Raw genomic sequence first — 72,089 nt, 5'->3', positions numbered from 1 at the left:
GGTTTTAGGTCTAACATGTAAGTCTTTAATCCATCTTGAATTAATTTTTGTATAAGGTGTAAGGAAGGGATGCAGTTTCAGCTTTCTACATATGGCTAGCCAGTTTTCCCAGCACCATTTAGTAAATAGGGAATCCTTTCTCCATTGCTTGTTTTTGTCAGGTTTGTCAAAGATCAGATAGTTGTAGATATGCGGCATTATTTCTGAGGGCTCTGTTCTGTTCCATTGATCTATGTCTCTGTTGTGGTACCAGTACCATGCTGTTTTGGTTACTGTAGCCTTGTAGTATAGTTTGAAGTCAGGTAGCGTGATGCCTCCAGCTTTGTTCTTTTGGCTTAGGATTGACTTGGCGATGCGGGCTCTTTTTTGGTTCCATATGAACTTTAAAGTAGTTTTTTCCAATTCTGTGAAGAAAGTCATTGGTAGCTTGATGAGGATGGCATTGAATCTATAAATTACTTTGGGCAGTATGGCCATTTTCACGATATTGATTCTTCCAACCCATGAGCATGGAATGTTCTTCCATTTGTTTGTATCCTCTTTTATTTCATTGAGCAGTGGTTTGTAGTTCTCCTTGAAGAAGTCCTTCACATCCCTTGTAAGTTGGATTCCTAGGTATTTTATTCTCTTTGAAGCAATTGTGAATGGGAGTTCACTCATGATTTGGCTCTCTGTTTGTCTGTGATTGGTGTACAAGAATGCTTGTGATTTTTGTACATTGATTTTGTATCCTGAGACTTTGCTGAAGTTGCTAATCAGCTTAAGGAGATTTGGGGCTGAGACAATGGGGTTTTCTAGATATACAATCATGTCATCAGAACAGGGACAATTTGACTTCCTCTTTTCCTAATTGAATATCCTTTGTTTCTTTCTCCTGCCTGATTGCCCTGACCAGAACTTCCAGCACTATGTTGAATAGGAGTGGTGAGAGAGGGCATCCCTGTCTTGTGCTGGTTTTCAAAGGGAATGCTTCCAGTTTTTGCCCATTCAGTATGATATTGGCTGTGGGTTTGTCATAGATAGCTCTTATTTTGAGATACATCCCATCAATACCTAATTTATTGAGAGTTTTTAGCATGAAGGGTGGTTGAATTTTGTCAAAGGACTATTCTGCATCTACTGAGATAATCATGTGGTTTTTGTCTTTGGTTCTGTTGATATGCTGGATTACATTTATTGATTTGTGTATGTTGAACCAGCCTTGCATCCCAGGAATGAAGCCCACTTGATCATGGTGGATAAGCTTTTTGATGTGCTGCTGGATTCGATTTGCCAGTATTTTATTGAGGATTTTTGCATCAATGTTCATCAAGGATATTGGTCTGAAATTCTCTTTTTTGGTTATGTCTCTGCCAGGCTTTGGTATCAGGACGATGCTGGCCTCATAAAATGTGTTAGGGAGGATTCCCTCTTTTTCTATCAATTGGAATACTTTCAGAAAGAATGGTACCAGTTCCTCCTTGTACCTCTGATAGAATTCGGCTGTGAATCCATCAGGTCCTGGACTCTTTTTGGTTGGTAAACTATTGATTATTGCCACAATTTCAGAGCCTGTTATTGGTCTATTCAGAGATTCAACTTCTTCCTGGTTTAGTCTTGGGAGGGTGTATTTGTTGAGGAATTTATCCATTTCTTCTAGATTTTCTAGTTTATTTGCATAGAGGTATTTGTAGTATTCTCTGATAGTAGTTTGTATTTCTGTGGGATCGGTGGTGATATCCCCTTTTTCATTTTTTATTGCATTTATTTGATTCTTCTCTCTTTTCTTTATTAGTCTTGCTAGCGGTCTATCAATTGTGTTGATCTTTTCAAAAAGCCAGCTCCTGGATTCATTAATTTTTTGAAGGGTTTTTTGTGTCTCTATTTCCTTCAGTTCTGCTCTGATTTTAGTTATTTCTAGCCTTCTGCTAGCTTTTGAATGTGTTTGCTCTTGCTTTTCTAGTTCTTTTAATTGTGATGTTAAGGTGTCAATTTTGGATCTTTCCTGCTTTCTCTTGTGGGCATTTAGTGCTATAAATTTCCCTCTACACACTGCTTTGAATGTGTCCCAGAGATTCTGGTATGTTGTGTCTTTGTTCTCTTTGGTTTCAAAGAACATCTGTATGTCTGCCTTCATTTCATTATGTACCCAATAGTCATTCAGGAGCAGGTTGTTCAGTTTCCATGTAGTTGAGCGGTTTTGAGTGAGTTTCTTAATTCTGAGTTCTAGTTTGATTGCACTGTGGTCTGAGAGACAGTTTGTTATAATTTGTGTTCTTTTACATTTGCTGAGGAGAGCTTTACTTCCAACTATGTGGTCAATTTTGGAATAGGTGTGGTGTGGTGCTGAAAAAAATGTATATTCTGTTGATTTGGGGTGGAGAGTTCTGTAGATGTCTATTAGGTCTACTTTGTGCAGAGCTGAGTTCAATTCCTGGATATCCTTGTTAACTTTCTGTCTCGTTGATCTGTCTAATGTTGACAGTGGGGTGTTAAAATCTCCCATTATTATTGTGTGGGAGTTTACGTCTTCCTTAAAGGTACATAATATTTATTTCCCAAGGCCTGTGATTCCATAAATAAGCAAAAATCAATAGCAAATGCACAAAAGATAAATGAATCTTAAGAAGTATTTTCCCGAATTCTTAAAAAATAGAGTTATCTTGACTGAAGTTGGAAAGAACCGGACTTTTATTTAAGTAAATAGTCAGAACTAGGATATTACTTCGTTGAAAAGGTAAGAGCATTTTCTTTATGGCCAAGGATATTCTATAACTTAGATGTATGTAATCTCACCTTGGGATTTCTTCTCATCACAATTCTAGTTTGATAATGTGGCACCTATTGAGATAGAACCCCCCTGTAAATACAAAACTGGTACATTTGTAATTTGTTCTGCTATGGGATGGGTCTGTTTGCATGTCATTACAAAACACTGTCTAGAGGTTTAATATAGGTGACAGATAAACTTCCAAATCAAATTTACAAAAATAGCAAACTTCATCAGTTATTGAAACAGTGGACAAAAAATCATATCATGTCTTATCTCTGCAAATAAAAACAAAAGAGAGGAATTCATTGAGATTTATATGTCATAAAATTGTATCTCCTTGCAATTTACCACACTCTCCCAAAGTATATGTGATTTCTCTACCATGTTAGTTTTGATTGATTGGAATTACTTACTGAAATCTTTAGATTATATTGCATATATTTAAGGTGTACAACTTGATGATTTGATATATGTATACAATGTGAAATAATTACCACATTCAAGCTAACTAAAATATACATCACCTCACATAGTTACCTTTTTACAGACTTAAAAAATCTACACAATCTAAGAAGCCAGAGCAGAAGTCTGTCAAGGAAAACCAGGCACCTGCTAAAGATCCAGGGAGGTACAATCCTTGAAAGGGTAAAAGATTGTAGAAAGGTAGGCTATGTTAATTAGGTTTCACAGCCAAACATCCTGGGGGAGGGAGGGGCGGCCAGGTCCCGCTACTGTCCCAGAGTCAGGGATAGGCTCCAGTTAACATGGGCAAGACCAGCTTCCCAACCAGCCAGTTCACAAACATCACATACTCAAGAGCTCTTGGCACTCAGGCCGCTTGACAGGCATCTGTGAATTTCTACAGAATCATTCATTCTTCTCAGGGAAGCCAGGAACAGGCTTAGGAAGACACACAAAGGCTTTATAGCTAGGTGGGTCCAGGCTCTAACCCTAGCTCTGCCTTCACTGCTTGATGTGAATTGGCGACATTACGAAGCCTCTCCAAGCTCTAGTTTGTCTGTCTGGAAAACTGGGGACATCTAACAACTGATATTTATTATTCATTCAATAAATATTTATTGAACAGCTGCTCTATGCCAGGCACTGTACTTGGCCCTGGTGACACAGTAGTGAATGAGAGTGACAAGTCCCTGTTCCAAGATGCTCATAGTCTCAGGAAATGTCACAGAGAGTCCAGGCAGCTGCTAAGAGCACTGCATGTATTTTATGGTATTTATAATACCGCCTCCCTGTGTTGGGAAGATAAAATGAGAATTGGGTAAAGTATCAAGAGTGTCCTGGGACTGTTAGACACCCAGCAAGTGGTAGTTAATACTACCAACAGGTATAGTAATAGGGGTGACTGACTGTTCCCATCACTTTTATAAAGAATCAGGGCCATGGCTGGGCACAGTGGCCCACGCCTGTAATCCCAACACTTTGGGAGGCCCAGGCAGGTGGATCACTTGAGGCCAGGAGTTTGAGGCCCGCCTGGCCAACATGGTGAAACCCGGTCTCCACTAAAAATACAAAAATTAGCTGGGCGTGGTGGCGTGCACCTGTAATCTCAGCTACTTGGGAGGCTGAGGCAGGAGAATCGCTTGAACTCGGGAGGTGTAGGTTGCAATGAGCCGAGGTCAAGCCACTGCACTCCAGCCCGGGGACTGAGCGAGACTCCGTCTCAAAAAAAAAAAAAAACCATAGCTGGGCATGGTGACAGGTGCCTGTAGTCCCAGCTACTCGGGAGGCTGAGGCAGGAGAATCGCTTAAACCCAGGAGGTGGAGATTGCAGTGAGCTGAGATCACACCACTGCACTCCAGCTTGGGTGACAGAGCGAGACTCTGTCTCTGAAAAAATTTTTTTTTTTTTATGAATGTGGGTCATGGATAATGCTAGATGAATGACGATATTATCGTAGGTTCATTATTTCCTAGACATTTTGTCATTTGAATCTTACAATATCCATGTGACACAGTCAAGTCAGAGACCCCACCTCAAAATTGAAAGGTGAGAGGTAGAGAAGGCATGCATCAGGCCTCTGACTGGACTCATCAAGAGCCCAGCAAGCCTGCCTGGCTCAGACCCACTTCCCTCTTGGTCTGACCCCTCAGGGAAATCCCTTGCTGCTGGAAGTCAAATCCTCAACTTCACACGAAGCCACCAGGTGTAAAGCACACACCAGGTATAAGGCAGGATCAGGAGATACATGATCAAGAAGACACTAACCTCTGCCCTCAAGGAGTTTATCAGCTACCCCATAGATTCCAGAAAGTGGAAGGGTGGAATGGGGAAAAAGAGAGGAAGGTTTATTAGTAACTACAAGATAGAAGCTGGTATGTGCCTGAGAGAGACAAAATTGGTAGGGGCCTCCGATAAATAAGCATGTCCTACTTGGCCAATAGGGAGGAAAAGAGGGACAGTTTAGCAATGCTTGAATTCTCTAAAATCTTCACAGACGGAGATTAAAGGTTTCGAAATTTATTTATAATGTAGTAAATCAGCCTCATTTTAGATGAAAAGGGGCTCTATAAAATATTAAACAGGATTATTAACTCACAGGCTCTTCATAGCCCGATAACGTCTACTTGGTTGAATTCCTCTTCTCCCAACAAAAAGTCCGAAAATTCACACACCACACAGCAGCTGGTCCAAACCATTAGAGCAGCTTAAGTCTTGCATTGATCTTTATTTTCCTTCTTGCAAGTGTAGACACTGGGCCCTTGGATTTAAATAGCAGTAAATGCCTCATCTTTCAAAGACATAGTTCTCTTGTGGAGGAGGTGACCGCTATTTTCCATCAATGCTCATGAATAGTGATGTGGTGGAAAAGCCCCTTGGGACACAACTCAGAACCGAAATGTTGATGAACACCCCCACCGGTGGGCTAACTATGTTCAGTAACTGCAATGTTTTAAGTACCATTTTTCTCCTCTAAGGGAGCTTTACTATTGTATTTTGTTAAAAAGTAGAAATCTTCATAAATATACAATACAATTAAGTCTCACAAGGTAACAAGTTTCCAAGTTGTGCATACACTGGTTGGTACCTCTTCATTTGAATAATAATTGCTGCCATTCATTTTACAAGTATTCCTATACCTTGTATGACTCAACAGGCAGTTTGCAGCAATGGGAAAATTACACGACTGATGAAAAATACACATGACATTTAAACTAAATTAAGAGGAAGACCAGTCAAGTCTGATATTTTTTGTCATGTGTTACCACTTCTTAGGAGAAATTTACCTCATCACTTTTCCTCTTCACATTTCATATGAATGCTTTTTTAGAAATGCAATTTGCTTTTTTTTAAAAAAGAACTTAAGCACCACACAAGAAACAAATTCAAACCACACACACAAAAAAACCCTGTAACAGGAAGTGGAATAAGGAAACTAATGTTGCATAAACTCATCTCGTGCAATCATGGAGATCAAATGCAGTTTCCACATGTGTGCAGGCACTACTGGAAATAGACCCAAGGTGGGAGAACTCAAACTAGCACTGAACAAGGTGAGTTTAAGAAACAAGACAAAGGTCTATGTAACTAATACAAACTTGGTAGATTTGTCTTTACTAATATAAGGAGAAATTAATGAAAGAAGATTCAAAACATTGTGTTAGTTGAAACAGTTACAGAAATATGGACTTATCAGAAGTCAATGCACAGGAAGATGCTTACAGCATTATGCAAAGAGAAATGATATAGACTAAAAAAGAGGCAGTTTCGTAATGAAAGATACACTTATATTTTATTTTAAATAAAGTATTCAGGTTATTGTAACTTGAATTGTTAACTTAATATTATTTTATTTAATATTCATTTATTAAATTGTAATATTGTAACTTAATTTACTGCAGACAATGTAGAGAGAGGCAAAGGCTATTTTAAAAGGTAGGTTTATAAAACCTAAAGCAACTATATGAAGCTGTACTCCAAGACTGGTCCAAGGAATCCTGTTCACAGATGGAAATGAATTCAAACCACCACCACGCAAGAGAACTTCCAGCAAATCTACTCTTCACTCCAACCATGTTTCTTGGTAAATCATTACTAGGAAGTCACTATCAAAGAGCCATTCTGGGTGTGTAGAGGGTAGGGGAAAGGAGCATACAGCCAAATACAGCAAGTTAACAGTGTCCTTGGCGCTATGATAAGCCTTTGATACACACAAATCTCAGTCCACCTTCATCACAGTCTTGTAAGGGAAATATTCTTCCCATTATACTGATGAAAAATCTGAGGCTCAGAGTATGTAAGATAACATGTTCATATGGTTAAAAAGTGGCAAGAGCTGAATAGCCAAGACAATCCTAAGCAAAAAGAACAAACCTGAAGGCATCACGCTACCCACTTCAAACGGTACTACAAAGTTACAGTAACCAAAACAGCATGGTTCTGATAGAAAAACAGACACATAGACCAAAAGAACAGAATAGAAAACTCAGAAATAAGACTGCACACCTACAACCATCTGATCTTTGACAAACCTGACAAAAACAAGCAGTGGGGAAAGGATTCCCTATTTAACAAATGGTGCTTGGAGAACTGGCTAGCCATCTGCAGAAAATTGGAACTGGACTCCTTCCTTACACGTTATACAAAATTTAACTCAAGGTAGATTAAAGATTTAAATGTAAAACCCAAAACTATAAAAACCCTAGAAGAAAATCTAGGCAATACCATTCAAGACATAGGCACGGGCAAAGATTTCATGACAAAAACGCCAAAAGCAATTGCAACTAAAGCAAAAATTGACAAATGAGATCTAATTAAACTAAAGAGCTTCTGCATAGCAAAATAATCTATCATCAGAGTGAACAGACAACCTACAGAATAGGAGAAAATTTTTGCAATCTATCCATCTGACAAAGGTCTAATATCCAGACTTTACAACAAACTTACACATTTACAAGAAAAAAACAAACAACCCCATTAAAAAGTGGGCAAAGGACATGAACAGGCACTTCTCAAGAGTAGACATTCATGCAGCCAACAAACATGAAAAAAAGCTCAATATCACTGATCATTAGAGAAATACAAATCAAAATCAAAATGAGATGCCATCTCACGCCAGTCAGAATGGCAATCAATAAATAGTCCAGAAACAACAGATGCTGGTGAGGTTGTGGAGAAAAAGGAACACTTTTATGCTGTTGATGGGAGTGTAAACTAGTTCAACCACTGTGGAAGATAGTGTGGTGATTCCTCAAAGATCTAGAGGCAGAAATACCATTTGACCCAGGAATCCCATTACTAAGTATATACTCAAAGGAATATAAGTCATTATATTATAAAGATACATGCATGCATATGTTCATTGCAGCACTATTCACAATAGTAAAGACATTGAATCAACCCAAATGTCCATCAATGATAGACTGGATAAAGAAAATGTGGTACATATATACCATGGAATACTATGCAGCCACAAAAAGGAACAAAATCGGTGGGGCATGGTGGCTCAGGCCTGTAATCCCAGCACTTTGGGAGGCGGAGGTGGGTGGATCATGAGGTCAGGAGTTCGAGACCAGCCTGGCCAACATGGAGAAAGCCATCTCTACTAAAGATACCAAAAATTAGCTGGGTGTGGTGGCACGCACCTGTAATCCCAGCTAGTCGGGAGGATGAGGCAGAATCACTTGAACCCAGGAGGCAGAGGTTGCAGTGAGCTGAGATGGCACTATTGCACTCCAGCCTGGGGCGACAGGGCGAGACTCCATGTCAAAAAAAACAAAACAAAACAAAACAAAACGAACAAAATCAGGTCCTTTGCAAGACACGGATGGAGCTGGAAGCCGTTATCCTCAGCAAACTAAAGCAGGAACAGAAAACCAAACACTGCATGTTCTCACTTATAAGTGGGAGGTGAACAATGAAAACACATGGACTAATTGGCAGGGGATGGGGGGTGGGTGGGGAACAGCACACATTGGACCTGTGAGGTAGGGGGAGAGAGAGCATCAGGAAAAATTGCTAATGGATGCCAGGCTTAATACCTAGGTGATGGGTTGATCTGTGCAGCAAACCAACATGGCACATTTACCTTTGTAACAAACCTGCACATCCTGCACATGTACCCCAGAGTTTAAAATCAAAGCTGAAGGGAAAAAAAATGTGACAAGAAGTGGAACTTGAATCCAGGACTGACTTCAAAGCCTGTGCTCTAACTGTATACTATCTCCAGGTGGTGGTGGTAGTGTGTGGGGAGCAGGGTGAGGGAATGGAGATTCACTTTTGCATATTTGGAGTTTGAGGAAACTGTGGAGATAAGTATTCAAATGCAGGGGCTGGGAAATCCAGGATCTCATCCTGGCACTGACTCAAATGCGTCATCTGACCTTGGAAAAGCCAAGGTTTCTCTACCAGATGAACTCTGAGGTCTACAATCTGAGACAGACACTGAAGAACTTTAAGTCCCCTCTGTCCAGACAGGAAGTTACTCATAAAAGTATCCGTGAAATAACGATGAAATCTAATGAGCATCCCTAATCATAGAAATAAGGCATTATAAAATCAGGTCGGTAGAAGAGAATGGCCATTTAGCATTTGTTCCTCCCTGCTGTTCTGAGTCCAGGCCTTCCCAACAGCTCTCCCTTCTTGATCCCTGTCACACTAAATATCTCTGACAGACACAACAACGTACTGTACACAAAAAACACACCTAATTCTGCAACGAGTTCGGTGAGAACGCATTAATACAGAGTCAAAGCAAGTTGAGCAGTCTCCTAATCAGGTCTTCTTGTCTAAAAATGGGGAACCACAGACCCTTAGGAGTCCAACTTAGAGACTAGATCCAGGTCTACATATGCAAAAAACCTCCTCCTAGCTATTTTTCTCTCCCACAGCATAGGCCATTTCCCTTCACGGGTTTAAGTCTCCCTAGCCTCCCTTCCACAAGTCAGAGACAACCAGTCTGACTGTTGTATGAGTTATATTATGACAACCCCATCAGCAGCACCACTATTACAAACTAATGGCAGTTAATATTGAATGTAACTTTGCATACAGAGAACAAGTCCAAATAAGCACTACAAGAAAGTACTTCTCCATTTTCGATTTACACTTCAAATGATTAAAATGTATATAAGAAAAATAAATCTTAAAAAGCTTTTGAGTTGGAAACAAATCCACCACATGAAATTTATCAAGAAATTTAGAAAGGACCTCAAACCCTTTCAGAAATGTAAGAAAATTGAGCTAAATTATATATATTTGTACAGCTATCAAATTTTAACACTAAAAATTTCAACATGTCTTTGATTACCAAAGTCCATGTACCTACGGGACTCTAGAAACCAATGGTGATTCTGCTGCCTGGAGGCTTATTCTCACTTTAAAGTGTGCCAGGGACATAGGGTATTTCAGCATCCAAATTCATATTAAGAATATAGCAATGAAACTCCTCAGAACTTCAGGGGCTGTTTTGTCTCAAAGCTGGTATACTACATAAGGAAAGAATGCTGCTTTTTGAAACGGAGTCTCGCTCTGTCGCCAGACTGGAGTACAATGGCGTGATCTTGGCCCACTGCAACCTTCGTCTCCCGAGTTCAAGCAATTCTCCTGTCTCAGCCTCCCGAGTAGCTAGGATTATCGGTGCCCACTGCCACGCCGGCTAAGTTTTTGTATTTTTAGCAGAGACAGCATTTCACGGTGTTGCCCAGGCTGCTCTCGAATTCCTGAGCTCGGGCAATCCACCTGCCTTGGCCTCCCAAAGTGCTAGGATTACAGGCGTGAGTGCCTGGCCAAGAATGCATTTTTAAAACTGGATATGGCCGGGCGCAGTGGCTCACGCCTGTAACCCCAGCACTTTGGGAGGCTGAGGTGGGCGGATCAGGAGGTCAGGTGATTGAGACCATCCTGGCTAACATGGTGAAACCCCGTCTCTACTAAAAATACAAAAAATTAGCTGGGTGTGTTGGTGGGCGCCTGTAGTCCCAGGTACTCGGGAGGCTGAGAAAGGTGTGAACCCGGGAGGCAGAGCTTGCAGTGAGCCGAGATCGGGCCACTACACTCCAGCCTGGGCAATGGCGAGACTCTGTCAAAAAAAAAAAAAAAAAAAAAAAAAAACAACAACACTGGATATAACCAAATATTTCAACAAAACCAAGGCAAATTATCTTCATGTCCTGATTTCTAATAAAGGAGATAGAGAGGTATGCAGAAAACACTTCATTTAAGCATCTACAATTAGTATGATTGCTTGGATAAAACTTGGTTCATGGTTCCCTTCAAGTTTTGTAGTATTTGCTTCCCGTGCTACTCATTTGCCATGTATATTACCCAACTAGATTGTAAGTTTTTCAATGTCTTGAGAAGCCCCTTGTGATGAGGCCTCACCTAGCTGACAGGTGCTTAACTGGTGACAAAGATACGATGGAACTCTTTTTATAACCTAGTGGTAAACACATATCGGAAATATCCCTTTTCCTTCAAATCAGGGATCCACAAGCTTTAGGCATTTCAAACACCTGTACAGTAAATACCTTGCTCAGGTGAATATGGTTTCAAGCTATAAAGCAAGACAAATGAATTGAAAAATAATTACGCTTGTAATCCCAGCACTTTGGGAGGCCGAGGTGGGCGGATCACGAGGTCAAGAGATCCAGACCATGGTGAAAAGCCGTCTCCACTAAAAAATACAAAAAATTAGCCGGGCGTGGTGGCGGGCGCCTGTAGTCCCAGGTACTCAGAGAGGCTGAGACAGAAGAATGGCGTGAACCTGGGAGGCGGAGCTTGCAGTGAGCCGAGATTGCGCCACTGCACTCCAGCCTGGGCGACAGAGCGAGACTCCGTCTCAAAAAAAAAAAAAAAAAAAAAAGAAAAAAAAAAGAAAAGAAAAATAATCTGGGGGGAAATGACCTATTGGTAAAACACATAGAAATGGCAAGTTGATTTAAGTTACTTTCATTAACAACTATTAAACATCAGGCCTTAAAAAAAAAAACAAGTTATTGAAGATGCGTTGTAATATTTAAAAATAAATACACAATGTTTGCATTCTTGATTGAGCGAGACAATGCTTTCCATCTTACTTCTTTTTCAAGAAAAAAAGGATTAATTTAGCCCAAGCCCAATACAGGTAAGGTGGATTTGTATTTGATTTAAAAATTATATTCATTAAGATTTAAAAGACAAAATTAAAGCCAGAAGCATCCAGGAAGTTGATGGATACTAATGCAGCCAAAAGCCAACTTAATGGAAAACTGTAGTTTATAGTAAATATAAATATAAATAACTTGGACCCTGATATGGTTTGGCTGTGTCCCCACCCAAATGTCATCTTGAATTATAGCTCCCATAATTCCCATGTGTTGTGGGAGGGACCCAGTGGGAGATAATTGAACCGTGGGGGTGGTTCCCCCATACTGTTCTTGGGGTAGTGAATAAGTCTCACGAGATCTGATGGTTTTATAAGGGGTTTCCCCTTTTGCTCGGCTTTCATTCTCTCTTGCCTGCCACCACGTAAGGAGTGTCTCTCATCTTCTCATTCTCTCTCACCTTCCACCATGATCGTGAGGTCTCCCCAGTCACAAGGAACTGGGAGTCCCTTAAACCTCTTTTTCTTTATAAATTACCCAGTCTCGGGTATGTCTTTATCAGCAGCATGAAAACGGACTAATACAGATCCCAAGCCATAAGACTGCAGGAATGCCTGACAGGCAGGACACGCACAATACATATTTGTTGAATTAATGAATAGAGTAATATATTCAGATTTGTTATGCTACCTTTTCTTTCTTTTTTAATTAAACCAAGCTGCTAACCCTTGTAAGTTTTTCTACAAATATCTTCTAAAGAGAAGAAAGATGACTGGCATTAAAAACCACTTATAATTTTACAACTATAATCCCTACTGTATGCATCATGAAAATGATAACACTTGGATGGCTCCAATGAATCTGATGACATTTTTTCTTATAATTTAAAATTATAGACCATATAGAGTATCTTAATAGCATATGGCCAAGTCTGTGTGATCATCTGAGGAGAATAATTTGGTTTCATTAAGAAATGCAAATTTAACAGTAGTGCATTAACTCATGCCAACCCCCCACTCTCAAGACTATCACCAGGGACCTCCCACATGAAATCAATATGCATCCATCTATTTAACTTTTATCACTGGCTCACTAAGTAAATATCACACTATAGACCACTTAAGTATTCATTATTCAGGCAAATAGCAAGCGTCAAAAGCAGGCTGGTAGTGTCAAGTCGTTAACAAATCAATCGATAACTGTTCCCTGTTTGAGTCTACCAAATGAGGGCAAAGATGTGCAACATCTGGAGAGCAAACTGTTGACCTGCTGCCAAGGTGCAGTCTGTTTACAGCATGGCATTCCATATTTACGCAGACTCTAAGAAAACCACTCAAGGAAACCTTAGTTGTATCATGCCTTTTCAGACTTTAATGAGAATTAAAACAGATCAGCCCATTGATATTATCCTTTAGACACCAGAAGTACTGAGATCCCCAAGGACCATACTGGGAGATGCCAGTTTTTTTGCTACCCACAGAGTCTAAGACGGAGGCAGAACTGGAAAATATGTGAACGCATGATATGATGAAGAGCAAATGGTTCAATCTTCGAAGCTTCATTTTAAGATTATTAAAGCAAGATTTTTAGCATTTTATGGGGACCACATGTATTTATAGACAGCTAACCCTCCCCCCACCACAAGAGGCCAAGAATGGCTCCAGTTTTTGCAAAGAAGTCACATATTTTTTTCAAGTGTGAGTCCCATTGAACATCACATTCATGTGCCAAGTGCCTGAGAATATCATCTTTTGCACATTAATTTCAGGATGATGGCTACTCCTGTCTGTCTCAGGTTACAGAAAGCCAATACATGGTACTATATCTGAAGTCACTTGCCTCCCTTGTCAGCTAAAAGACAGTGAAAATGAAAAGAAAAAGAAGTTCAGTCACTAGAATAAAGTTAAGCCTCACGACTGCTTCCTCAATTTATATGTGATAAAAACCAGAATGAAGCAACAGAGTGCAAAAAGTGTTGTCCCTCTTTTTCTCTCATCGTTCCAAAATCCAACAGCAAGAGACTTGACTCAAAGCCATATAAACCTATTGATTATAAATAACTATTAATTATAAATAAGGCAAATAATAAAAGCTATTAGTTATAATGAGGAGAATTGAAGGCAATCTCAGGTCATGGCAGATCAAATATCCACCATTGGCAAGACGAAAAAAAAAGACCCTCTCTCACTTCTTACTCACATCTGTGACTTGATCTATGGTAATAACATGACTATTTGTTGTCAAACACAGAGGTTAACATTGGCGTGTGCACACACATCCCTGCTGGAAGCAAGTCGTGCTGCGTTTTAAATGAACCTGCACTGTATTTATTTACCCTGCTGTCTTATTTCCTGGATAGAAGGTTTAATTTTCACCCAGAAATAATCCACACAAGAAATAGCTTAATTGGGAGTAAAAGTCATAACAATAGCTTTCTTACTGCATTTTCTTTCTCTTCAATGGAAATCTCACCCTCCTCCTTTCTGTGCCAGTGATGAATGTGGAGTCAATAAAATAAACCACAAAGAACAAGACAAAAATTGGAAAACATCCTTTCATTACCTCTTTTTCTTTATCTAAGATGCTCAGTGTACACCATAATTCCAGAGCACAAATTAAAGCAGGCTCTTGCCACCCTAGCAAACTGGACTGTGATGTCACACTCATTACATTCTTCTTTTTATCATGTAACAGCCAGGATGCTAGAAACAAGTTGCAACATGTGTGGTCTGCCCCGCCCCCAGCACCCCGGCAGAAACCGCACCCCACTTCCCATAGTCATGTTCTTCCCCAGACCTTACCCTGCCCAAGAGGTTGTCCTGAAGTAACGTCTGCTGCAGCACTGGGGCCACCTCCTCCAAGCTCAACATGTGGCAAAGGTCGGTGAGTTCCTCCTGCCCCAGGGACCCTGTGCCCGTCGTGTCAAAACTGTCAAACAGCTCCTTGAGTCGGGCCTCATGCTGGTCCTGCTCCACCTCATCCATCCCATAGCCCACAGCGCTCACCTGTGTAGGACAGAGACAAGGACAGGTTGTGGCAGCCTCTCCAATCCTACCGTGGTCACCCCCTGGCACATTCCCCTTCTCTGTACCCCACCAGTCTCTAGGGAATGCTCGGGAACACCCAGTTTCTGATGCACCCCACAGCAAGACCCCCAGTCTCTGTAGGACCAGCCCTGGCCAGTGACACTCCTGCATGCACTCACACCAGGGGCATACACACAAGGTCAGATCACACTGGGAGCAACATTAACCAGAATGAGAGGGTCACGTACAGTAGAAGACACCCTCCTCTCTTGCCTGGTTCTCAGGCGGACAGCCAGACTGCCAAACTCAAGGCTGAAGGTAGTTCTCTCCCAGCTCTTCTAGCCCAGGATTTTAAGAAGGTGAAAAGCCACTTTGACAGCAAGACTATTCAAGTGAACTAATTGTTAGCGCCAGCAGACTGCATGGTCAGAGCTTCTATGCTAGCTGGCAAGCTTTAGACAACCTGCCCCGATGTTGCAATCGGTCAGCGTGACCAAGCTGATTCGTTCTACTTCATTCAGCTTAGATGGGCCCCATCATAGCTAGACTGGAGGGCTGCAGCAAGAGGCACTAGATGAATACGACGTCTGCTACAAAACCACCTCCCTGTTTACATGAAACTAAACGCCTTTTACATGAGTTCCTCAAAAAGCAACTCAATTAACTTCACTGGTGCAATTACATGAGGTGTGACGGGAAGAATATTCCCTGAAGCTTGCTTTAGTGCCAGCGAGTTTTAGGTAATGCTTAGTTGCCTAGAGAAAAGGGAAGACACTATTTCAACCTTTCAGACAGTGAGGTTTAAAGGAGCCACAGACTGGTTTATATGAATCATACAGCATCTCAGGGAACCTCCACTCACTAGAGCATCTCATCTCTTTATGCCTGGTTAACCTGTCTTCCGTCTCTCTCACCTACCCATACTCCAGGCTTTCCGTTTTGCCACCTTCCTTAGGATCAGTAAAAACGTGGAGACGTCAATAACTGAGTCATTTTTGTTAAAAATATACATCATAAAATTCCAGATAGCTCGTATTTTACAAACGAAATCTGTTTTTTTTTTTTTTTTCCTTGCATGACAGTTCATTTTTAACGTGTTGGATTTTCCGATGAAAGCCTGAAACCTGCACATCTGAAGGTGCCTTCGCCATGATGCAATGGATGCCAAACACGACATACACCCTTGGGACGGTGACCTCAGCCACCTGCAACAAGGCTCTCAGAACCAGTCCCTTGACTATAAAAAAAGCAGCAGCTTTCACTAACCAAGCATCTTTAATCCAAGCCAAATTAGAGAAAACTCTCTAATTTAGAGGTGATCGTCCGTATGGCAGATCATTACAACATGAAAAACGTGAGCTAAGATGTTGAACACAGCCAGAACCGAAAATAAAAGACCTTTCTGAAACAAATCAGTGTTGCTCTACGTTGTGTTTGCTTTCTTTCCATAGACAGCTGTTCAAAACATGACACGCTACAACAGGGCCACGATCTTGCCAGGGGTTTCAGCAGAAGTGGGTGGATACAGAAGGTAAATGTGAACAGCTCTGCCACACAGCTCAGTTTTTGCTGGGGCCACTCATTAAAGTAAAGCAACATGGCACAATTTTGGTCCAGGTTCCTGGTCTTGGACAGGTCTCTTCTCCTAATTATCAGTTTTTCTGTTACTAAGGTGCTGCAGGCTCTGGCTGTCTTCCCAGGATTGGTCTGTTGGGTTAACTAATCACTATGTAAATGTTTTCAAAATAAGTTGAGAGTGTTATATAAACATCAAAGCCTCAGAAAAGAAACACCAAGTTGTTATGCAAAGCCACAGGAGTTAAGAATTTAGACAAGGCCAACAGTTCGCTAACGAGATTCACTTAGAGTCCACCAGTTTATTGTCAACTAAGATCTGCTGAGAATCCCCAAGGTGCTCCAGGATTTTCAGTGTTGCCATAGCTCCTAGTCTCACTGAGTTTTACAGGCCCCTGGGCTGTTATCTGACCGACTTCATAAAAGCAAGACTCTTCTTTTGCTTCATTTTGCATATATGTTTAAAAACTCAAAAGCGAAAGAATTCTAACACTTTCCTTTTAAAAAATTATTTTTAAGGGGCGGGGATTTGCCCATCTTAAACCAATGAAAAAGAGGAATAAAACACTGACGTACTGAGAAGCCCTGATCTTATCCACGGTGTTGAATGTGATATACTATCATGCCCCACTCTTTGGGAGGTCATTGGATTTTCACTAAATCAAACCTCTTTCATTTTATGGCAGCTTTCTTTTCTTTATCTCTTTATTTCATCTCCTTCCTTCTCAAAACACTGTGCTTGACTGAAGGGGAGACAAGCACCACCCCTGTGGAACAAATGCTCACGCTGAAACATCCAGGAGATGTTACGCATGGTGACAAGTTGTCAGTGCTCATCTGGCACAGAAGGCATTTTTACTGGTTGATATTATTTCCCAAATGTTCATCAGTAATTTCATGTGCAAGAATTTTTTTTCTCCCCACTTGGCAGAAAGTTCTTTAACGGTAAGATCCACGCTCCTATTTCTTTTATATCCTCCCCCAAATGCATAGTACAGTCAGTCTGTTCTTCACGCCAGGGATTTGGTAAATATCATGGATCGACTTCCTGTATGGATCACTCCTTGAGAGGAAACGTACCCTAAATGAGGTATACAGAAATGGGCATACGAAAATTTTGGAATGCCTATTTCTTACACCTATACACCTCCACTTCCCCCATCCCACCCTTCCTCAAAGGCATTTTCAGCCTCATAAGCAAGAAGTAGAAAGCCAACACCAACTGCCAATCTGCACCGTGCAGCGCTGTCTGAGGTTTAATTCAATAGGCTAGTAATTACGTAAATGGATTCACAAACTTTGGCTGCGTTGTCTTGGTATGGGATGAAACTTTGGAGGAGAATCTATACTAAAACCTTTCTCAAGTCCCCTCAATTACAGCATGAGAATAACAATATCCATCTGGAAGGTTTGTTGTGAGAGTTAAATGTGGCAAGCAAGCGAGAGTGGCTAATCCCAGAGAAAGCTGATACAAGAGGGAATTTAAGATAACCAAAAGAATACTTGCAGCTACAAAGGAGTGGTAAACTGAAGAGGAGCTAACAAGTGAATCATCTACAGATCCAAAGAAGCAAAGCAGGAGATATGAAATGCTATAGAACAGACTGAGAATGGGCAGGGAGTGTACTATGTACATAAACATCATCATATTACTAAATGATAATGGCAGCAGGTAATGTTCAGAGCTTCCTCTATCTTTAAAAGCAGGTTATTAATAAATTTAATGTCAAATAAAAGCAGAAAGCTGCACTGTAATTGGGAATTACTTCTGAACATTTACTATGAGTCTGGCCTAAACTAAGTACTTTATGTATATCATCTCGTTTAATCCTCCCAATTCTTAGAAGTGGATATTCTCATTTTCCCTTGCAAGATGTAGAAATTGGGGCTTGACAAAATTAAGCAACTGTCCAAGGATACAGCACTAATCTCCTTGAACAAAATGAGGGTGGAGCCAAGATTTGAACTCTAGTGCGACACTCAATTATATTATCCCTCAATCCTACACATGCACATAGAACACATGAATGAGACCTCTGAAATGATGCCATTGGCAAACCACTTATCTCCACCTTTGTGTGTTAGCCAGTTCAACAGTACTAAGTAGTAGAAATCCCCACAGAACACTCCATGGCCACAGACTTTTCCAAATTGGAATTGAGAAGCAGAGTTCCTTCCTCCCTACCTCTCTTGATCCATTTATTGAATAATTATAGCCTACAAGGCACCAGGGATATACAAATAGAATACACATTCCTTTTTTTTTCTAAAGCAGCTTTGAGATTTAGGGCATGAAAGAAATAAATTCTTATATAAAAATGATCATGAAGCGTCCCATATCTTCAATAATGGGCATTGTCCAGGAATTGGTAATTTGTAAATGACCTCCCCTGAATAAACACTTAAGTATGTATAATCTGTGCAATCCAATGCTTTTCAGAGTCAGACCCTAACTGGTACCCAACAGAGGCAGGAATCTTACTCAGAGATTAAGAAAGTTACATTTTGAGTGAGAAATTCTCCTTCAAATTGCAAAGAAGAGCTCCAGTGTTACGACGCCTGCCATAATAAACCTGGGCCTCTCCTCACCATCTACCTTTCCAATCAAATTGTTAGACAGCTTTATGACTCTTTCGGAATGAAAGAACCAGTATGGGCAATATTTTGGAGTTCCAACTGGGGATGATTAAATAAGAAGCAGATGCACAGAACCATTAATCAAAACATTTACCACTCAATAACCACCCATAATGACAATTATTCTGAGCATTTTCCTTCCAAATAACTCAAAATAAGGCTGCCAAAATACTGCCGACTCTGACAGTGGTGTTCATTACCCCAGCTGATGAAATTACAGTGCCAAATAGGACTGCAAACGAAATAGGTGGAGGTGTGGCTAGAATCATGAGTGGATATGTGGATTTATGAACTTTTCAGTGTTCAACCAAGGTACAGAAAGGAGCTTGTAAGAATGACACCCCAGCTAAAGGGGATGTCTGTTCTGGGCCAGAGGGAGTGAAAAGGGGACAAAGTCTGGCAAGTGAAAACCAAATAATAAATATGCACAATGCCAAAGCCCCTAGCCCAGGCCTTTTATTTCCCATCCAGATGGTTCAGCAGCTGAAGAGCTCTGCAGAATGTCTGCATGCCCCTCTCGGCTCAGCTGCTTTCCTTGAGAGGGCATCATAATAGATGCTTTTGGACTTGTGTGCAGACATAGCTGTTGGGGGTCCACAGACCAGGCAGTGACCACCAGTGACTCATTTACTTACTCTACAGCTGATGTGATGAACACCGACAAACCCCACTTGGGCAAAGCTCTCCATTTATGCCTTTAGCTTTCACCATTTGGCAAGTCGGAGCCTAGTAACGCCAATGATCAAATTAAAGTGTTTCTTTTTCTTCTCTCTTTTCTGCAAATACTTTAATTGGCTGCAAAGATTTTCAGGCTCACCATATTGGACTAATTTCAGTATAAAAGGAAAGAGTGACAAGGATAAATTCAAGTTTAGTAAAAGCTCAATAGAAAAAGCAGTTGCAGCCGTTTACGAGTTTATGTAGGAGAATATTTCCGCCAAAAACCAGTGCTGCTTAGCAGCAAACTGATTACTGTCAGAATGCCTCCTCTCTGCTCAGTGTCTCACTTCTAGCTGGATACCAAAAGCACAACGATATCACTGTGAATGAAATCATGATATAAAAATATAACATAAAAGCTTAAATGCACAGGAAAAAAGTCACATTAAATAAATTTGAAAAAATGGCCGGGATCGGGGACTCACGCCTGTAATCACAGCACTTTGGGAGGCTGAGGCAGGTGGATCACGAGGTCAGGAGATCGGGGCCATCCTGGCTAACACGGTGAAACCCTGTCTCTACTAAAAATACAAAAAGAAAAAAATAGCTAGGTGTGGTGGCACGCGCCTGTAATCCCAGCTACTCGGGAGGCTGAGGCAGAAGAGTCGCTTGAACCTGGGAGGTGGAGGTTGCAGTGTGCCGAGATCCCGCCATTGCACTCCAGCCCAGGAGAGAGCAAGAGACTCCGTCTCAAAAAAAAAAAAAAAAAAAAAAAAAAAGAAAAAGAACAACCTTTGTCAACTACACTATAATATTTAACTAAGGGAATCCTATCAGCATTTATTCGAAAATGTAAGCAACCTTTATTATTTTACTGTCCTGAAGGATGTAATAAACCCATGCTTTTGTTCAACCTAATAACTGGTAGATTACCTAATCAAGTAGTTAACTCAGGTTAGCTACAGGAAAACAACAACAACAACAACAACAAACACCATTAGCCTGGCACAATGTGCATTCAATAACCTGTAATCAACTACTAAGTAAATTACAGAAGCAGAAAACAGAGCTGCATGTTTGTTACAAAAAAAAAAAGGAGAAAGCTTATAACAACTTCCACTTCTTGAGCCATATTGACTCACATTAATTTAGGATGCCTGAGGCTATGAGTATGGTACCCTGAGGTGTAAGTGAAGGTGATCTTCTCTTCTCACGTCTATGAACAATATTTTCCCAACTTTGTTTTTAAAGTGAGCATTAGGGTATAGATAGATGCTTTGTAATTTTTCCATCCAAAAGCTTGAATAAATGGTTAATTGCTGACTTAAATTGCAATAAAGAAGTGTCCTAATTTCAAACAAGGATGCTCACTTTCAGAATCTCATAATCTTTTCAAAATTCTATTTTATTCATAGATAGGATAAAAATCTTTTTGCAAGCTTCACTAAGTCTCTCCATAAGCCCCTGCCCAACAGATGCAAGTTCAATAGCCAGAATTCAAACCAGATAATTTATTGGCTTACAAATGAATTGGCATCTATAAAAATAAGCCTTTTAAAAAGGCTTTATGCTGTTTAAATCCTAAAATGCTCTGGCTAAGCTTGCCCACCCTTTATCAATGTAAGACTGATAAAATGTATTTTCATTATCAACATAAAATGGAAGCATCAATATTTTTGAAATGTTAGTTTAGAAAGTCATTTGCAGTGACATTTAAAACAATTTATTTGAACATTTGACTCATGATAAGAATACTGCCTATTAAATTAAGATTGGCTGTTCAGAATTCACTGGAGCCCTATTCTCCCCCTCTGTGACAGTTAACATCTTTTGATATTAAGGGTCATTACACATCTAAAATGAAAAAGAAATAAGAAAAAAGAACCCCACGCCATTCTGAGCAAGTGCTTATTAAAATGACTGATCCTTGACATTTTAATGCAAAGACTGTGAGTATGATGGCTTCCTCTCTATTGCCCCCTGTGAAGCCTTTCCCTGTATTGGTAATAACTTTGCCGATGTCCAACCCTGTGGAACATTCATCCTACCTTTTCCCCACTCTGTAGAATGCTTCCCTCTAAAGAATCACCAGAGAACAGGGAAAATAAACAAATCTGCAAACAAATTCCCGGGCAGTTCACATCACCTCCCAAAGGACACTGACAACAGCTGAAGAGACCACAACACACAAACTCTTTTTTCAGCCAGCCTGTAATGTTCCTCCTATACACACTCTGGAAATCCGCACAGCTCCCTTCAACTCCAGAGCAAGGGCCACCAATATTCCAGGTCAGCCACCTATATAATATGCTCACACGAGAGAAGACTCAAGGTAAAATTAAACTGACAGAAAAAAGCAATTTTCCTTGTTAGAGCATCAAGCCTCCGGAAGCATGCAAACATATGTGTTATGTTATGGTCTTGACGGGGACCTAACTAAGAAACGTCGTGGTTCCAGGGGCTTCCCTCATGTGTCAGGATGGACTTTATCAGGATTCTCATCCTACAAAGCTACCACGTCAGTCACAAAAGACGACTACGCAATCTGTTTCGATGTAATAAATTCAGGAGTTGAGCTGTATGGCAAGCCCATCTTAGAAGTCCACAACACCAGGAAAGGATCTGTCCTAGTTAGGTGCAGAAAGCAGAGCTCATAATATCCAAGTTGTCTGGAAACATGATATATGGTAGGGCAGTCTTTCCAGCCCCCATTTTGTTGGTGCCTTCACCTCGGGTTGTCAGGGCTGGGGTTAGGGAAAATGCCTCTTTCCGTCTCTATCTCTTAACTTCGCAGCGAGAGCTGTAAGCAGTAACTGTTCCCATCACCTAGTGTCCTTCTGTCAGGGGCCGCTTCGGCAGCTACAGAAGCCTAGCCGCTGGAAGCTTCCTTCCCCGACACTCCATACCTCCATGCCACACCTTTTAGGCAATAACCAAATGTCATTTTGTTCTTTCCCCTTCTCCTGGGCATTACACTGGGAAACTGTTTACGCGCATCGACCCCACACACCTCCCAAAATCTCCACTTTCCGGGCTCCAAGCAGCTCTCCGCTACTCAGACAGCCCAGGCTAACACCTCGGGTTTCCCCACGCAGTTTCCTCTTCAGCGTCTCAATCACAAGGCTGTGCGGGCGGCACATGCCAACGGAACCACCACCCCTTCTGCTCCCTCGGGGACTCAAGTCTGCTCTCGGACAGCGCACAGAAGCGGCTTTCAGCTCCGGGCAGGCGGCTGGGGGGTCGGGCGTACTGGAGGTGCCCAAACCCAGCGGTGCTGCCGGGCGGGGAAGCGGAGGTGCGGCCGCAGGACGGGCGCGCCTCCCAAGTCCCTGGCCACCTGCGATGCGTCCTCAACTCGCCTGCCCACCGCCACTACCAGAAACCTCAGACACCCCATTGTGTGGGCAGGCAGCGCGCTCCCCCGGCCCCGCCGCCTTCGCCTACCTTCTGTCGGTCTCTCCGGAGCGCCCGCACAGCCGGCCGCCCGCCTCCAGCGCTCTGCAAAGCGAAGGAGGACGCTTTGTTAGGGCTGGAGAAACGGGACAATACTTCGCAGTCGGCGCAGCGGTTCCGGGCGGGCGTCCTTCAAAAGGACGCGAATGGGGACCCGCGCGAGCGTCATTTCCATATGTAAGGGGCCAGCTCTTACAAAAGCGCGGCTCTTGGGGGCCGCGGGCTGCAGCGCACATCCTCCCCGCCCCCGCCGGCCCGCCCCCCGCCCGCGCAGCCCGCGCAGCCCGCGCCTCCCGGACCGGCCCCTCCTCCCGCCTCCGAAGCGCCCCGACCCCGCCTCGTCCTCCCACCCGGCCGCCGCTTCCTCCCGGCCCGCAGGGATTGCGCCCGCCCTGGCCCCGGACCCCAAATGGGAACCCCCGCGTGATCCGGTGCCCAGTTCGCTCCAGGCTCTCAGGGCCTCGCCGACGGCGCGGGGGCAGCGCGAGGCCTCCGTGCACCCCCAGGCCGTGGGTCCGGGTCCCCGGGGTTGCGCCACTTACTGCGTCCCGGGGCTCAGGCGCCCGGCGCCGCCGCGGGAACCATGACCGCTGGCGCACTCCGGGCTTGGCGGCGGCAGCGGCGGCGGCGGGACGGCCGCGCCCAGCGCGCTCGGCTCCCGGCTCGGCCGCGGCCACCCGGAGCTCTGGACGCCGGGGAGGAAGGGCCGGGCCCGCGCGGGGAGGAGGAGTCAGGGCGACGCCAGCCCCGGCGCGGCTCCTCCTCTGCGGCCCGCGCGGCTCCGGCAACCGAGGGAGGAGCGGGCGGCGCCGCCTGAGCCCTCGCGGACGCGCCCTCCCACTCCGAGCGCCCGCCTCCGAGATCTGAAGTTAGAAACGCCGGGGCTCCGGGTGCGGGTGGAGGAGGTTGGCGCCCCGAGGTGGCCGCCGAGCTGGGGCTGGCGCTGCCATCCTCGCCCCCTGCCTATCCGCCTCCCTTTCTTTCCCAACACGCCCACACTCACTCGCACCGCGGACACCCGGGCAGCAGCGGCTTCGCGCGGAGGAAGGGCCCCCGCCTTCAGCAAGCGGGACTTTAAGCGGGGGATCCCTGTACCTTTTTTGCTCCCGGGCGGCCCTGGATTTCCCAGCCCTCGGGTGTCGATTGGCCGTCAACATTGGAAAGGATGTTCAGGAGGCAGAAGGGCTCTAGAAGTGACTCAGAACCCTGTAGAGCGAGGGCGACCCTCCTGCCAGGTCTACACTGCCTTCCGCACCTGCCCACCACGTCCTCACAGGCTCCCGCCCCTGTGCAGCCTTATCTGGGTGAAGCTAACCCTCGGTCGCAAGCCACACAGGACGGAAACTCCTTGGAGTTGGTGGTTCCCAGCCCAACAGTTGCTCGATATTAACTGCCTCCTACCCCTACCCCAGAGTCTCCGTTCTCACTCCCCCATCCCTACACTTCTGATCTTATTGCAGTAAAATAGGATCCCAAGTCCAGGCCATGGTCATCTTTCAGCCGCAGGGTTAAATGTGTTGCCCTTGAAGGATCCGCCTGATGGATTACAACCCACAAGTCTGGTTATTTTAGCAAGAAACTGGTGATAGCTCCCTTTCTACCGAGAGAACAAGCAATAGACACGAGGAAACCAGCATTCCTTGAGAATCCAGTGTGCTAGAAACTCGACAGAAATTATCTTACCTAATTCTCACATCACCCTTAGGAGGCAGACATTATTTTGCAGATGAGGAAAATGGATCTCCCAGAAGTCAAAGAGCTTCCTCAGGATCACACAGCAGGAACTCCACAGAACTGTGATTCAAAAGAAGATCACATATCTGGCAAAATTGCATAGAACTGAATATACACTCACAAATGAGAGCACGTGAAACTCATGAAATTTGAATAAGACATTTGAACTACACTAATGTCCATTTCCTGATTGTAATATTGTTCTACAGTTATGCAAAATGTTACCATTGAGAAAAATTGCGTGAAGCGTCTATAGGGAATCTATTATTCCTTACAACTTCATGCGAATTTACAGTTATCTCAAAAATATTTTTTAAAAATTTTAAACAGCTCAGTCTTATTCAAAAGCCCAGGCTCTCTTCTTTCAACATGGTATATAAGCGTGCCTGCAGAATAAGAGAGATTTATGCTCCGCTCTCCTTTTTAAACACTCTTGAATAAGTACACACGCACACACAAACACACTCATACACTGAATGCATAGTTGTTCAGTCATCCAGTAATAATGATACAACACACACACACACGCAGTTCATTAAGAGGATAGCTAACCTGTTACCAGTATACTTACATAGAGGTCATCTTGTAAGACAGACAATAATGCTCACTGGGCACTAAAACAGCCAACAGTCTTGGAAGGTAAGAATGAAGAGGTGTCTTTCTTGTTTCACCTAATCTCTGCCATGGAAGCCTCATCCTACTGGTTACCTCTTCAAGCATCACTTTTTAACCTGCAAAAATCCTTAAGGATGATATTGATCATTAGTTTAAAACAGTGATTCTTGGGGGTCAGGGGATATTGGAAGTGGCATTCACTCCCTGTGCAGGAAGATCAGAATTGCTGGGGGTTGTGTAACTTGAAAAACACAAGATGTGCTTTCTGGAGAGGAGTAAGTGGGGTGGAGTTAGCGCTGGGACTGGAAACTGGGATCACCTCCAGCCTTGCTACAAAGGAGGGAAAGCATGGAGCATCATTACTGCGTGGTGTGGGTTGGCAAGAGCAACCCTACCAAGAAAGATCATTTATTTAACACAATGGGCCTGCAATTTGGTTTGCGTTGAACAAATGGTTAGTCTTAGTCCAAACTGGAGTCACGGGGAAAAAAAGGCAGAGACTTCCTTTAGAGCCCATCACTTGATCTTCTCTGTTAAACACAAAATAACAGCAGAAGTAGCAATCAGGCTCCAGTTCTACATTATAACCAGTATAAGAGAGAAAAAAAGAAATGTAAATGTTTCTTCAGAGTTATTACCCTTTACAAACAAAACTTCACTCTTATCTGTTGCAGTTTATCTGCCTCTGATTTTTACTCTCACTTTACAAGAACCTTGTTCGAGGACCTAGGATCCTTGAAGTATTTGTACATGAAGTTTTTGAAGGCTTTTCTGCCATATCTCACAGTACTGAACTGGCTCTCTCAGATGGTTAAAGCTCTAAAACGTTAACTAAAGAATAATCCAGGGAAGAGAAAGTTACTCTTTGTTTCTTTTCTTTTTATTTATTTATTTATTTATTTTTTGAGACGGAGTCTCACCGTGTCGCCCAGGCTGGAGTGCAGTGGTGCAATCTTGTCTCACTGCAACCTCCACCTCCTGGCCTCCTGGGTTCAAGAGATTCTCCTGACTCATCCTCCCAAGTAGCTGGGATTACGGATGTGCACAACCACCTCTGGCTAAGTTTTGAATTTTTAGTAGAGACAAGGTTTCGCCATGTTGGTCAAGCTGGTCTTGAATTCTGACCTCAAGTGATCCTGCCTTGGCCTCCCAAAGTGCTGGGATTAGAGGCATGAGCCACTGCGCCTGGCCTACTCTTTGTGTCTTCTTGAAGTAATTTTGAAATTATCAGTTTAGAGTCAAGATGACAAATGAGAGAGAGAGAGAGAGAGAGAGAGAGAAAGTCAGGCTTTGTAAACTTCCTGGGACCTGAAAAGTTATTTTTTTTTTCTTAGTCAAAAAAAGGTTCTAACCAAACATAGTCTACCCTCTCCCAAGTCACAGTTAGGTATAAACTATTTTTCATTCACAGAATAGTCAAACAGCCTGTCACTCATGTAGCAATTCCTGGCTCCTTCTAAACTTCTTTAATCAATATCTTTCTTATTTCTGTGACCGTTTGAACTCAGCAGGACAGTTTTCAGGCAAGTTGCAGAGCTGTGTCAAAGACAGCCAAATTGTTAAAGTAGATAATCAGTTATAGTCTGGCCCAGGACCTCACTCGGTGAAAGAAAGGGACATCAGTGATCTCCCCAAGGCCCTAAGGAAGATGAATGAGGAAAGGAAAAAGGGAGAAATTTGAGTTCCAGACATACAAGTCCAGGACTAAGAGTTCCAGCAGCAAAATGTTGGTGGTTAAGAACCCAGGAAGAAAGAGGAAAAGTATAGAAAAGGGAAGGGAAGGTGACAGAAGGCAAACTGATTTACACTTTTGCCCCTGGCGGACACCTATTAGAAATTAGGATTCTCTGTTCATTTTCCTTATGAAGAAAATGAAAGAAGAGGAAACCAGGATTCCATAAAATTTATTTTTTTAAGTAAGCGTTGATTGCCTACCCTGTGCCTAATACTGTCCTGAAAGTCACACGATGTTCAAAATAAACATCAGGCTGGGCATGGTGGCTCACACCTGTAATCCCAACATTTCTGGAGGCTGCGGTGGGTGGATGGCTTGAGCTCAGGAGTTCAGGACCAGCCTGGGCAACACAGTGAGACCCCCCCACTTCTCTACTCCCCTTTTTTTATTAGACAGGCTGGGTAGCACGTGCCTCTGGTTCCAATTTCTCAGGAGACTGACATAGAAGGATCAATTAAGCCCAGGAGGTCAAGGCTGCAGTGAACAACGATTACACCACTGCACTTTAGTCTGGTGACAGAGTAAGACCCTGTCTCAAACAAAACAAAATGAAGCAAAAATCAACCTTGGTTCTTGCCCTTGAGGAATGCATCATTCTCCTTTGGGAAGGTAAAAATATGCACTCATGAGACACTAAGGGAATGATGTTAGGTGGCAATGGACTCTAATTACATTCTCCAGTTGGGAGACATACACGAGCTACAGCATGGCAAGAAGAGAGCAATGATTTCCCTAAAACATGACTTCTATTTGATCATTCTGACCATTGCTTTTCACATCAGGTCCTAGATCTTTTTCCTGATATTCAAAGTCCTTCCTGATCAGTGCAAATATATATATCCTCAGTGTCTGCAGGAAACCTACCCTCCCTCCACTCTGCTCATGTAGACCTTCTGATCTTCCCTCTGCTGCTCTTTCAGCCCAGATCGTCAGTCCTCATGTGTATTGAATGCCTTGTCTCTGTTCATTGTTTGGCCCAGCAATTGAAGCATAGCAGGAAGTGGTTATTGCTCATGTGTCTTTTGGATCCCATGGGCTGAGCACTCAGGTACTTTCCAAATACTTGGCATTCACGTGGAGAAGAGATGTTACATATGTATACATGGGATGGGTGGGTGGGGGTTGATCTTTACTTTTGGAATTATCCCTTTTCATGTGGCTGGATGCTGGCAATGGTCTACTGTTCTAAAGACTGTGAGTGCCAAAGGACTGCCACTGTAGCTTCATTTGAAAGGGGGAGGAAATGAAATGTTAGTTTAAGAAACATTGGCGTTCCCTCCCTCATACACTGTTTTTTTAAATTTTATTTTTATTTGTTTTTATTTATTTTTTGGGACGGAGTCTTACTCTGTCACCCCGGCGGGAGGGCAGTGGTGGCATAATCTCAGCTCCTCCACTGCAACCTCTGCCTCCCGGGTTCAAGCAATTCTCCTGTCTCAGCCTACCAAGTAGCTGGGATTACAAGCATGCGCCACCACGCGCAGCTAATTTTTGTATTTTTAGTAGAGATGAGGTTTCACCATGTTGGCTAGGTTGGTCTCGAACTCCTGACCTCAGCTGATCAGCCCATGTCGGCCTCCCAAAGTGCTGGGATTACAGGAGTGAACCACTATGCCCGGCCCCTCCCTCATACACTCTTAAACACTTAACCAATATGACATGAAATCTTTACTTTTTTGTTAGAAGAGTTTGGAATGGAAAATTAAACATTTCTCCCCAAGCAAGACTACTTTGAATTCTCTAGAATTTCATGTGCACACAAAAGAAATGGCAACCCAGAAACATACATTTTAAAACATTTCTGTTCAGTAGAAATATAATGTGAGCCACACATGTAGTTCAAAATTTTCTAGTAGCCACATTTAAAAGAGTAAAAACATGTGAAATTAATTTTTAGATTTTATTTAACCCAATATACCCCCAAATATGATCACTTCAACATGTAATCAACATAAAAAGTAGTAATGGGATATTTTACATTTTTTTTTGTTCTAAACCTTTGAAATCTGGTGTGTGCTTGGCACTTGCAGCACATCTCAGTTCAGTCCAGCCACACGGGGCTAGTGGCTGCCACAAATGCAGTGTCAGAACAAGAAGAGGATTCGGAATCTGTCCAACCCAATTCCATTATTGTTAAAAGAAAGCTGTGCTCAGGAAGTTTTGGTGCCTTGCTCAGGATCACACAGTGGATGCATGACACCCCTAGGCCTGACCTGTCCACCTCAGCAGTCGCCTCCTGAGAGGGCTTATGGCTGACTCAGACAGCTGCCATGGAATGAAACCCAGTGTTTACTAACATTTTTAAACAATCACCATCCTTTAAGTCCATTGGACCCTGAAAATATGATTAGACATAACATTTCTGAAGAAAATAGCCCAATATATACTATTTTGTTTTCTTCTTTCTCTCTCTTTCTTTCTTTCTCTCTTTCTTTCTCTCTCTCTCTCTCTCTTTCTTTTTCTTTCTTTCTCTCTCTTTCTTTCTTTCATATTTCTTTTTTTTTTTGAAATGGAGTCTCATTCTGTTGCTTAGGCTGGAGTGCAGCGGTGCAATCTTGGCTCACTGCAACCTCCACCTCCCAGTTTCAAGTGATTCTCTTGCCTCAGCCTCCGGAGTAGCTGGGACTACCTCACCCAGCTAATTTTTGTTGTTGTTGTTGAGACGGAGTTTCGCTCTTGTTGCCCAGGCTGGAATGCAATGGCGCAATCTCGGCTCACCGCAACCTCTGCCTCCTGGGTTCAAGCAATTCTCCTGCCTCAGCCTCCCATAATTTTTGTATTTTTAGGTAGAGACAGGGTTTCACCATGTTGGCCAGACTGGTCTGAAACTCTTGACCTCGTGATCCGCCCACCTCAGACTCCCAAAGTGCTGGGATTACAGGCGTGAGCCACCCTGCCTGGCCCCAGTATAGACTATTTTAATGCTTAGAAATGACAACCCCGTAGGCCATTTGTTAAAGCACACCCTACCTGTTTTTGACTCAGCTGTATTGGCATCTGAAGGGTACCAGCAGAGAGAGGGTTGGAGGCCAAGAAGGCAGTAGCTGCTGGGCCTTGCCTGCCCTCCAGGAATCCATGGAAGGAGTGCTTCTCCACCTTCCATCCTCCATCCTACCCACATCAGCTCCTGCCAGCATCCCAAGGACCCAAGCTGTCTGCCGTGATTAATCTCAAAGGCCTTAAAATAACTGAGTGACCTTTTTTCCCCACTCTACACACTTTGTAATGCTTTATATTGTGAATCAAGCCAAAGCCAAAATCCAAGAAAAGTGACCATTTCAAAAACAGAAAATGAGCCCACTAAGAAGAGAGCATTGCTTTCAATAATGAGAACATTTGGGAGTAAACTGAATAACGAGGACATCTTTGCACCTGGACTGATGAGAAAGCGATTAGATAGGGCATTACAAAAAGCAACATAAAGATCTTTGATTTGCATTTTGTTTTCAACTGTGAGAGAATGGGTGTAATTCTCTAAAGACGTAGTTTAGACCTCTTTGTACTAAAATACTGAGGTCAAAGTGATGATAAATCTTACGGCAGTGGGCTCTGTGAGTCATGTTTCACTCTACATAAAATGTCTTAGAGGCTGAAGTGCTGGGGTTATGCTGATACCCGAATGCCATACTCAGACTTAAATAAAAATGTATTTTGTCACTTGATTTTTGATGTTCCCTTCTCACACATCATGCAGCCTATCTCTGGGTCCCTCAATGTGCAAACAAATAATATAGAAGGAAACAAGGTCAGCAGAGAGAAAAGTAGTGTTTATTTAGGTGTATCTGGTCACAGGTGAAGATCAAGAACCAGCCAAACTCTGTGTGTGTGTGTGTGTGTGTGTGTAAGATAGGTAGGCAAGTGTGCTGAAAGGCTTCTGTTTGCCCCTTCAGATCCTCTCCCTACTCTTCTCCACCTGCTGTATGCCCCAAGAGGCTAACCTAGATGTACTACGTTAACAGGCTCCCTCAAGCCCTAGTTCCCATTATGTTCAGCTGATGGGGTAGCGCTGACAAGATTGGAGGCAAGATGGAGCATAAGGTTGGTGCTTACTCCTTGCAGGGTCTCTGCAGGCTGGCTGCAACCTGTAAAGTCACAGCTCGTGTCTCACAGCCTCTCCACACATTTCTGTCACCAGCTTGCAAAGCCACACTCTCCTTTTACCAGTGAGGCCTAGAGTTGGCAATGGCACCTCCTGATCCTAGCTTCCAGGTGGGCACTTATCCTTGTTTCTCTGAACCCAGTCCACACCTTTGTAAATAGTCCCTTTATTACTAACCTTTCTCCAAATACCTACTTTGACTTTATCCACTATTTCCTTCTGAGACTTTGATTGATAACGTAGGTATGCATATGTTCCTTGCTCTAGAAAGAATTTCTGTTTTCTTTATTAGCAGGATACTCGAACTTTCCCATTGCCCAGAATCATCATAGGTCAGTTTCCCAGAATCAGATCCCAAGACGAGGATTTGTACATGAGTCATATGAAAGGTGTGTTACAGGAGAGACCTCCAAGGGGGTATGTGGGGAAGCAGGAGCAACACAGGGAAAGAAGGAGGGAAAAAGCCAAGTGCAGGTGTTATTCAGGCAGAGTCCCAGTCTCAGCCTATTGCTGACTGGAGCTCTGGGGCATATATTACACCTCACAGTTTTCCCAGACTTGATTCGGGGGAGCTGGGCTTTCAATTTCCTGTACCAGTAACTCATTGGCTGTGGGCACCTCAGGGCCACAGTAAGCTCCCGGGCACTTTCAGTTCTCTGTGCAAACCGGTGAAACGCCAGTAGTTCAAGGGCAACCCTCTGAAGATAGTTGCAGAAGCTAATCATTAGAAAGCAAAATACACTGAAGCTGGGGCGTGGGCACACAGAACCAGCAAAAGAGATTCAAGGGCATCCGGGCAGAGCACCATCAATTTATGCCTCACATATATCTCCTGGAATTTGAAAGTATTTAGGGAGGGGAGATACACTGAGTATCAGTTGACTATCAATTAATTATCAATTAACAATGGAATTACTGGAAGACAGGAGAGAGTTATCTCCGATATAAGGGAACACACCCTTTGAAAAAACACTGCATATTAATCAAATGGTATTTGTTTCCAATGGACTCAGTTAATATACTTTTAGTAAAAATCAAATCAGGGTCCATAGGCTTTTTAAAAGGCAGAGGCATCTTTGTTGGAATCTTAGCTACCAGATGCAGGTATGTTCTGTGGTATGTGTGCATGTGGTTGGTGGTAGTGGTTGTGGGGAGGGAGGGTATCAACACTTGCCATTTTCCTCTGAAGCTTCTAACACTTGGAAATTTGTCATAGAAGATTTTCTCATCTGCAGTTCAAACACTTCTCAGCAGGAATTTAGCTGAAGTTGAAATCACCATCTGGCATCTCATATTGAACCAGGTTCTTTGTGTGCCAAGAGCTTCTTCTTTTGGCAATGACGTTGACTGTGATCCTTCAAAAATGTTTCTTGGGTTGGCATTCTTGACTGAACAGAACAAGCAGGCTGTCTTGGAATTTAGGAGGAGATGTGCTGAGCAAGTTTTTGTCCCAGGAATAAAAGTGCGAGGTGAAAAGTTGAAGATTTGAGGTTTTGAAACTCCAGAACTCACATGTTTTATTGTTGTTGACCTAAAACCAGCTAGGGAAAAAAAATTCCTGCAAAACGATTAGTAGAAGCAAAACGTTGCACAAGGAATATTCCATTTGAATCAATAAATCCTATTTAAGCAACTTCCAGGTGCAAAGTGATATCCTGCCTGCTGTAGGGACGTGAGGATGAGTAAGATGCAGTCTTTGCTCCCAAGTACTTCAGCATCCACTGGCTGGAGGCAGGGGATGACAGTGCATGATTAGGTGTATACAAAGCAGACTATACTAAGAAGCATAGCTGACATCGTCAGCCTCCTCCCAGGTACTCTGGGATCTCTTTTACCATTTCTGTGTGTTCTTCCATCCACTCTGAAGTGCTTTTGCTGCCATTGGCCTGCACCTGTGACTCTCTTTTGGTGGCTGTCCTTGGGCTGCTGTGTACAAATGCATGCAGAGAGCAAGAAGTGCTTGGGAACTGAATCCCTAGCTAGTGACTGCTCAGTGTGGAAGAAAGCAAGCTCAGCTCCCTTGTCTTAGAGAAGGACATCAATTAATGTCCAGAGTTCCCCTATGGAACTGAGCTGGGCTACTCGTCTTGGGACTTTCACCAAATTTCTCACCCTTGCTTAGTCTCTTTCTCTTCCCTGTCTTACTTCCCTCATTCACTTGCCAGACTCTTTGGGGGGCATTTCCTTAACAAAACCCTTCCCTACAAATCCTCCTCTCATGAACTGCTTCTGGGAACCCAATAAGGGGCATAGTAGGAATCTGAACAAAATGCTATGGGAGCACAGAAAGGAGGGATTAGTTCTGCCTGGAGAACAAGGAAGTTTACGTAAAAGGAGAGGGCATTTGAGCAAGGCCTTGAAACGTAATTTGGAATTTACCAGACAGATAGAATTAAGAACTGTCATGGGCCGGGCACGGTAGCTCACGCTTGTAATCCCAGCACTTTGGGAGGCCGAGGCGGGCGGATCACGAGGTCAGGAGATCGAGACCACGGTGAAACCCTGTCTCTACTAAAAATACAAAAATTAGCCGGGCGTGGTGGCGGGCGCCTGTAGTCCCAGCTACTCAGAGAGGCTGAGGCAGGAGAATGGCGTGAACCCGGGAGGCAGAGCTTGCAGTGAGCCGAGATTGCGCCACTGCACTCCAGCCTGGGCGACAGAGCAAGACTCTGTCTCAAAAAAAAAACAAAAAAACAAAAAACAAAAAAACAAAAGAACTGTCATGATAAATCTGGGGGAAAATACGTTTATGAAGGAATAATTAAGGTAATGATGATGAGTGATAGGAGATGAGGTTGCTAGAGTTGGTTGGGATGAACTGAAGAAGAGTCTTCAATGTCATTAAAGAGTTTGACTTTTAAAGTCTAAAAAATGGCAATTATCAGCCATTGTAGGTTTTTGAGCAGGGGAGAAATATGATAAATCTTTTGGGAAAATAATTGAACAAAAATACAAAAGATGGGTTGGAGGATAAGAGACAAATAGTGGAAGCCAGTTTGAGGGTCATTGCAATATTCTAAGAGGGGATGATGAAGGCCTGACTTAGAGTCCTTGACATGAGAATGAAAAGAAAATGGCAGCTCTAGAGATTGAACAATTGGACTTGGCAGCTAACTGGACATATGAGGCAATAATGCGAGAAGTCAAAAGTGGCTGAGGTGTTGGTCTGGATCACAGTGGATAATGGTGCCATCAACCAAGAGAGAAGCCAGGAGGAGAAAGTCAGGCTGAAGAAAAGTCAATGAATTCATTTTTGAAAAAAAAACAAATCCCCAATGACTCAAATACATTTGAATGGAATCAAAGTAATCTGAGAATGAAGAACAAACAAAATGTCAGAATATTTGGATACTCATGAAGTTCTTGTTCAATTTTAGAACAAAAGCCTGGGCACAGTGGCTCAGGACTGTAATCCCAGCACTTTGGGAGGCTGAGGCAGGAGGATTGCTTGAGCCAGGAGTTTGAGTCCAGCCTGAGCAACATAGTGAGACCTCATTTCTACAGGAAAAAAAAAAAAATTAGCCAGATGTGGTGGTGCACACCTGTGGTCCCAGCTACTTGGGAGGCTGAGGTGGGAGGATCTGGTGAGTCCAGGAGGTTGAGGCTGCAGTGAGCAGAACTGTGCCACTGCACTCCAGCCTGGGTGACAAAATGAGACACTGTCTCTTAAAAAAAAATTAGAACAAAAAGATACTTTTAAAAATCAGCTTTCTAAGGCCGGGTGCGGTGGCTCACGCCTGTAATCCTAGAACTTTGGGAGGCCGAGGCAGGCGGATCACGAGGTCAGGAGATCGAGACCATCCTGGCTAACACGGTGAAACCCTGTCTCTACTCCCACTACTTGGGAGGCTGAGGCAGGAGAAGGCTGAACCGAAGGTGGACTTGCATGACCGAGACCCATGCTCCAGCCTGGGTGAAAAAAAAAAAAAAAAAGCTTTCTAGACAGGAATCAAAACCACAAAATTAACAACAGAAACCCGGACATCCTATAGGAATAGGAACACTTAGAATTCTGAATCCAATGCTTCAGTTTCATCACTATTGTACTTTGCTTATTGAAACTAGAGTGAGGAGTCTGTACGGTCTAAAGATTGAGTCCGAAATGTTAAATCTGTATGGCTGTTTGAAGCCATATTTGAAAGCAGAGTCCTATGACAATAGTGCTGAAATCAAGAAGAGAAAATAGTGCTTTTAGTGTTTACAGACTATTATCTGTGAAATGTAACCAGTTTTTGTAGGGGGACTTTGGAGTAATAGTCCCATCAATGGACAGTGGTCATTTCCTAGCCTTTAATTATTGCTGTTCATTTGCTTATGGCTATGGCTCTGCATTGATTTTTCTTTTTTCTTTTTGAGACAGTCTTTTTTTATTTTTATTTTTATTTTTTGAGACAGAGTCTCTGTCACCCAGGCTGGAGTGCAGTGGCACAATCTCAGCTCACTGCAACCTCCGCCTCCCGGGTTCAAGTGATTCTCCTGCCTCAGCCTCCTGAGTAGCTGGGGTTACAGGCGTGCACCACCATGCCTGGCTAATTTTTGTATTTGCAGTAGAGACAGGGTTTCACCATGTTGGCCAGGCTGGTCTTGAACTCCCGACCTCAAGTGATCTGCCCGCCTTGGCCTCCCAAAGTGCTGAGATTACAGGCATGAGCCACCGCACCCAGCCTGCATTGATTTTTATAAAAATCAATATGCCCATGTGAGAATTGGCATCCCTGCATTGCCTTGACATTTTAAGCAGCACACAATTAGAAGAAAAAGCACAAGTCCAAATTGTTAAAAAATGTTTTAGCTTGAGGAAAAGTCTACTTCATACAAGACACATTGTTTCAAAAGCCAAATGAACTAGGGCAGCAGAGAGGACTTGCTACTCTGTAACAATGTTACATTTAAATTCTCTTTGAGAACCCTTGACACTTAGAGCCTCTACCACTTCCTCCTATCCTAGGCAGGAGGTAGATTTAAGAAGTAAAGTTATGCATGAAAATAATGGAGGAAGAGAAGGTAAGAAAAATAGAAAGCAAGAGAAAGAGGTCATTGGTTGTGTTTATTCGTTCAATCACTTCCTGCTGCCCTTCTTTCTTTCATCCTCCCCCCGTCTGCCTTCCTCTCCCACTTTCAGGAATTATTGAATACATACTGTGTGCCAGCGACCGACTGTACTAGAAGCTAGAGATACCACACTAAACGAGTGAAACATACACGATCTCTACTCTCATGGAATATAAGTCTATCATACTTGATTTCAGATTCTATGTGTAAATAAAAGATTATCACTTTTCACCCTTGTTCTCTCTCTCCCCTTCCTATTGTATATTAAAGCATATTGGGTTCACCCATTTGTTGGGCAAATGTCCTAAACATAACCCAATTAGGCTGCCTTCATTTGAAACCCAACTCTCCCACTTAATAGTTATATGGGTTTGGTCAAGGACTTAACTTGTTGACTTTCCATCTCTTCATTTATAAAACATACATAATCATAACACATGCCTCATAGGATGTTGTGAATATTAAAGAGTCAATTCATTTAGAATTTAGAACGAGCTCTCGGACACACTGAGTTATCAATTGATTTTAGCCACTACTGTTTTATATTATGCACAGGAATAAAAAGATGAAACAGATTATATTTTCAAGGAGCTTACAGTCTTGCAGGTGGAGACAGACAGGTACACAGATAAAGGCAATAAAGCAGGGTAAGTGTGGTGGGTGAAATGATGAAGAATGGAGACTCTAGTCAGGGGACCACAGAGAAGGGAGCGGTGAATTCTTTTGGTCAACTCTTTTGAGACGGATGTAATATCAACCCAAAGTAGTTTCTTATTTCCCTGACCCTTTGGTAAATGATCCTTCCCTATTAAATGCCTGTTTTGACTGCTTTATTTGCCCATAGTTGTTCCACTGTAAATTAATTACGTAAGCACAAATGAAGGCTTTTCACTAACGGACATTGTGGTCCCTCTTTATTTGCACTCTGAAAAAAGGACCTTCCCATAATTGGTGAAATAAGGTTACATTTACCTGATTCTTATGCTCAGCGCCGTATTTCTTCTAGAAAACAGAGTTGCTCCTACAAAGGGAATTCAGATATGTTCTTACCCCAGAAGGTAGTCAAGGTAGTTTCATTCCTTTTGCCAATGACTGGCTAAGTCATGGACATATGATTTCATTGCGGCTAATGGGACCCAAAAGGAAGGAAGCTGGGGTTCTGAGAAGGATTTTCTCAAAATTGCAAGAATAGTTTTGTGATGAGTCACGTGATTAACCATGATGAGTTTTGGGATGAGACCCTGGAATAAGTGCTGGACTCAGTGCCTGAATCAGACTGTGGAAATATGAATTTATTTTATTTTTACTTACTTATTTATTTATTTTAGAGACATGGTCTCACTCTGTTGCCCAGGCTGCAATGCAGTGGCACTATCACAGCTCACTGCAGCCTTGAATCCTGGGCTCCAGCCATCCTCCCACCTCGGCCTCCCAAAGTCCTGGAATTATGGGCATGAGCCACCACTCCTGGCCTAATTTTTTAATTAAAAACAAAAAACAAAACAACATGAGACTAATGGAGGAAACACTACTATCCTTCTCTGGATATCGCTGGTCTACCTGTGATGCCCGGCACTGCTGCAGCCATCTTGGAACTATGAAGGGAGATATTGCCGGCATCTTACGGATGGTAAAGTAGAAAGATGGAAGTAAAGTGCATCCCCGAAGGCATGTTTGAGATGCCAGATTTACCTCTTTGGGCCTTGATCCATCTCCAGACTTTTTGTTGTGTGAGAAAATAACCCCTCAATTATTTAAACCACTTTTAGATGGGTTTTTTGCTTTCAGGCAAATCTTTCCTACAGAAGCCTGTATTATTGTCTCCAAATATTTGGGGCACTTCCCTGCAGGAAGATTGTACATACTCTCCCTTTTAAGCCCAGGCCTGGCCATGTGACTTGTTCTGGCCAATAAAGCATTAGCAGTGTGATGGGCCATTTCCAGGTAAAAGCTTCAAGAGTCGATATGTGGTTTGATGTGCTTCCTTTCTCCTGCCCCTGTGATCAGGGAAGCATGCTGAGGTGGAACCTCCTTCAGCCTTGTTTCTCAATGACTGTGATAAGCAGGGCCTTCTTGTCCCTCCCACAAGGGACATGTGGAATGGACAAGAAATAAACTTGATCATTGTTGCTGCTGAAATGTGTTGTTCTTGTTATCACAGATAAATACAGCCTATATTGACTAGGAGACATCCTAGAAGCTGTAGTACTAAAAACAATGAAGTGAAGGCAAAAGCTTGAGATGCAGGACCTTAACCCTGAGTTGCCAGGAAACTGATTGGGAGCAGTATATATCAACGACTAAACAGGTATTGGAAAGGACAGACTCATCTCTACCCACCCCATACACTTCCTGGTTAGTGAAATGAGCCTTGGAACAGTAAGTAATTTAATCCAAATAATGCTTTGAAAATGTCTTTACTTCAATGCATTATTCAGAGTAAATTAATCACAACTTATTAAGTGTCTCTTCAGTGTCTCTGACAGTCACCTCATCACTTTGCCCCACCAACTGTTTTTTTTTTTTTTTTATATAATGACCTTTCTGTGCATTACCTTTACAACCCACTCAACAGACACCTACCTAGGGGCTTTTGGTAATGGCTCAGTGATCACATGCACTAATATTAAATGAGGGTGATGTGTCAGTGGTTGGGACAGGAGAATGATGATGATGAGATATGATAGCTAATATTTATATAGCACTTGTTGTATACCATGTTTTATTCTAAACACCTCGTATATAGTAATTCCCTTAGTCCTCACCTATAATGAGGCTGGCATTATGATTATCTCTCTTTTACGGATGAGGAAACAGAGGCACAGAGATATTAAATACCTTGCCCAAGGTAATGCGACTAAAACGTAGTGACACTCGGATTCCACTCCAGGCAATTTGGCTCCAGAGTTGTGTTCTAACTCTGATGATTAACTAAGGGGGGAGAGGGTTGTTCTTGGGGCAGCAGTTCTTGGAGAAGCAGTTCTCTGTGGGGCCAGAAGTAAACAGTCACATTGAGCTCCACCTGACTTGAATCCCAGCTGGGTGTTGTCTCACAATTTGCAGAACATGTCTATGAACTGTTTTCCTCAGCTACAGGCTGATGCTACTAATAGTTCTGTTCTCTGAGAGTGGCGAACAGTTAAGTAAATGAATCATGTAAAAGTCCTAGTATTGAGCTGGGCCCTGATTACTGTTGACTGCATGTTACCGGGGCTGCTGGAGGTTTACGGAGTAGACCCTCAGAGGTGCAGAAGTCTTGGGCATGCAAAGAGTCATGCACAAGTATGAAAAGAATTTCTCTAGGAGCCTGTAGGAGGGTATGAATTGTAAGGCCTGGGAACAGTTAGCTGGAGAGTTGCTTCTGTGCTTTGCAGACACAGCAGTGACTGAGATGCACTTGGTGCCCTGGAATGGATGGCTGGGTAAGCCATTTGGACCAATTGTGATTTAAAAAGGGTAGGCCAGACACAGTGGCTCATGCCTGTAGTCCCAGCATTTTGGGAGGTCAAGACAGTTGGATCACAAGGTCAGGAGTTCGAAACCAGCCTGGCCAACATGACAAAACCCCGTGTCTACTAAAAATACAAAAAATTAGCTGGGCATCATGTCGCACTCCTGTAATCCCAGCTACTCGGGATGCTGAGGCAGGAGAATTGCTTGAACCTGGGAGGTTGCAGTGAGTCAAGACTGCGCCATTGCACTGTAGACTGGGTGACAGGGTGAGATTCCATATGAAAAAAAAAAAAAAAGAAAAAATTAGCTGGGCATGGTGAAGAGCACCTGTAGTCCCAGCTAATCGGAAGTCTGAGGCAGGAGAATCTCCGAGTCCAGGAGATGGAAGTTGCAATGAGCAGAGATCATGCCACCGCACTCCAGCCTGGATGACAGTGAGACTCCATATCAAAAAAAAAAAAAAAAGGGTGGGGAGAATTTTTTTTCTGAGGCACAAGATGGATATGCGGATGTACGTATGAGTAGGGAAGTGAGGGAAAGGGGCTTGGATCTAAAGTTGTTTCGGAAAAGCTTTGGAAATGTAGTTCAAGAGAGATAATATTTAGGGAAAATGAAATGATTTACCAGCAAGTCGTACAAGTTGTATCTCTAAAATATGTTTTAAATCTGAACACTTCTCACCATCCCCACGGTGAGCACCTTACCTAAGGTCACCATAGTGTCTCCCTAGACTCCTGTGTTAGTCTCCTAACCGGTCTCCCTGCTTCCATTCTTGTCCCTTCCTTACAGCAAAAAGTCAAACTGTTTTTCTCTACTCACACTCAACACAGAACACTTCTGGTCACAATGATATGTGAATTTTTCCCCACCAACAACCAATTCTCCAAATACCAGCTGAGTGTCCTACAATTCAGGTCAATTCTGCAACTAACTGGAGTTAGTGCAGATCTCCACGTTCCCTATGGCACAAATCCACAAGACTGCCCCCCACTTCAGATGCCAATTGCAAGTCATAGGTTGCCAGGTTCTGCCTAACTTGGCTGCAAATCAGAGGCTCCAGTGACCCCCTTCTTGGGTTCAATAATTTGCAAAAGCAGCTCAGAGAATCCAGGAAAACAGCTTACTTACTATTGCCGATTTATTACAAAGCATATTTTAAAGGATAAAATGAGCAACCAGATGAAGACTTACATGGGCAAAGTTCAGAAGCGTCCTGAGTGCAGGAGCTTCTATCCCTGTGGAGCTGGGGTGCATTACCTTCTCAGTAAGTGGATGGGTTCACCCACCTGGAAACTTGCCCAACCTCCTAGTTCAAGGATTTTTATGGAAGATTCATCATGAAGGCATGATGGATTATTAACTCAATCTCCATCCCTTCTCCCTTTCCTAGAGTCTGAAGGGTAGGGCTGAAAGTTGCAAGCATCTAATCATGGCTTAGACCTTCCAGTGACCAGCCCCCATGTAGAGGCCACCAAGAGTCACTTTGTTAGAACAAAAGACTGTCCTGTTACCCAGGAAATTCCAAGGGATCCAAGGGATTAGGAACTCTGTGTCAGGAAATTACAAGGGTTTTAGAAGCTCTGTGCCAGGAACTGAAAGCAGAAAATGTGTGTGTGTGTGTGTGTGTGTACATATTATTATTTATTCTTTTTTGTAGAGCTGAGGTCTTGCTATGCGGCTCAGGCTGGACTTCTGGGCTCAAATGATCCTCCCTCTCAGCCTCATGAGTAGCTGGGACTACAGGCATGTGCCACCATGCCTGGATGAAATATATATATTTTTATTATGTACACTGCCTCTTCCATTTGCCTCACGGTAGACAGAGTGATCTTTTAAAAATGCAGTCAGTTCTTGTGGCTTCTTCTCCTTATAATAAAACCCTAATTCCTTGCTACATAATCTGGCCCTGCCTCACTCTTGGATCTCATCTCTCACTAGTCCCACTCCTGCCTTTTCCCCACACTGTAGTCCCAATCTCCTTCCTGCTTTAGGGTCTCTGCATTCTCTGGTCCTTCCTTTGCCTGGAATACTCTGCCCGTGCATCCCCCCACTACCACCCTCAGCTCTTTGCAAGGCTAGCTTCTTTCTCCACTCTGGTCTTGATCCAGATACCACCTTTTTCAATTTCCTGACCACCTTGTCTCCTTTCTCTCTACAACTCGCTCTCGGCCACTATCCATCCCATTGGCAGATTTTGTTTTCTTCATAGCACTCGTCACTATCTGAAATTGTCTTTGTTCATTTGCTTGTTTATGAGTTTGTTTCCAGTCTTCCCTGTTTGACTAAATGGCCTTTGTTTGCCTGATTCATGGCTGTACCCAACACTTAGAAAAGTTCCCAAATGCATAGAGGCTTCATAAATCAAGAAATAAGTAATTTAGGCCAGGTGTGGTGGTTCACACCTGTAATCCTAGCACTTTGGGAGGCCAAGGTGGGTGGATCACCTGAGGGCAGGAGTTCGAGACTAGCCTGGCCGACATGGTGAAACCCCGTTTCTACTAAAAAAAAAAAATACAAAAATTAATCAGGTGTGGTGGCATGTGCCTATAATCCCAGCTACTCAGGAGGCTGAGGCATGAGAATCACTTGAACCCAGGAGGTGGAGGTTGCAGTGAGCCGAGACTGTACCACTGCACTCCAGTCTGGGCGACAGAGCAAGACTCTGTCTGGAAAAAAAAAAAAAAAAAAAGGGCGGGTGCCGTGGCTCATGCCTGTAATCCCAGCACTTTAGGAGGCCAAGGCGGGGGAATCACGAGGTCAAGAGATCAAGACCATCCTGGCTAACACGATGAAACCCTGTCTGTACTAAAAATACAAAAAATTAGCCAGGCGTGGTGGCAGGCACCTGTATTCCCAGCTACTCGGGAGGCTGAGGCAGGAGAATCGCTTGAATCTGGAAGGTGGAGGTTGCAGTGAGCCAAGATTGTGTGACTGCACTCCAGCCTGGGCAACAGAAATAGACTGTATCTCAAAATAAAAAAAAAAAAGAAATAAGTAATTTACATTTAATTTCCATCAGTAATATATTTCAAACAGATTACTTACATGGCCCAGTGGAAAAGAGATAAAGGAGAAAAAATAATTTTATTTACATGTAATTGAATATTGATGCATTTTTTGGATAGTGCCAATAGAACAGTGATATTTGAACATATTTTTGTGAGGTTAATCTACCCCTAGAAAACCTGAAATTACATATGGCTCAAAATAAATAAATTTTTCATAGAAAATGTAAAACCCAGGAGCCACTATTGATAGGTTCCTATGCTAAAATATTATGAAAATATAGAATTAAATATTATGAAAATGTAAAATGTAAGCTACAATGTTTCTATAATAAAGAACTTATAGTTAGTAAGGATGGAGAATACAATGTCAAAATCTAGCTATATATGTATATAGAATTAGATATATACACATCATCAAGTATGTATGTATACAGTGATAATATACAATTGTACATGCAATGGTATATATAGCATTGTATACATACATACTTACCAAGTTTTTTGAAAAATTTAATGGTACAGAGTATTTATTTGGAGTCCAGTAATATATTAACAATATGTGAGCATTAGTTGCATTTGCTGATTTGTCTTATTTCCATATTTAATTCAGCATTTTTATATTTTAAGATTCTTAATGGAGGGTCCTCTGGGATATACTCATTTTCTAGTTCACATATGACTAAGTGTGGTCATATTTGCTGATTGTGTAAAGAAATAAATATTAATTCCGACTGGTTTTGAAATAAGAACGCTTGGGGCACCTCTTCTTCCTTCCATTTTTAGATACCTCTGTTAGAGGCTGTAACACTTGGGTGGAAGTGTTTTTAAAGGAGCTTATGAAGATTTGGAAAAGATTTTATTTTTAATATCCCAGATTGCATCCTCTGCATTGGGTTGGTTTTGTTACACGCGCTCCATCTGTCTCAGAGATATGAAAACTCAGTAGAGGAAAAATGGAAAGGGCAAAATTGTTTGCCTTGTTTTATAAAATTTCTGAAAATTATTTCATATGTAAGCTCTAGTGCGTGGATTCCTTCACTTCTAACTTCCACAACACTACCCAGGTGCCTGTCAATCTGCCAAATGAGGTGCATTGGCTCCAGGCGCTTGTGCCTCTCAAAGCAGGGAAAGGGGATATTGCTTAGTTGTCTCCTGGTTGGAAAGTTCACAGGATGGAAAGCCTTTTACCCAGCCACTACTTTGAAAGATTTGAGTAAGGCTTCTTATCACTTCAGGTGAATTTAATGAAATGCACATGTTAGTTCTTTTATTATGAATTTCCTCAAAGGAGAATATAATCAATTTACTTGCAGGCTACAGTTGATTTGGGATTTGTGATCTCTTTCTTCAATGTTCCAAGCTAAGTACTGGATTTTTTAAAATATGAACAAAAATTTCTCTCCGTATCCCAGCTATACTTGGCAGTGAAAAAAGTTGAAATTTTGCTTCTCACTAGACATTGCATGTAATTTCAACCTCCTATTATCTTTTTTTTTTTAAGTGACCGGAGAACAAAAAACTACTAATGTTTTTTGTTTCTCTGAAAGTCCGCTGGTTACATCTAATTGGAGCATTTCAATGGATTGGGTGTCTGGGAGATTTAAGTGCTTTTTTCCCACCCTACCTTTGTTTACCATTATATTTATGTATTTATTGAGTGTCTGGTAGCCTTGCAATGTGAACTTCTGGAGACTAAAGATCTTCTAAGATGTATGTAGCACTGAATAAGATATGGATTCTTCAGTATTATCTCAAAAGGGACTTTAATCTGGAGCTATAAAATTCATACTTTTTTGGTACGTGTTGAATTGCAAATGATTCTTTGAACAGAATCAACTTCAACAAGCCTAACTCACAATCCCCAACTTTATGAACCTACCAAATTGAGGTGATGTTACTATCCTGGTTTGTTAATTTTAAGAGGATTGCTATTTTAGAACTTTTTTAAATTTTGTATTTTAGACTGAGATTCACTCTGTCGCTCAGGCTGGAGTGCGGTGGCATGATCTCAGCTCACTGCAACCTCCACCTCCCAGGTTCAAGCGATTCTCCTCCCTCAGCCTCTCGAGTAGATGGGATTACAGGTGCCCACCACCAAGCGTGGCTAATTTTTGTATTTTTTAGTAGAGATGGGGTTTCGCCATGTTGGCCAGGCTGGTCTCCTGACCTCAAGTGATCCACCTGCCTTGGCCTCCCAAAGTGTTGTGATTACAGGACTTGAGCCACCATGCCTGGCCTAGAATTACTATAAACAGAGTATTTTCAATCAAAAGTAGATTGCTGGAGAAGGTGACATTTAAAGCTGGCATTACAGTTTGTAAGTTTTACAAATCATGGCTCCAGCTCATAAATGTACACATTAGTGCCTATTCCACATAATATCAAATTTTCTCTTGTCCTGTGACTCATCTTAGAGCTCTACTCACTTGTCATCAGTATCTCCTATCCTGTTACAAGACCTGGTCATCACCTGTAATTGCTTCTCCTCTGAAATCTTGAACTTTGAAATTCCACTCTGTCCTCAACCCCATTCCCTTTCCCTCCCCTACACCTTCATCCTGCCAAGCTTCAGTCTTTTTTTTTTTTTTTTTTTTGAGACAGAGTCTCGCTCTGTTGCCCAGGCTGGAGTGCAGTGATGCAATCTCGGCTCACTGCAACCTCTGCCTCCTAGGTTCAAGCAATTCTCATGCATCAGCCTCCTGAGTAGCTGAGATTACAGGTGCGTGCCACCATGCCCAGCTAATTTTTGTATTTTTAGTAGAGACTGGGTTTCACCATATTGGTCAGGCTGGTCTTGAACTCCTGATCTCAAGTGATCCACCTGCCTCAGCCTCCCAAAGTGCTGGGATTACAAGTGTGAGCCACCATACCCGACCAAGCTTCAGTCTTAACAAAGCATCCGACCTTCAGCCTTCCCATTGAATGACCTCCAGAGCTCTTGGCTTGAAGGACACTTCTTTGACTTGCTGGCACAGCCCACCAACAAATCCTCAATCTTGGATCCACCTACCCACCTGTTTTCCTTGGCTCTTTATATTACTGGGAAAAAAATCACATAATTATACAGTCAGGTGCTCATATAGATTTTTAATTTCAAACCTCAACTGAACAGTCAAGATCATCTGAAAGTTTTTGATCATCCTTAGTTGGCTTTCTGTACAACTTGCCTGGTCTGAAATATGTGGGACTATGAATCACTGGCACTTAGGACACAGCTAACTAGGTTTTTTTTTTTTTTTTGAGACGGAGTCTCGCTCTTTCTCCCAGACTGGGTGCAGTGGCGCAATCTCGGCTTACTGCAAGCTCCTCCTCCTGGGTTCATGCCATTCTCCTGCCTCAGCCTCCCCAGTAGCTGGGACTACAGGCACCCGCCACTGTGCCTGGCTAATTTTTTGTATTTTTTTAGTAGCGATGGGGTTTCACCATGTTAGCCAGGATGGTCTCGATCTGCTGACCTTGTGAGCCTTCCACCTTGGCCTCCCAAAGTGCTGGAATTACAGGCGTGAGCCACCTCACCCGGCCACTAACTAGCTTTTTTTTTTTTTTTTTTTTTTTTTTCAGGCTGGAGTGCAGTGGTGCAATCTTGGCTCACTGCAAGCTCCGCCCCCTGGGTTCACACCATTCTCCTGCCTCAGCCTCCCAAGTAGCTGGAACTACAGGGGCCCACCACCACGCCTGGCTAATTTTTTGTATTTTTAGTAGAGACGGGGGTTTCACCATTTTAGCCAGGATGGTCTCGATCTCCTGACCTCGTGATCCGCCCGTCTCGGCCTCCCAAAGTGCTGGGATTACAGGCGTGAGTCACTGCGCCCGGCCAACTAGCTTCTTAAAAAGTATTTTCTCCTTGGATTTCATGTGAACCAGACTGTTCACATTGTTTGGTGTGTGTTTTCCCTCTCTTGTTTTTATTTTCTTTTGCCGTTTTCAGGAAGTAAATAGGTTACTTTCTGGGAGGAGAAGTAAAGCATTTAAAGGAATCACAGCTAGGTGCGGTGGCTCACACTTCTAATCCCAGTGCTTTGGGAGGCTGAGGTAGGCGGATGGATTGAGCCCAGAGTTTGAGACCAGCCTGGGCAACATGGTGAAACCCTGTCTCTACAAAAAAAAAAATAAATATATATATATAAAATACACACACACACACACACACACACACACACACACATATAGCCAGACATGGTGGTGTGCCTCCTCAGGAGGCTGAGGTGGGAGGATCACCAAAGCCCAGGGAGGTAGAGGCTGCAGTGAGCCCCGATGGTGCCAATGGACTCCAGCCTGGGTGACAGAGTGAGACTCTGTCTCAAAGAATAAGAAGGAGGAGGAGGAGGAGGGAGGAAGAGAGAATCACAAAAGATTCACTACATACCTATGATGTGCCAAGCACTGTTGTAGGTGCTGGTGATTCAGCAGTGAACAAAACAAACAGCTCTGTCCTCATAGTCTATATTTTAGTAACAAGGGATAGATGATAGGCAAATCAGTAAAATGTGTGCTATGTTAGAAGGTGATAGGTAAGAATGTAGAGTCCTGGAATGGTAGTGGAGGCTGTGGGGCCGCTGTGGAAAGTGTATGAGGTGCTAGCTTAAGCCAGGCTGCCTGGGTTCAAATTCCAGGTCCAACACTTACTACATGTGTGACCCTGGGCAAGTTAGCTGGCCTTCTCTATCTATAAAATGATGATTATCATAACACCAACATCTTAGGGTTGTTATAAGGATTAAATAACTTAATAACATACAAAGCATTTCCCTTTGTAGGTGCTATGTAACTGTCAGCTACCTTATTTTAAGCAGTGGTTTCACTGTGGCCAACACATCTATAACTGGTGTCCTAGAGGCAGAGGTGGATTCACTGTGAAGGTGGAGTCCTCACGTGCCAGGCCCCTTCCAGGTGTCTGAGAGGGGCCCTCACACTGCGTTCATGAGGTGCTTTAGTCAAGTTTGCAAAAGTAAGATATTTTAACCACAATTGGTTAAGATGCCATCTGTTTCCTTATGTTAGTGGCATTGAGGTGGCCATGGGCATTTGGGGATCCAGCTAACAGGAAGCTGAGTTATGGGTTAAATGTTTGTGCTCTCTCCCCAACCCCTGCTTCATATGTTGAAGCCCTAACCCCCAGTGTGATGGTATTTGGAGACAGGGCCTTTGGGAGGTGACTTTGTTTAGATGAGGCCATGAGAGTTGGGTCCTTATATGAAAAGAAATCAGAGAACCTCCTCTCTCTCCCCCCACCATGTGAATCTATAAGCAAGAAAGTACCTGCCTACAAGCCAGGTAGGGAGCCCTGACCAAAACTCCACCCTGATCTTGAACTTTCAGCCTTTAGAACTGTGGGAAATAAACATCTGTTGTTTAAGCCACCTAGTGTATGGTATTTTGCTATAGCAGCCTGAGCTAAGAGACAGTTTTTCTTTCTTAATGGGAATTACGTGAGATAGAATTATAGCATTTCTACAAGCAGCAAGAAGGTCTGTCTTTGAAGTTGCAAGCTGGGACTACAGGCATCATCTTGCTGTGTTGCCCAGGCTGGTCTTGAGCTCTTGGGCTCAAGCAATCCTCCTGCCTTGGCCTCCCAAAGTGCTGGGATTACAGGTGTGAGCCACCACACCTGGCATAACGTCATTTTTAAGTAGTGATGAACATAAATGGTATTTGAAAATATCTGCAATAGCCGGGCGCAGTGGCTCACGCCTGTAATCCCAGCACTTTGGGAGGCCTAGGGGGGCGGATCACGAGGTCAGGAGATCAAGACCATCCTGGGTAACACGGTGAAACCCCGTCTCTACTAAAAATACAAAAAAAAAAAAAAAATTACCCAGGCGTGGTGGTGGGCACCTGTAGTCCCAGCTACTCGAGAGGCTGAGGCAGGAGAATGGTGTGAACCCGGGAAGCAGAGCTTGCAGTGAGCCGAGATTGCGCCACTGCACTCCAGCCTAGGTGACAGAGCAAGACTCCGCCTCAAAAAAAAAAAAAAAAAGAAAAGAAAATATATGCAACAACTGAAATGTGAGGTGAAAATATGGTGTGAAAAATCTGTGATTCTATTGACGACAAAGTCATAGATATTGCTAACATTACTATAGTCATTCTCTTAACATTAGTAATTGAAGAAGATGATAAACTTTAGTAGGAGGGAAGTGAAAATAAAGATACAATGCTTTTCCTACACAAGTGTACAGACCCCTGAGCTCTGGCCAGGTGAACAACACCTGTTTTAAAGTGATCCCTGGCACTCACCTCCTCTTTTCCATTCCTCCTGCCACTGACCTAAATAGAGTCCCATCTCCACGTGGACTCACCACAGCCACCCAAACTGAGTCCTCCCCTTTCTCCTAAGCCTGCTGTTATTCCAGTGTTCCCTGTGTACCTGAGAGGAGCTGCTGCCACCCACTCATCTATGCCAGAAGCTGAGCATCAGGCCTCCCTCTTCACATCCTATTTGGATGGAGTCCTGACTCCTCAACGGAGCTCAGGTTTGCCACCCTCTCCACCCACCTCCAGTGCCTGCCTTCTTCGTTAGGTGATTACAACAGCCTCCACACTGCTATCCTCTCCTGGCTTCACCAATCCTTCCTGCAAAGGCACACACCTATTTAGAACCCAGGTTGGATCAGGGTGCGTGGCTGTTTTCATCCTCCTGGCTGTCTTCCAGATGAAATTCAGGCTCCTCAGTGTGGTGTGGCTTTCTGTCCACCTTTCCAACCCAGCTCCTGCAACTCTGTGTTCCAGCCACCCCTCCTTTCTTGAGTTATCCAAGCTGCAGGATGACCGAGGGGTTAAAAGTGGGGACTCGAGAGCCAGCGCACCTTAGTTCAAATCCCAGCTCCATCAGTCACTGACTGGATGGCCTTGGTAATGGCCCTTGGCTCCTCTGTGCCTTAGGGACCTCAGCTTCAGAATGGGATTGATGAGAGCAATGGCTGCACAGGGCTGTGGGGATGCAGTGATATACCACATGAGAACTGTGCAGAGCAGGGCCGTGATGTATAGAAAAGCTCAGCACAGGGGCCTTGCTATGAAATCCTGTTTTCCTGGGGAAATATCCTTTCTCTTGGTCTCTGCTCACCTAATGAGTCCTTTAAGATGCAGGCATCTCCCCATCCTGAGAACCTTCTCTGACCTGGGCTGGGCTGAGCTGGGCTGGCTGCTCTGGACTTCATTGCCCACCTGCCCAACTCACCACAGGCTCATCACTTACCTGTGTCCTGCATTGAACATGTAGTCCTCCAGGCAGGGAATGTGGCACCCTCATTCATAACCCAGGTGCCGCCTAGAGCCAGAAATTTACTTCTCACAGTTTTGGAGATTGGGAAGTCCAAGATCAAGGTTCTGGCAGATGTGCCTGGTGAGGGCCTGCTTTCTCATAGATGGAGGCTTCTCTCTGTGTCCTCACATGGTGGAAGGGGCAAACGAGCTTTCTCCTGCCTCTTTTATAAGGGCACTAACCCCATTCATGAGGGACCTGATCACCTTCTAATACCATCACCTCTGGGGTTAGGCTTTCAGCATATGAATTTTGGGGAGACACAAACACTCAGACCATAGCAGAGGCTGAATGGAAAGAGAGACTACAAATCAAAGGACAAAAGTGCTAACAAAGATAAAGAACAGCTAGTTCTGTTCCCCTCTCTGAACAATTTGCTTTTCAGAGTATTGTAAATACGTGGACTTATCTTATTGTTTCTCTGAGTGGTCCTGTCTGTACTGAGTCCTTTCCTGGCCAATTCTTGGGCCTGATAGCATCAGTCTTCTGGAAAAGAGAGGAAGAAAAAGTCATGGGGGAAGGGGGCTGGGCAGAGGAAGGAAGCTCTCAGCCTGCTCCTCAAAAATAGGTCTCCAGGGACACTATAGCCATTTCAAACTCTTTTAGCTAAAGGGACCAGCAGTGGGAGCAAGAACTTATATATACATATAAAAAATAAAATAAAAAAATGTATATTTTATTTTTATTTTATTTTTTTGGAGACAGAGTCTCGCTTTGTTTCCCAGGCTGGAGTGCAGTGGCATGATCTCTGCTCACTGCAACCTCCGCCTCCTGGGTTCAAGCAATTCTCCTGTCTCAGCCTCCTCAGTAGCTGGGAGTACAGGTGTGTGCCACCATGCCCGGCTAATTTTTTGTATTTTAGTTTCACCGTGTTACTCAGGATGGTCTCGATCTCCTGACTTTGTGATCCACCTGCCTTGGCCTCCCAAAGTGCTGGGATTACAGGTGTGAGCCACCGCGCCCGGCCCTACTTAAGTATATTTTTAAGAACAGAGAAAACCCACTTGCTGTGCTGAGTCCTGGCTGAGGCATGTCCAACATAGCAATAGCCCTGACTTTAGTTAGAGCTGTCCTCTTTCCTTTTTTTTTTACATTACAAAATAATTCATTTCTATCCTGGCATGGTGGCTTGCACCTGTGGTCCCAGCTACTGGTGAGGCCAAGGTGGAAGGATCAGTTGAGCCCAGGAATTCTAAGTGACAAAGAGCTATGGCTGCACCACTGCACTTCAGCCTGGGCAACAGAGTGAGACCCCCATCTTTAAAAAAATAAAAGATACAAAATTAAAGAAAGAAATACAATAAACTCATTTCTTGGGAAAAGATTAAACAATACAAAAGGGTAGAAAATAAAAAGCAAAACTGCCTCATTTCCCTGATCCTAGTCCCCAGAGATAGTCCCTGTTTCAGTGTGGATTTTAAATACACATATGGAGGGTCAAAGTTACAAATCCAGTATGGCATCAGAAATGTAAAATTATGCCTAGACTTGTCTAGAGAGTCGAGCTGGATGGAAATGCTACAATAAATGCACATTTCTTTTGTAGTGGAAGAAATAAGCTATCTAGAATACAATACATACAAGGAACTCTTTTGATCAGAGAGGGCCTGAGGTTCAGGAGTGGCTGTGCAGTTTGACTCCTGGCTCTGAGCTTTCTCACTGGCTACTCAACAGGTCAGTGCCAGGTAAAGTGTCCCACACCCAGACAGAGGGGTAAGAGGGGTAACCAACCACCCAATGCAATGAGGCTGCCCATCTTGGGGGCGCTGGATTGTTTGGTTTTAAAATGCCTGGGCTGGAAGTGCACGCTGGGATGGGGGGAAGCAAGCTGCCCCGGGGCTGAGCAGGAAGGGCCCAGGAGCCTGCCTGGGAGCTCACCCCTCCTCAACCCTTCTCTTTAAAGCCACCATCATTCTTCCAACTTGTCAAGCCACACCAAGGCCAAGGGAAGCACAGCACCCGTAGGCTAGGGCTTTGGAAAGCAGAGGCAACAGCTGTGTGAGGGGAAAGCTCCGGGCAGGAGGCAGCCCTGGCTGAGTCTAAAAATAAAACCCGGCCTGACAGCCTGACAAAGGGCCTCTTGTCAGGCGCAGCAAGAGGGGCTGTCCTGGCCGCCCTCGTGAGGCTGTTCTGGGGCCACGTGGGGAATCCCTCCCTTTCTGCCTTTGGGAGGTCATTCTCCAACAGCCTCTTCAGGTGGACCAGCCTGTCCTCAGTAAACAAGCCGCCTCAGCTGGGGGTTTAAAGATGGATCAGCCGCGCCACTGCACTCCGGCCTGGGCGACAAAGCGAGACTCCGTCTCAAAAAAAAAAAAAAAAAGATGGATCGGCTGTGGTACCTTTGTGTACAGACTCTCCTGTCTGCAGTGAAAGTGAAACCGGGTACAGGCCCATCTTGCTCTTCAGAGATGGGCGATCTGCCTGTGCCATACTAGAACAGCAGCTCCAGATAGGCAGGGATGAAACACATCCGTCTCTGGGAAGGAAGGAGTGCCGCTGTGTTTCCCGGTTTTATGAAAAGGAGCCCTTGGAACCGATTTGCTCTCACGATGTTGTCAGCTCCAGGCCAAAGTGGGCTCCCCACAAAGGCAGTCCTTTTACTCTCTGCACCGCACAGAGCTCGTTTTCTGAGCCTGTGGGAGGGGAATATCCCGCCTGTGATCCCCGGGTTTCAACTCGGCTGGTCAGGAGGAAGTTTCTCAGCTTTAAAATGATCAAATTCCTCAACGGATTAAAAAAAAAAATGTCAATAGATAAAGCAAAAACATCAGGGAAATTAGAAAATTAAGCACTAATGAGGAGCAGGAAACATCTGCTAGAAGGAATTCCTCTAGTATTTAATTTTAAAGGTTTTAAAAATGTGTATCTTTTTGGTGTAAATAATTTTAAAACAGAGCTAGCCGGCATCTCAATCTCCAGATTCAAACTTTTTGGCTCCAAGGTGTCACCATTCTTTGTGCTCCTCATCAGCTCACTGCTGCCCCCGCGTGTCTGATCTAAAAATCACAACACAGAGCTTGTTCTCAATTTTATGCTTTGCAAATAAATGGAGAAAAGTCCCACCCCCCTCCCTGCCCCCAACCTATTAGCTCCCATGACGACAAACGGTATAGAATGAAAGCAATGTTTTAGCTTGTTAGTGACAGCTGCATAACCCAGGTGAATTTTCAACAAGCCTTTCATTCGAGAAGATATCATTAGATTACTTATTTTTTTTTTTTTTGCAATTCATTGAGCCTTTGCTGAAGGGATAAATTTAATTCTTAGAGGGAGTGGTTATGATTATATTAGTGATGTAAGACTTACTAATGATATCCTCTTCCTGAGAAACTACATGAGTTACTTATTGACCTGCATTAGAGTTTATTTTATAACATTACATAAAAACCCTATGTTTAGCATGATTGAAAGTTTGCTTTCAATCACAAAGGGTCTGTGATGTGAGAGAATTTCTGACACAAGACTCAAACATTCACCAAAGGGCAGCTTCTTTGTGTTCACCTGGTATCTTTGTCTGTAGTGAGCAGATTGGATCACCGTTTTGATGTGAAACTAGGCTGCCTCTGTGATTTCTACTGAGCACCAATTTTTCCTATTTCTTGCTCATCTATGTAGTTTATCTGAGTCACTTTTTGCTTTATAAAAACTGGGACCACACAGAATATCATGCTGCTCTAGACGGAATTTGGAAAGTGCCTTCCATCCTGAATAGATCAGGGGGCCTGTTCCTTTATGCAGAAAGAACACAGTCTCCTCTTCAACATTACCTGTATGGAAGAAATGGCCACTGGTTCCCAATACTCACACCAGAATCTTCCTATACTTCAGTGAGACTTCCCAAAGTCATCCACTAAAACCTGAGTGCCATTTATGGATCTTAATGATCTTTCACTGTTCAATCCAAAAACATCTCTTGAAGAGAGGGCTGAGGCTTTACCTCCTACCAAAGCAATCAAACAAGGCTGGTTAAAGTCAGTGCCCACATAGGGCCTATGGGGGCAGATTCTCTTAGATCCAACCCCAGTGTACTCCCAAAGGAAAGCTGTGAAGGGCAACTGAAGTCTGAATGGGCAGCTGATATCACTGTAAGTAAGAAGAGCACTTGGTAGAATGCTCATCATGTCTTGGAATTCTTTCAGTCACCTGTGTGAGGTTCCGGTGAGCTAGGTTAAGACCAGCTTTACCACTCTGCAAGGTAAGGCAGAGATTATGGGTCACAAAATGAGATACAAGTCCAGTATTTCTTGGCCATTGACATTGCTCTGACCAAGTCTTCCCTGTGTTTCTAGTAACATTCCAGGTTCAGCACATCTACAGACATTTAACCCTAACAGGCAAGGTGCCTATCAATGTCTGGAAAGGCAGCTGACAACCTTGGCAGCAGGGACTTGAGAATTTCTATATAGGAGGAGTGTTGAGGTGACTGATTGGATAACAGGGCTGGAGAGAATGCCTTGAGGTTGTATTTGCATTCAAGCACACTGTTTTCTACTGTGTATTTATTACGGGTGACTCTGAGGGTCGCTGTTGGAGCTGCCCGTTGGAACTGTCATTGAAGAGAATTCAGTTGGTCATTCTTTCAGTTTTTCAAACAATAGGCTCATTCTAAATATAGAAACATGGTGTGAAGAGTTTATTCAGCCTAAGTTGAAGTCTGTTCAACAGACCAGGGGATCTATGGTTGTGTGACAGTTTTAGAAATCTCAGAGTAGGGAGATGCCTGCAATGCCTGCAAGTCTTCAGGCTTGTCAGTTCAGCCTGGAGGGGTCCCCTTCTCTAAGTACTCTCAGGAGGGAAGAAGCAGAGGTCCTGGAGTCCAAGCCTGCCTTAACCTTGTGTCTTTACCTTTGCCACTGACCTCTACCACGTCCATTCTCCTGACCACCATCCAGTTGGGACCATGCTACTTAATTGCTGTATGTTTGTCTGTAGAGGAGTGGAGGTGACTGAGGACCTAGTGGGAGTTATTGAAGCTATAGAATAAATATAGCACATCTTCTTGGATTGTTGATTTTACTCAAAGCTTAGGAACATATACAGTTTTATTAAAATAAATAACAATATATCATAGAGTGTGAATTTGTTGGGATTAAATTCGGCTATAAGTAACAGAAAAAATCCAAAGTAACAGTAGCTTAAGAAAATGGACATTTCTATTTTCCTCATACTGACAAGTTTGAGAGGGCTGGTATGGCCATCCACAGGGTCAAAGACACAGCTCCTCTCTCTTGTTGTTTCGCCTTGAGTAGCTTCCATACTCAAAGATGTCTCCTGAGACAAGATAGCTGCCAGAGAAGGAGCCTTTAAATTTGTGTTCCAGACAGCAGGAAGGAGGAAAGGATTTACCTTTAGGGAGACTTCTGAGAAGTCATATATAGCACTTCCTTTATGTCACATGGCTGCAACTATTTGCCAGAGAGAGTTGGAGAAGTGGTCTTTATTGGAGGCAGGTGTTTGCTACCTGAAATTTGATAGTCCTATGGCTGTAAAAGAAGGGAAGTGAACATTGGGGTAATTTAAACAAAGTCTCAGGTGATGCTGGTGCAGCTGATCCAAGGCCCATACTTTGAGTAGCAAGGAACATGATCTTGCATGATCTGGCTCCTGGCTATTTCTCCAATCTTGTCTCCTTTCTCTCCCCCTGTCAGTCCCAATGCTTCAGCCACACCAGCTTTTTTGATGGGTCTTGATTACTTCCAGCTTTTACCCTACCTGGGAGTCCTTGAACTTGCTATTACTTCTGGCTGGAACCCCACTCTTTTTTTCTTTTTTCTTTTTCTTCTCCTTTTTTTTTTTTTTTTTTTTTTTTGATGGAGTCTAGCTCTCTCACCAGGCTGGAGTGCAGTGGCATGATCTTGGCCAGCTGCGTCCTCTGCTTCCCAGGTTCTAGCGATTCTCCTGCCTCAGCCTCCTGAGTAGCTGGGACTACAGGCACGCCCCACCACGCGCAGCTAATTTTTGTATTTTTAGTAGAGACGGGGTTTCACCGTGTTAGCCAGGATGGTCTCGTCGCCATCTCCCGACCTTGTGATCCGCCCGCCTCGGCCTCCCAAAGTGCTGGGATTACAGGCGTGAGCCACCGCACCCGGCCTATCTGAGATCTTAATGACAAGACTTAAGAGTGGGGTTCCGGTCGGACGCAGTGGCTCCCGCCTGTAATCTCAGCACTTTGGGAGGCCGAGGCGGGGGGATCACAAGGTCAGGAGATCGAGACGAGACCATCCTGGCTAACACGGTGAAACCCCGTCTCTACTAAAAATACAAAAAATTAGCCGGGCATGGTGGCGGGCGCCTGTAGTCCCAGCTACTTCGGAGGCTGAGGCAGGAGAATGGCTTGAACCCGGGAGGCGGAGCTTGCAGTGAGCCGCGATCTCGCCACTACACTCCAGCCTGGGAGACAGAGCGAAACTCCGTCTCAAAAAATAAATCTCAGATAAAGTAGTTTTCCTATTATCTGATTTGGTTTTGATAGCACTAATCTGAATTTATGTAATTTATTTATTTGCATGATTGCTTTTCCCCCTCTAAAATGTTAGCATAATGAGAGGAGGAAAATTATTTGTCTTGGTCAACTTTGAATCCCCAACACTCAGAAGAGTATTTAGCACATGTGCTCAATATATGTTTGTAGAATAAATGAGTAATAATAAATAGTCTCCCTAATGATAATATTAGTTCCTGAGTTCAGGGGCCATGACTTGTCTTTTCCCTTTCCTCTACAAGGCTTCATGTGCTGGAATATGTACAGCTGGCATTTGATGATTCTTGCTGAGTGGGGATTGCACAAGAGAAGGACTACCTGTTTAATCTCTAGACGGGTCAGGGGTGGGGTGGGGTGGAATCGCACCTTTACACATGACATGACAACTATGCTAGGCATAGAACTTCCCTCTGGGAAGGTGAAAACAGGGCAGCAGACCCCAGACCAGGCCAGCTTAGTGCACCTTTCAGCCCTATCACTTGCTCTGGTTTCTTTCCTGTCATCCCGCAGTTCAGAATTGTATAGGTGCAAACTAGAGAATGCCACAGGGGCCTGTGGAGAATGTATGTGATGGAGTTTCATGGACTGGCTGCAGTACAGATTCAAGTTTTTCAATTACTTACAAAATACGTATTGAGCACCTGCTTTGTGCCAGACATTATGCTAGGTGCTGGAGATACAGACAGCCTGTATGTGTGAAATTTTGTTCCAAACTTAACAAGTAACACCAAACACAAAAAGGATTCCTGATTTAGATAGTGCAAGACTATAGAATTGCATGTGAAACACTGTAGCCATTCTGCTGAAAAATTGTTCAAGTGGTCACCTCGCAAAGCTACCCAACCCTCACCTCCGGATTAATGAGCTGATATTTGCTAAGTAACTTGTGATTGCTGGGTTGGGAGGACTCCTTTGGGAGTTCCCATCCTCTTTGACACTTAGCAGGCAGGAGAAGGAAGAACATTATGCATCCCCACTCTCACACACTCCTTTGTCTCTCGCTCTGCAAGGAAGGGTATGAGTCTCCTGCTGGTATCAATTTTTAATTGCTTTTGGTAGGCAGTGAAGTAGAACAGGATAACTGCATGGACTCCTAGGTATATTTGTGTATCTATTCATATTTATTAGTAATTAAACTTCTATGTTGGTCTATAAGCCATAATGTTGATGATTGTCTTTGTAAATGAATGCATGCAAATCCGCCCAGCAGCCTGACAAAGAGAGTATCAAATACACTCATTAATAAATAATACCAATACTGTGCATTTGTAGGCTGAAATTTTTTTTTAACTTCAAAGAAGAGCTTTCATATCTATGATCTCATCTCACACTACATATGATTATTTTAAAACTCCTCTCTAGGGGCAGGTTTTTCCTTGCATGCTAAGCCAGGCCATGTGAAGATAATGAAGTCCCGCCTCGGGCTACCGGACACCGTTTGTACCATCAGGCCAGCCTGTCCAAGTCTCCTGGGGTCTTTGCCTGCTTGTTTAAAAACTGAAGGCCAAGATGAAAAAGTACACTAATTTCAAGCTGTGCTGGGAGTACATGTACACTCGGACATGAGCAGGGGAACTGAGGAAATGAAGCTGCTTTCAGGACCATCTTTGGAGATTCTCTAAACGAGGAGGAACAGATTAATTCAAACTGATGGCAGGGATTCAGAAAGCCCAGAATTACAGACCCGTCATCTTTTAGGACTGAAAACCAGTTCCTGTTTACTTTATCTACAGCTGTGACTTTTTTCCTGTCTTCACAATTTCTTCATGTGCGCTTCCATTAACAGGAAGATATTTTTGCATAATCTTGCTTGTCTTTTGTAATAGCTTTTCCTGTTGAACTTCAATAGGCTAAAAATTCAGTGTCATTATTTATCCTAAGGCTGAAGAACTGCACATCTTGGAAATGCCCTTACTCTGAATTTATTAGAGGGGCATTTAAAAAAATAAAGAGAAGTCAAGAAAATAAAATAATCTCTGATTGGGAGGCTCTCACTACCTTTCTGTCTCCATAATCCTAAACCAGCTGCGGTGTTCCCAGATCACAAACATTTAGGCTTGTGTCCACTGTAAACATTGCTTCAGAATTTTCTACCTGGATGTCTGTATATCCAGATATGAAATGACAGGACACTGTAGGTGGTGATAAATTCTTCCACCCTGATTACTCATGAAGCAGAAATAATTAGTGCCTACCTAACCTGTGAGTAACTATTTGAATTCTGCTATTTTCAAGGGTAAGTGGAAGAACTAGTGACCCAGTTTATAACTACCAGTTGGCCCGACCACCTTTGCCTCAAAGACCTGCCCCTTGGGATGCTGTGATAAGTTTAGTTTTTGCCAAGTACCAGTGCTATTTGATAGTCTCACCTTGCCTGCTCTTTTGTATAAGTGTAGCCCATGCTGTGCATGCACTCAGTGGGTACTCAATAAATACTGAATGAATGCAGCTTATCATCCATCATTTGGTCTGTTTCGGTCTCAGTTTCCTCTATGTAAAGTGAGATTATTAGCAAATGAGTGCTTACGTATTTTCCAGCTTTAACATTCTATGGGACTCTCTGGATAGCCATTTAAAATTACCTCCTATCTCCAAGGCTGTTTCTTTTTTTTTCTTTTTTTTTTTTTTTGAGACGGAGTCTCGCTCTGTCGCCCAGGCTGGAGTGCAGTGGCGCAATCTCTGCTCACTGCAAGCTCCGCCTCCCGGGTTCATGCCATTCTCCTGCCTCAGCCTCTCCGAGTAGCTGGGACTACAGGCGCCCGCCACCACGCCCGGCTAATTTTTTTGTATTTTTAGTAGAGACGGGGTTTCACCGTGGTCTCGATCTCCTGACCTCGTGATCCGCCCGCCTCGGCCTCCCAAAGTGCTGGGATTACAAGCATCAGCCACCGCGCCCGGACCAAGGCTGTTTCTAAGCAACACAGTAATACTTCCCCGGAATCCTTGCCTGACCTCTTCAGCCCACACAGGTGTTTCTCACTGGGCCTTCTTATTATCTGGTGGTACTCCTCAGGTTGTTATTTAGCTTTTCATATATGTAGGTCCTTCCCTTGCAATTAGAGTGTAGGCTTCCAAAGCCAGATACTATACAAAATATACAAATAAAGACATATCACCCAAAGGCTTAATCTTAATGTTTTCTAGAGGGAATACTGGGCTTCAGAAAACAGAAGAATCAAGATAAATGTCAAGTTTGTGGTTAGGGAAACTTGGTGTATGATGATCCTGTTCTTCAAGATAGGGAATTCTGCAAGTGGTACAGGTTTGGAGAAGGAGGGAGAGCAGATGACTTTAGTGAAGTGCCACATTCTAGACCTTTTTCTGGGAGACTCTCAAAGATCATTAAACAAGAAAAGATTTTGAGATATGAAATCTTGGCCGAATGAACGTATTATTACTGTGTTTAGCCCAGAGCTTCCCAAATGATTAAACATAGTGTTGATCTACAGAAAGAAACTGAGGCAAAATTAATATAGGTAGCAAGTTTATTTGGGCCAAGGTTGAGGAGTGCAGCCTGGGAAACAAAGGAAGTGCAAAGGACTAATAAGGAGAGGGGGCAGTTACAAAAGTTGTTTGCCGGGGATTCTCATTGGTTCACAGAAGTAACATTGATTAGTGGTTAGCTATACATTGTTGAACTCTAGGGTATGAGTTACAGTGTCCAGCATGTGGGATTGTTAGGTTAATTTATGGCTACTTAACATCACTCGGTGTAGAGCCCACAGAGCAAGAAGAGAAAGAAGAGATTACTTAGCTCAAGGGAGGAGTGAGAGGTGACTGCTGTCACATTTCAATGCCTCACTGGGCCTGATAATTCAAAGGGGCTCATACTTCTGAGATAAAAAGTTTCCTTTCTTTCCCAATAGCTTTTAAAAGTTTTATTATTTTTTTAATTGAGACTGAGTCTTGCCCTGTCACCCAGGCTAGAGTGCAGTGGCATAATCTCAGCTCACTGCAACCTCTGCCTCCTGGGCTCTGGCAGTTCTCCCACCTCAGCCTCCCGAGTAGCTGGGATTACAGGCATGTGCCACCATGCCTGGCCAATTTTTTTATTTTTAGTAGAGATGGGGTTTTGCCATATTGGCTAGGCTGGTCTTGAACTCCTGACCTCAAGTGATCTGCCCGCCTCGGCCTCCCGAAATGCTGGGATTACAAGTGTGAGCCACAGTGCCTGGCCTCTTTCCCAATAGATTTTGGAAATCCTGGTGTATACAACACAAGAAGAGAAGCAGAGCTAGGAAGGAACCCTGAGAATAGCTAACTTTTAAGGAATGGCTGGAGGAATTTGGAAAGAAATACCCAGAGAGGTAGGAGGGAGTTGTAACTGCTGGGGTTTAATCCCAGCTCAGTTCTTCCACAGATATTAGGAAAACCAAGTCTCATGTCTTACTGTAGAACAGCAAGGACCCTATGAGCCATGTCTGGGAATGTGGAGACCTCTTTGGAAGAAACAGTGTACCCAATGTATGCAAGCACTTCCAGTTTCAACTGAAAGAGGCCCATGCATTATCATTTTCTCTTCTCAAAGAAACCACCCCGTTAGCTGAAAGGAAACCCATATTAACACTCCAATTCTAAGCACATGAGAATAATCCAACAGCTACTCTTGAAGCTATAATGAATTGTCTTAAAATTAGATCTAATATAGAGGAAGACAATCCAAAACTAACAACATAGAAAAATAAATATTCTGAGTGAGTTAGTTACATCATTCTTTCCCTATCGTCTGGGACTAGACTCAAACTTCCCTTTAATGGTTTATTTCAATCTCAACAATATTAGATTAAAAAAAATTCCTGCCTGTGCATGGAAAGCGCAGGGGAAAGGGTGAAAAAGGTACATGGTGCTTATGCTGGTGGGATTGTATAATGGGGTAGCCACTTTGGAAAACAATTTGGCAGTTCCTCAAAAAATTAAACATAGAGTTACCTATATGACCTAGCAATTTCACTCCTAGCTGTACAATAAAGAGATATGAAAACATAAGTCCACACAAAAACTTGTATGCAAATATTTATAACAGCATTATTTATAATAGACAAAAGGTAGAAACAACCCAAATGTCCACCAGCTGATGAGTAGATAAGCACAATGTGGTGTATCCATACAAAAAATTATTATTCAGCCACCAAAATGAATGAAGTATTCATTCAGATAGCACATGGATGAACCTTGAAAACACTATACTAAGTTAAATAAGCCAGACACAAAATGCAACATATTGTTTGATTCATTTTTATGAAATGTCCAGAATAGGCAAATGCATAGAGCCAGAAAGTAGATTAGTGATTGCTTAGGGCAGGTGAAGGGAGGAATGGTGAGTGCTAATGGGTATAGGATTTCTTTGGGGGGGGGTGTGATAAAAATGTTCTAAAGTTATTGTAAATAATAGTGATAGATGCACAACTCTGTGAATATACTAAAATTACTGAGTTGTATACTTTAAAATAGTGAATTTATAGTTGTGAATTTTATGTCTCAATAATGCTTTATTTAAAATAACAGAAAACACAAGGGAGATGCATCCTTTCTTTTCAAGATATCTAGGTCTTCAACACCCAACTCCCTTATTACCAGCAGTTTACCTTTACAGCTGTGCAGCAGCTGAGAGGTGGTCAGTCTTATTCCCCATTCCCTGTTTTTCCAGAATAATTTTAGGTGGTCATATTAATCTATCTCCAATCAAGATTTATTTTCCTGCTAGTGCAAATAACATTCAACTGTTGGTTTCTGATGTATTTGTACCATCAGCTTTGTCTTAACATTTATACAACATGACATAGGACATGTTTATTTATACAGTTTATCTGTACATTTCTTAGGTCACTTTTCAAAAGTCAGGTTTGTTGAGGTATAATTCATTTTCGGTCAAATTCACCTATGAGTTATATGCATTTTGGTGGATATTTATAGTAACCACCACCACACTTGAGATGTTGACTATTCCCATCACTCTAAAATGTCTCTTCACACCCCTTTGTAGTCAACCTCCCCTCCCCACCTCCAGCCCCTGCTATCCCCTGATCTAATCTCTACCCTTAAGACACTTGAGATATTGACTATTCCCATCACTCTAAAATGTCTCTTCACACCCCTTTGTAGTCAACCTCCCCTCCTCACCTCCAGCCCCTGCTATCCCCGATCTAATCTCTACCCTTAAGACACTTTTCATTTCCTGTTCTGTGTTCTCATGGTTCATCCTGAAATGAATCTCTACCAGCTGGGATCCTGATTTGTGTCCCTACAGTGCCCAATGTGGTACCTGGTACCTAAAAGGTGCTCAGTAAATGGGTGCTGAATAAATGAATAAATATTTTGTTTTTCAGTTTCTATCAAATCACACTGGAGACTTTGTTCTCTGATTTCCAGGATGTGCCGTTTGAAAGGGGCTATTTATGTTGGGAAAGGCCTTCTTGCAGAGTCTTATGCAACCTTTCAAAAAATGGGCCACAGTGATTTCCAACTTCAGAGATTTTTGCTGAGCATTTCAAACATATCCCTAAACTTGGGGCTTACAACTTTGTTCATCCAGCAAGTAGACGGAAATATCCTCTCTCAACCTGAGCAAGTAGATGGAAATAGACTCTGGGACCATATGCAGCTGTTCTTCTCTCCTCCAACCTCTCCTCCCAATCTTTGATCCCTCCATCTCCACTTGGCGTGGCCCCAGAGTCCCACCCAGAGCTTCCTTGAACAAGTTCTGTGAGATTCCAGACCAAGTTTATGAAGAACTCCAGGGGTAGAATCGACATCTGCTTGAAGCTTTCTCATCATGCAGGGTGTGGCTCTGTGAAAACCCACCTGCTGCTGGCTCATCAGTCAGGCTTGGATCCCATTGGTCCTTTCTGAGCTAATTCGTCTTCTATCTTGATGTGTGTGAATCAGAAATTGAACATTTCAGCCAGGTGTGGTGACAGAGACCTGTAATCCCAGCACTTTGGGGGGCCGAAGTGGGAGAATTGCTTGAGGCCAGGAGTTTGATAGCAGCCTGGGCAACATAGTGAGATCTCATCTCTATACACACAAGCGCACGCACACGCACACTCACACACATGCGCGCGCGCACCAGGCATAGTGGTGCCTGCTTGTAGTCCCAGCTACTTGGGAAGCTGGAGTGGAAGGATTGCTTGAGTCCAGGAGTTCAAGTGAGTTCAAGTACAGTGAGCTATGATTGCACCACTGCACTCCAGCCTCAGTGACAGGGTAAGATCATGACAAGAAAGAGAGAAAGAAAGAGAGAAAGAGAGAAAGAGAGCAAGAGAGAAAGAAAGAAGGAAAAGAGAAAGAAAGGAAAGAGAAAGAAACAAAGAAAACAAACATCCCCAGAGCAAGTATAAGAGTACTAACAGGCAGTGAACAAAATCCCCCTTTGCCCTGACAGTTCCATGAAATGAACTAGTCCTCAAAGAAAACTTCCCTTTCTTGAAAAGTGTGGGTATTTTCCCCCAGACCGTCTTACTATCTTCAAGCAGATGGGTTTCCAGGCACTTTCTGGTGCTGACAGCCCCCTGCTGTGCCCTCTGAACACAGACACTACAAAAAACCAATTTCACCTCTTAAGATTTGCACCTTGCCTCCAAGATGAAGCCTTGATGCTGGCATCCGAATGTATCCAAATAAAACCTAATTCCCTTTCTTCCTCCTTTGTCCCCACACATGCACGCCATGGTTTCCCTAGAGCAGCTCTGGTAGACAGTTCCTGCTCCTAGGAGACAGCTGCACAATGTAAACCTGCACCAAGATGTACACCTGTACCAAGGTCAAAGTTTCATGGTGTGAACTCCTTGGTACAATGGTGAGGTTCTGCTACATGCTGCTACGTAAACAAAATACCGAAGAGGTCTTAATTTTTTGCTACGTGGAGTAATTGTGTTCATAACCCCACGTGGACAGACAAATCATTAGTAAATCAAAGGGAGCCAAAGAAATTCTTTCTATAGTAAGGGTGACAGGGTGGGGGGGCTGTGAGGATGCTGGGGGTGGATGGGGAATTGGAGACAAGGAGCCTTCAGAAAAAGAGAAAAAGAAAAAAGTGGGGTCTAAGTAGAGGAAAGCTTATATTCTTCATGAAAATCAAAAGCTGTGGCTGTCAAACTTTTGTGTTAGTAGTACCATGGTGAAAACATATTTTACTGCGTTGTGCGCGCCTCACACCCGCACACACACACAGAAGTATAACGGAAATCAATTTAAAATAAAATGTTGCATAGCTAGCTACAAGCGTAGGACATCTCTGTGTGTGTGTGCGGCCGCGAACAGCCTGACCCGGGCGGAGCGCACCCTCGGGCCGCGTCTCCCCCGCCGTACCAGCCTGCTTGACCGCGCGGAGGAGGAGGGCGGGCGCGATGCCGCCGGGGCGGGAAGGTCGCGGGCGGCTGCTCAGGGCTGCAGCTCCCGCGGCGGTGGCGGCGGCTTGGGACACGGCGCGGGATGGACGCGCAGGACTGCCAGGCGGCTGCGACGCCCGAGTCGCCCGGGCCCCCAACCTGTGGCTGCGTGGCCGCCTGGTGGGACATGGTCGACCGCAACCTGCGGTGAGTACCGCCAGGTCCACCCCTGGCCGGGCCCCGACGGCTCAGGTAGCGCGGGGATGGGGCAGGGGGCCAGGGCGAGGCCGAGGCCGTAATCTCCTCTGCTGGCCCGGGCCCAAGGCCCAGCATTGTGGCTCCCGGGGGACCTCGGCGGCCCCCTGCGAACTCTAGGGCTCTTTGGTTGCCCTTGGTATCCTCAGCCTCAGTCCCAACCTGGACCAGCGAGACTCTCAGGTTTGGCATTTCAGGAAGTTACAACTTTTGGGGGCTTCCGAAATGCAGATGCCAGGGAGATGGTTGAATTCCTATACCAATCTCTATTATCTGACCATTTTGCTAACATACAAGATGGATCTGAATGACATTAGTAATAGTGACAATAGTAATATATGTTGTAATCTTGGACAGGGTCCTCTTAGGTCAAGGGCCTATCTGTGTAGGTGGAAAAGAATCAGAAAATCCCTGCCTAGCTCCCTGAGTGTGAACTCCCTGGCATGTATTTAAAGAACACACCTCCAGTATGCTAAAGATGTACATAGTGTGTTGAAACCATCACTTGGCATTACCTGTGCCAAGTTCTTATGTTGTTTAAATCTGAAATAAATCAGTGGGTGTTTTGTTTTTTTTTCTGTTTTCTTCCTCCCATTGACCCTCAGTTTAAACAGTAATCTTAAATTACCTGAATCCACCAGCAACATATTGCCAGTGTTGTTTGCACTGAAGCCAGGTATTGGTTGGAGATCCTGGACCCAGGACACGTGGGTATTTCATTTAGTTTTGTTGGTGTGGGAAGGTTTGGCATTTTTACTTCCCTCTTTCTATTCCTTTTGTTTAATTTGTGCTGATTAGAAAATAGCCAAAAATTACATCCAGACACAGGAGACCTCACTTTGGAGTGCCCAGAGTGATGATGACAAACAGGGATCTTTTCTCTCTCTCTCTTTTTTTTTTTTTTTTGAGACAACGGTTTCACTCTGTTGCCCAGGCTGGAGTGCAGTGGCACAATCTCGGCTCATTCCCAAGGCTCAAGCGATCCTCCCTCCTCAGCCTCCCCAGTAGGTGGGACTACAGGCGCCCACCACCACACTGAGCTAATTTTTGTATGTTGTGTAGATACGGGTTTTCACTACATTGCCTAGGTTGGTCTCAAACTCCTGGAGCTCACAGGTTCCATGTGCCTTGGCACCCCAAAGTGTTGGGATTACAGGTGTGAGCCACTGCACCTGGCCTCTTTTCTCTTCTATTCCTTTTTATTCTCATTGCAGACCGCAGAGTGCTGGCAGCTCTGCAGGGGCCCAGTCACCTAGAACCCATGCCTTCCAGCTCTGGGTTGGATCTGAACACCTGGCAGAATGTCCTGATTGCACTTGTCAAACTGCATATTAACAGGACTTCTCTCCCAGATGTGGTGATTCTGGGAACATTGACATCTAATGTTTCTCGCTTTGATGATCTCTGTGGAATTGATGGCTGATTATTTAACATTTATTTGGCAGTAAAGGGCATTTATTAGGCAGAGAATCAAAGTTGCACTTCACACTCATAGAGAATAACCCACTTTGTTGATAATGGAGTGGGAGATGGGGAGTTGGGGACCATCTATTACTTGCCTTACTGATTAGTGAAAAAAGTCTCAAGAGATACTTCCTGAAAGAATAAAATACTAGCGTATGTCTTCATCTGAGCAGAAGACTATTGGCTACCATAAGATGTGCTGAGGCTGAGGTCCAGACCCATTTCCACTATCCCAAGTCCTCTTTGATTCTTGGAGCCGGCTTCATTTAGGTGAGCAAACCTTCATGGAGGGCTTGCCATGCCCCTGGCCCTGATCATGGCACTGGAACTAGTGGGATGTGTTATGAGACCCAAGAACATTTCATCATATGATTTTTTCAGTGGCTATTTTTTAATGCCTTGGGAATCTAGTTTTTTATTTTACAAAAATTTTTATTGAATCCAGTTGCTGCTTAAGGTGAGTGGGCCAAGAAGAGTAAGTCTCCACCTTACAACTGGTTTTCTTTAAATTAGAAAAATGAGGCCAGGCATTGTGGCTCACACCTGTAATCCCAGCACTTTGGGCAGCCAAGGCGGGCAGATCATTAGGTCAGGAGATCGAGACCGTCCTGGCTAACACAGTGAAACCCTGTCTCTACTAAAAACACAAAAAATTAGCCAGGCATGGCGGCACACGCCTGTAGTCCCAGCTACTCCGGAGGCTGAGGCAGGAGAATTGCTTGAACCTGGGAGGCGGAGGTTGGAGTGAGCCGAGATCACACCACTGCACTCCAGCCTGGGTGACAGAGCGAGACTCCGTCTCAAAAAATTAAAAAAAAAAAAGAAAAATGGAAAACGTGCTCCAGAAGGAAGTTGGGGGAAACCAAAGGTTTATTTTCCTCCTCATTTCCCCCATTCCACCCCAAGTCATTACAATCCTAGGTAGTGCTCAGAAAATGTGCAGGAGTGGGCTGATAAATGTGTTCGTTCTTTCCACAGCGTTGGTTCTTTATTATCTATTGGACACTATTCTAGTCTTGGTCACACAGCAGTAAGTAAAACAGACAAAATCCTTGCTCTGTGGAGCACACATTGATTCATTTGCAATTGTAAGTAAAAAAAAGAAAATGAAGTCCTTCCTCTTTCCTCCGAAGCTACCAATAAATGTTGCTTCCTTCTCCCTTACAAAATAAATGCACTTTCTTTCTATTTTCAACCTATGCATCAATAAATATTTACTGAGCTCAGCCCTGGGCTAGGCAGAGGGAAATGTAAAGGAAGCATTCTATGCCATGTTGTTCTTGTTGTCTGTGGCCTGATAGAGTGGAGAAGACAGGGCTAATAATGGGAAAGCCATCAGAGAACAATTCAAGGCCAGCCGAGGCCCCATTATTATTTGTGGGAGGAAAGACAAGAGAGGAGAGGTCACCATGGAATGATCTCTCCAGGAGACTTTGACAAAAAACAGATACTTCCATGGGTGTGAAGGAAGAGGGGATTTGGTTGGGAGGGTGTCTCCTGGTGCTTGGTGAAAAACACATGTCGACTGAGTCAATTGGCAATAGGTTGAAGGTACCTGTCTTAATATTTGAAATAGTAAATGTACTTAGATTTGGGCTTCCCAAAGTTGGTTTGCAGAAACCTCTGGGCATGAGTGATTCACCTTGTAGCAGCTCAGACTCCACCAGCTTTCACCAGTAAGAATCATCCAGTTAGGTTCTGAGTCCCCTGTGGGACGCTGTGCGGTTACAGCTGCAGCTGATCAAAGGGCAAGTGAAAGAACAACAAAGCACCGAGGTGGCCGTTTGATGTGGCTGGCCGTTAGCGGGGATTGGGCTGAAACTGCATCCTCCGCTCAAATAAGGTCTATTAGCCACTGGTGACTTTTGATCCCCTACTGATCTAGGGGAAGTCAAATTGACAACCCCTTAGTTAAAAGAAGCTGCTTTGCATTATTGATGCTCTGAAGATCTGGTCACTCTGTTCTCTTCCCGCAGTGCATCTCAGAGAAGTGCCTCCAGCTATTTGAGAGAAGGATTGTGTATGAATTATTCCTTAAAAACAGACACGCATTTCCCTCTACTGCCTCTGCTTCCCAAGCAGACCTTCAAAACATAACTTAGCGGGAGACTACCCTGCCTATCTTCAAAAGACAGCTTAGGGGGAGACTAACAGGCAGGGTGGAGGTGAGTGAGGGGAGCTTAGAGGGAGGCCAGCAGGAGCCAGCGGCTGGAAGGAGGCACAGTTCAGCCTTGGGTTCAGTTCTGTCCATTTGGGCTTGATCTGTGGCTCAAAGTGGCTTCTCTGGGTTTTGATTTCTTGTCTCTAAAATCAGAACAACAATGTCCTCTCCTTCCTGCCGCCTTCATGGCAGGGGTGGGGAGGTGCTATTTTAAAGGATTATGAAACAATCATTTTCAGTTCTTTCTTGCTGATTTTATGAGTAGGCAATTGCCAGTGTATGATGTTTTCAAAAATCTATCCATTACCCTTAGCCCACATATCTTTTCCACTTCTTGCAGAACTGCTGGAAATTCATCAGAGATTCATTAACTTCTCTCTTCATGCCTCTTCCAAACACATATAAGTGCTCTGATTTTTAAGTCATTAACACTTTAGGGGGAATTAATTTTTTTAGAGGTCTTTCTTTGATGACTTTGTTATCAGAGGGCTCCTGAGAATACAGGAGCAGGAAGGAGGAAAGAAGAAAGGACAGGACACTGCTGAGAGGGCTAAGGTGCAGAAGGAGATCTTAAAACAAGATTGTCTATGGGCAGAATTTTGCCAGAGGCCAGCCTTGCTCCTGGGGTTCATTTCTGTTTACATGGATGTCACCAAGACTGTGACATCCTGGAGATCATTATAAGACTATGGGATCAGACAGACCTGGGTATGTGTGGCTCTGCCATTCATTCACTTGTGACCTTGGAAAGATTACTTAACTTTCCAGTCTCATTTGCAAAGCAAAGGTAATAATTATCTTCCAAAAATGCCTCTGGTCTAGCATAGAAATCAGGGCAGGGGAGACAATTTATCAAAAATGGTTTCTAGCCCCTCAACCTTACCATTTGATTATATTAAACAGTTTTAACAATGACCTCTTACAACATGGAAAGGGACTTAATGGATAAAGTGGGCAAAAACTGGAAGCAGGAGGTGATGACATTGACCTCCTGTATCCCTCATCTCTCTAAGATCCTCACAAGAGAGGTGGCTTGAGGCAGAGGTGTCCTTAGTGACCCCTCATGGACAAATTGTCACTTGTGTGCTGACAGCTCCTGACTGGGTGGTTTGTGTCACAGGGAACAATAGCGTAGGCAAGATGTGCATGTGCCCATCCCACTCCCTGACCAGGCTCCAGCCCTGTGCCTCATGGGTCCGTCTCTTCCAGGGCTTTCATCTCAGAAGTGGGGTCTTCTAACACTGGCTCATTTCTTCCTAAGATGCAGCCAGAATATAGAGGATCTAAGGATTATTCCCTCACTGCCTGAGACTAATGATAAGAATAGCTAACACATATAGTGCAGAATTGTGATATAATTAAAAACTGCAGCAACTGTTAAACTGTCTGAATCCTGTTTATTGGTGACTTTGGGGTCCAGCCTCAGCCTTCTATGGGGCTACAGTAAGGGACCAAACCTGGCTGTGGTGCGAACATTTCCCTTCCCCTCCTGTCTCTGCCATGTTCTGGCTTTTTCAGCTACTGGTTGGGGCCCTGCCTTATTACTCTCCTTATCTGGTTTCCCCTTAGTCCCAGTCTTGACTTGCCCTGTAGATAATTCCATGTCATTGTGTAAAAGATTTTGCTTAAATGCCAACTGACCTGGAATTCCCAGTGTTAGTCTCTGAAATTTGGGGGCAGATCACCTGAGGTCAGGAGTTCGAGACCAGACTGGCCAACGTGGTGAAACCCTGTCTCTACTAAAAATACAAAAATTAGCCAGGGATGATGGCGGGTGCCTGTAATGCCAGCTACTCGGGAGGCTCAGGCAGGCGAATTGCTTGAACCTGGGAGGCAGAGGTTGCAGTGAGCTGAGAACACGCCATTGCACTCCAGCCTGGGCAACAAGAGCAAAACTCTGTCCAAAAAAGAAAAAAAAAGAAGAAAGAAAAAGAAAAAAACAAACCAAGACAGACGGATTAACTTCGAAAACCTTGTGTGTTTCCCAATATCTTGCAGATCTTTTCCACACTCCTGTTCAATGCTCAGAAGAAAAATTGCTGCTCTGTATGACAGCTTTACTAGTAAATCCTTAGAAGAACATGTTTTCCCTCCTCTGATAGACATGCTAATTTATTTTAATTTTTGTAAGTATGGACCTTCCATAAATTTGCCTATATAATTTTTCCCAGATAAAGACCTCACTACCCTTAAAGTTGTGACGTAGTGAAAAGACATGTCAGCTGTAAAATTGTGGCTAGACTGAAATGGTCTGAAACTTATTTAATATTGACTTTGAAGTCTAGCAAGAATCCTTGCAAACTGTTGGGAGTAAAGAGAGATGCATGGCCTTGTGGGTGGGGGTTCCATTCACAGTTCTAGTTCTTACCTGCTCGCTTCCTGGTGTGTGTGAATTCTGGACATTTCTTGCCTTTTGGCTGATGATTAGGTTTCACCGAAGTAGCAGAATACTTCTTATTTTCTTCTAGGCCTTTTTACCTTCTTAGGGGAATGGTCTCCGCTGCTTTTAAAAAGCTGGAGACAAGGATAAGGATTGAATAACTCTGTTTCTCTATTATGAGCCATCACACTGATGCTATTTTTAAATCTAGCTTTTAGATTTTTGTTTTTTGCCTCTCTTCTGCAGGCTAGTCCTAGCTGATAAAATAAAATACTCTGCTAGGAGTTTAGTGTAGTAGCTTGCAACTTAGAAGCCTGTAAACCTATGTAGGCTAATTCCTTTCTTTGATTGTGATTAGAAGGCATGGAATTTGATTCTTGAAGTTGATAATGATTTTTACTTTCCAGTCAAAGCCCCATTTCTTGTGGATTTAAAGAAACCAGAGTTAAAGATTCCTCACACAGTGAACTTCTACCTGAGAGTTGAACCTGGGGTGATGCTAGGGATCTGGTGAGTGCACGGATGGGATACTGGGTTGCTTGATGGGGCAGGTGTTCCTGTTAGGATGCAGAGGAGCAGTGCTGTGTTACCTGCCCATGGAGAGGTCGGTGCTCCTGGAGGTACCTGGAGGCTGTTTCCTACACCTTCCTCTTCTGTTGATTTGCTTGATTTTACTTTCTAAGAATTTTGCTTTGGAGTATAGACTTTCAGGTGTTGCCCTTGGCTTCTGGCTTCACCCATCCCTTCTGCCTTATTCCATACCACCCTTGCCTTCATGCCCTCAACTCCGGACACACTGCCCTTCCCCAGGACATGCTCTGCCCTCAAGGCTTCCTTCTATTTCTCAGCTCTCTGCCTTCCCTCTTCTTGCCTTGCTAACTGTCTGCTCATCTATTGGATCTTACTTTAGTTGGTA

General features: G+C 43.6%; 2 protein-coding genes and 1 non-coding gene across 3 annotated transcripts in view; 2 read left to right on the top strand and 1 right to left on the bottom strand.

Annotated features, from left to right (window-relative positions):
* Window positions 1–14,496: 14,496 nt before the first annotated feature.
* On the bottom strand, window positions 14,497–38,000 carry LOC131381444 (uncharacterized). Its single transcript, XM_058429390.1, has 6 exons — window positions 37,941–38,000; window positions 35,410–35,491; window positions 24,149–24,261; window positions 23,688–24,008; window positions 23,137–23,190; window positions 14,497–14,799 (listed from the first exon to the last, which is right to left on the bottom strand). The coding sequence occupies exons 1-6, from the start codon at window positions 37,998–38,000 to the stop codon at window positions 14,497–14,499; spliced, it is 933 nt and encodes a 310-aa protein (XP_058285373.1).
* Window positions 37,603–37,690, top strand: LOC116456472 (small nucleolar RNA U83B). The gene has a single exon (XR_004244700.1). It is a non-coding gene; the product is annotated as a small nucleolar RNA U83B (small nucleolar RNA).
* Window positions 38,001–64,894: 26,894 nt separating the features above from the next.
* The window catches only part of ABHD12B (abhydrolase domain containing 12B), a 29,441-nt gene continuing 22,246 nt past the window's right edge, over window positions 64,895–72,089 (top strand). The window contains exons 1-3 of the mRNA XM_032179829.2: window positions 64,895–65,120; window positions 70,792–70,919; window positions 71,581–71,683. Coding sequence (XP_032035720.1) covers window positions 65,017–65,120; window positions 70,792–70,919; window positions 71,581–71,683 — 335 coding nt within the window. The 5' untranslated portion in view covers window positions 64,895–65,016. The remainder of the gene's footprint in view (window positions 65,121–70,791; window positions 70,920–71,580; window positions 71,684–72,089) is intronic.

Source organism: Hylobates moloch, unplaced genomic scaffold (genome assembly GCF_009828535.3).
Source record: "Hylobates moloch isolate HMO894 unplaced genomic scaffold, HMol_V3 SCAFFOLD_16, whole genome shotgun sequence".
NCBI lineage: Eukaryota > Metazoa > Chordata > Mammalia > Primates > Hylobatidae > Hylobates > Hylobates moloch.
Note: the sequence above shows the minus strand (reverse complement) of the source record. Positions and strands in the feature narration are given on the sequence as shown.

Excerpts from the sequence above, each read along its gene's own strand:
- LOC131381444 (XM_058429390.1), bottom strand. The coding sequence starts at position 38,000 with ATGCCGGCAATATCTCCCTTCATAGTTCCAAGATGGCTGCAGCAGTGC. Across the intron at positions 24,009-24,148 it reads CCCGGGTGTCCGCGGTGCGA|ATCTCGGAGGCGGGCGCTCG; the intron begins GTGAGTGTGGGC and ends TTCTAACTTCAG. Across the intron at positions 23,191-23,687 it reads CGCCTGAGCCCCGGGACGCA|AGCGCTGGAGGCGGGCGGCC; the intron begins GTAAGTGGCGCA and ends TTCGCTTTGCAG.